A 72,089-nucleotide genomic window follows, 5' to 3' on the forward strand; every position below is an offset into this window, starting at 1 on the left:
TGAAGATAGCGGATGACTTGTGCTGCAGCGGCAATACACCTACCGAGCTAATAAACAGCTGGCAAAGAGTCTTTGATGTACTGTACAAGTGGAATCTTCGCTTATCTGCGGCAAAGACCGTGATCGACCCCCAATCCACCACAGTCTTAGGATGGATCTGGAGCTCAGGCACTCTAAAGGCGAGTCCCCACCGCATTGCCGCGTTAGCATCCTGCCCCGCCCCAGAGACCGTCACACAGTTGAGATCATTTATTAGTGCGTTCAAGATCTTGGCACGTGTCATACCTCACTGCTCCACACTTCTAGCGCCATTTGACGACGCTATCGCTGGTCGTCAGTTCCAAGAGCCCATTCCTTGGACTGATGAGCTTCGCTCATCCTTCAATAAAGCACAAAGCGCCCTATTCAAGAACCGCGCCATCACCCTTCCTCGACCCGATGACCAGCTCTGGATAGTAACGGATGGTTCTGTCCGTAAGCCAGGAATTGGCGCGACCTTGTACGTCACTAAAGGCGAGAAGCTACACTTAAAGGGCTTTTTCAGCGCTAAGCTCCGTGGTGGTCAAGCTACATGGCTGCCTTGCGAGGTCGAGGCCTTATCAATTGCCGCAGCAACGAACCAGTTCAGCCCATTCCTGATACAATCACATCACAAGGCGTGCATACTCACAGACAGTAAGCCTTGCGTACAGGCCTATGAAAAGCTATACCACGAAGAATTCTCCAACAGTCCCCGCGTTGCGACCTTTCTGTCCACAGTGAGTCGCTATCAAGCATCTGTAAGGCACGTTGCTGGTGCCGCTATCCTACCATCTGATTTCGCAAGCCGCAATGCGCCTGTATGCGAAGATCGCTCATGTAAAGTACGCGCATTCGTCAAACGACTCGAAGACTCCGTCGTCCGCAGAGCACCTATACAGGACATCATGTCCGGCCAGGAGAGACTGCCGTTTACGAGCAGACCAGCTTGGCTCGCAATCCAATCCCAATGTTCTGACCTCCGGCGCGATCATGCTCACCTAACCCAGGGTACCATACCTTCCAAGAAACTCAACAACATCAAAGATGTGAAGCGATATTTAAACGTCGCTACGGTTGCAAAGGATGGCCTACTCATCGTTAAGCGGGAAGACCCTTTACGTCCGACTCGCGCGCGTATCATTGTTCCACGGCAAGTTTTAGATGGTCTTATGACTGCGTTACATATCCAACTATGTCATCCATCAAGTCACCAACTGAAGTTAGTCACAAGGCGCTATTTGTTTGCTTTGGACATAGATAAAGCAATTGATCGCTTTACGCACAACAATCACGTCTGCGCCTCACTCCGCCAGACCCCCATAGCACGAAGTACACATGCCTCTTTGAGCGTATCTGTGGAACCTGACTATTTTTATATTCTAGTACAAACCCATAGTGTGGTACACATGCCTCTTTGAGCGTATCTGTGGAACCTGACTATTTTTATATTCTAGTGCAAACCCATAGTGTGGTACACATGTCTCTTTTTCGGTATAAGGATGCAGCCAATGCTAAACCCTGACTCTGTTATGAAAAAATATCTGAAATAACATGCCATATTTATTAGAAAAAAAAACTTAATTTTAAAACCCTGTTATAGGGCAACAACAACAATTATAATACACAGAATTAAGAATAGTGATAATTGAAGACTATTCATACGAAGACAAAATATCCTGTTCAGCACTGATAGACTAGAAATAAACACTCTGTTATGACAAACTGCTCTAAATATATACGTTTTAGAGCAAACAATGTAAATCATTCTTTTCTTTTTGGTGGCATGCCCTATAGTAAATAAAGGGGAGTACCCCCACCCCCTCCCCCCCCACCCCCCACTTCAGGGTAACATTGTAGCTATCGATTAAATGTAATCTGATACCATAATTGATTAAATTCTTTCTGTTGTTGACGTTTAGGTTGCTTGAAAATTAGGCTAGATATAAAAAATAAAAGCCTTCTATTACTAATTGCAGTTATGTAACAGCTGAGACGTCATTTTCCTATAATACACAGCAGGCTGTTACACAAAATACTTGATTTGGAAAAAAAGACATTAACAAACCAATTATCATCATAGAACAGATATTACAATTATTATTACATAACAGATATAAAAAAAATGGGCATTTAAACCAACAGAAATGTATAGTCTTCTAAATCCATTTTTTTTCTAAATTCCTACAATAGTGTAAATTCTAGGGACATATGCCTCAACTGATAAAATGACTGCAATTAGCGATAAAAGGTGAAGTTATTAATGTGTGTCTTCTTCTTCTCCTTCTTCTTTTCAGGCTTTGCTGTTTTTTTTCTAAATAATACAAATATTGTAAAATGGATTAGGAAACAAATTAGCAGCCCCGTAAAATGTGAAGAGCATTCTATGGAGTAGATGATATTTATACATTATATTTCCAAAAATTTAATTTATTTACTGTGGGGGACTTAGCTAAAATGCCAAAAACAGATAAAAACAGATGGGGATTGTCTAAAGCAAAATCAAATTTCACCCTAAGGGATGATAGCACTGAGGGCGTCAGATAGTTTTGGTAAGAATTTTACACCCTAACAGATACTGTGAGATTTCATTGCTTATTAAAATATATCATCTAATGTTAGAAATCAGCTACAAAAATCAAAACACCTCACAAAGTACAATCTAATGTCAGCATCATGTGCAAAAGAGGTGTGGTCCATTTTGATTAAAACTCAACATGTTCTGGTATCAATTTGGATATTTTTCTTACCTTATTCTACACATTCTTGACTGGTTTCTTGATTCTTGATTCTTGACTTGTTCTCATTCTAATTTGAGTGTTTCTACAGCTAAATCCTGTGAATAGAAAAAGAAGTAGGATGCAGCACAATACATAAGGAATAAAAAAGTTAAATTTTATTCTCATTAATCAGTGTACTAAATTGTCTCAGTTATTTCTAATTGTAAGATTGTAAATAGTCCTCTAAAATAACCTGGCTTTTTCATTTATAAAAGACAGTTAAAAACAACTGAACACCTATATGTTAAGTACCACTTAAAAGATCTACCCAAAAGATTGACTGGTTAAAAAAGTTATTCAAATTAAGTCCTTCATTGCCATAACACCCTGAGACACCTGTAAAATATAGGCCCAACTCCAAAACCTCAGAAATGAAAACTAAATATTAACAGACCCGGGTACTCAAAGATTCCTCAAAGGCATAGAAGGCCTTCAAAAGCGCATCCAAGCAATGTAATAGAATTGACTCTTTTGTCAAAATATCAACCTTGATTTCTGACCAATTCATAAACAAATGCTTGAACTTAGAAACATTTCTTACCAAAAAAGACACAAAATTCCGAACTATAAATAGAGACAAGCAAACACAGATCAAGTCACAAATAGATACCTTTATTGCGCTCCGTCAGGTCCCATTTTACAGCAATCACTCACAATAATCAATGCTAGAACCTCCATTAGAAGCGAGTCACCATGTTTAGCCTTTTTTGCATGCCTACACTGCATCATGGGAGCCTTGGAAATTAAAATTAAAATTAAATTAAAATTAAAATTAAGTTTAATTTAATTTAATTAAAATTATTATAATTAAAATTATGCCCAAATAGACTTTATGATGTCCTAAGGCACTCTCCAGATGTGAAAAAGCTGTAATTTTTAAGCAAATTACAAGCAAAACTGTTGTAAGCAACAGGCGGTAGCAGTGCCGTCGCTAGAAAGAAAAGCCACCGCAGTGCATTGTTGGAAACTTCAAGGCAAACCGTCTTTGGTCAGCGGTAGCTTAGCTTAACTGGTAGTGTTGGACTTGAAATAGGGGGGGAGGTTTCTGTTTTCAGTCTGTTTTTCTTACAATGTTGCTCAAAAGTACCCAGGAGTGAAATTGTTAACAGATAAAATAATTACTTTTAAGTAAAAAAAAAGTGACCATGATGGGTGAAGTGCGCAATGACAGCAATTTAGGACAGAGTAGCAAAGACTAAAAGTAGAAAGAGTAGCTCCGCTAAAAAATTAATAGAGTAAGGAGTAACTAAAGGAAGATGGTAAATAGGGTGGTGCGGATTACTAAACAGCTAAACGGTTTCTTCACACCGGTTTAGGCCACGTGGTTCAAGAGTGCCAGCGCGAGCTATCAGTGTGGCCTCTCTTGCTTTGCGGATGGAGTCGCGGTTGTTTGTTATTTTTTCAATAGGTATAAGCTCTATGTCAGAAGCGGAGTGGTTAGGTTTTTGAAAGTGTTCAGCGACAAAAATAGCTTTGAAAGCACATAAACCCATAGTACTTGCCGAAGAGAGCACCGCTTTATTTTATTATTTCCAAGGTTTCGTATTTTGAGCTGGATTCGTGCCGTTTCCGTTCAACAAACTCAAGTTATCTTTTTCTATGCTTCTATCAGTCTATGACTTTCACCAACAAGACAAGTTTCCATTACTTTAGGTGTCCGTGTTTTATTTCCAAAGTCGGAAAACCTCTATAAATGTCTATGTTTTAGATAAATCCAAGCAGGACTCACTTTCCTCATCCGACATGTTATACAATTTGTAGGACTTTTGTGGGACATTTGGGTTGCACTTCGCTGGCTTCTATTTGCTGCTTTCTGATTGGATATTCGTGTGCGCGTCGGATCCTATGAACTCGCGCGATAATCAACAGATCATAAACAGAGGGCGTTATCAATTTTAAACTTCGCACAGAACCGTCAATTTTTATGCGATTGCTCTGGATTTTTTACCATAGACGACCCAATGCATGGAGAGTACACACATTTAAAAATTGTATTTGTATTAACACGTAAGTAAACAACATGTTTTGCACTTATTTGAGACTGGCGCAAAATTGAGCGTTAGCTTTTTGACGACACTGCCAGAATCAGTTCAATATGTGGTGATACAGCCTCTGTGAAAGTTAGAAAAATATCTGTGGAAGAGAACAAAGTTAATTATACACATTTAGAATTTCGACTCGAAAAAGCGTTCGAAAAGCGTTCATATTAGCCTTTTACCCGAGTTTTTGCAAATAAAACCGCCAATTGTGTACGATAACTCATATCAAATTTGGTTTGGCTTTGTTCAATAAAAAGAAAGTTGTAACATTTTGAATAACACTACCATTTTAGAACATCTTTTAGTAAAACTGATAAAAAACAAATTTTCCGCAATATTTCAACAATCAACCGTGGAATTTTAGAGATATTGGTCAATGATAAAATTTGTTCCTTTAGACAACTTCTATGATCGACTAGAAGCGCTTTGTTGGGGCAATGGAATTTTTTGAAGTGAGGTAATATCTCGGGTTGTGTTTTCGTGCTGGCGGTGGTTCAATTTCACGCCACACAGCGGTATGCAAATCAGCGAGTGTTGGAAATGGACACATCAGTCAGGGGGGGGGGGGGTCAAAGACGGGGGTCAAACAAAAATTAAAAATGTTGGACCCGCCTCTGCGCACTATTGCTGAAATACGTCTCCTACTCAACAGCAATTCTATCAAACTATTGAAGTTTAGATATCAGTGCGGTTTAATATAAAATATTTTCATTTGTCTAAAGGCAGTTTTAACTAAATACGCGCCTAAAGAACGGCGTTTAAATTACCAGGCGTGCTCTTGTTTATTTAGACCGTGCCAATCGTGCATTTGGAACGGCACCTGAAAAGAACAGCGTTTAAACTAGGCTGTGTTTGAAGGTTTTGAGTCTCTAACAGTGAGTGACTTCATAGTTATCGTAGAGGCTGCACTGTGTCTCGTTTATTTGTGAAGTTTTGATGATCTTGCCAGACCTCCGCTCTCTCCACCCACATAAAACCGAATTTGTCGCCGTGCGAAAGTCATATTTCAGGTACGTGTACAGCAAAGGGTTCAGAAATGACGTCGAGAACCTCAAAAAATCGCAAATCATCCACACGACCTCGGCAACGTCGACAAACGCTACTCCGATTTTCTCCACATAAAGTCCAAATATGGAAATGTACCACGTGATCCAGCAAAACGCGAAGATGCTAAGCATTGTAGCGAATACCGAGATGGCTCGGAGCTCGGTATAAATCGGTCGGAAACTATTCGACTCCGTCGCCACGTGTTGCTTCCTGATGTCTGTAACTTGTTTGTGTATAACCGTAAACATCTGCCCGTAGATAAACACCATGATTACAAAAGGTACTACAAAGCACGTTACTGCACCGATACTGTGGTAGATCAAACTGATGTGAAGTTGTGTTGCAGTTTGTGGGGACCAGGCGGAGGTGTTGACCCAGGAGAGTTGGACAATCGCGAAAAACAGAGAGGTAAGCCAGATGACAGTGATGGTGCGATAAATACGAGCACGGTTCACAATAGCCATGTACTTCAGAGGGTAAATGATCGATATGTATCGTTCTACTGTCACTGCGAATATGTGAAACATTGTGGAGACGGCTACGAAGCGGTAAGACACAGCAGAGCTGACACACAGACCTCTAATGAACGTCACATTGCAGCCTATAAAGGTTGGGATTCCGCAGAGACCCATCCCTATGTCGCTTACTGCTAAAGAAGCGAGAAGACAGTTTGTCTTGGTCCTTAACCTTGGCTTGAGAGTGAAGAGAAGGAGCACTATTCCGTTGGTGGCCATGATAAGGACGCTAAGCAGAATCAGACAACTGTCGTAAACCAACAGGAAACCACCCATTACAGTCGGGTTACCATGTTCCGTTGAATTCGTTAAATTTCCAGCTTCTAGACTCCCATCCATCGCAACGAAAGATTCTCGATCCTAGTTTTCAGTGTTCGTTAAGCAACTTTAGAATTCCCCGAAAAGATCTTGCAGATAATGACAGTCTTTTTCCGTTAATGACAGAATTCGCGCTTTCTGTTGCTTTTATACCAAACCACGCTTATTATGATTAGACTGCCTTCTTAAACGATTTGCTTATGAAAACGTTAGGGAATATCAAGTAATATTGTCAATGATGTCCTCGCTATCCGGCTCAGTCGTCTTTTGCTTCCCCAAGACACAGCCCAAACTTGATTATGGGCAGAGGTTTGAGTTCTAAGTCTCGACAGAGATAAAACTGAACTTTTTCTTTTTGTTTCTTTGACACTAACGACGGATGGGCCGTATCAGTGTTTGACAGTAGAGATGTCAGTCAAAGATATGTTAGCTTGAATAATACAAGGAGCACTATCCTTTGATTGTTAAGACAGACGTTGCAGTAATTAACAACCAAGGCCGTACTCTGTTGAAGGAGCAGCTTCCTCTTTCACCTGATAAATACAAAAGTAACATAGTTTTAACTTTTCCGAGTAACACAGCTGTTTTCTATAATAACAATACTATTAGATTGCGTAGATATTTTCTAATTACGAAAGGTAGTGATTTTTCAAAACAATGATAGTGTAGGGCCATGTGTAACTGGGATTATTAAAGTCAGTAAGCAAAGGTTGGATCTTTTCTTGTCGAGCAGACGTGCTACAACAACCAACCTAATGAATGGGCAATTGATAATTTTTACCCTGTGAAAGACGTTAATTGACAAGCAATCGCTTATTTCTAGTCGTTATCAGACCATTACGAAAAATATATTCTAGGGAAAAAATCGTGAAATTTGAGCAAGCCATTAATTTGCGAAAAGGTATAATCAATGGATCTAGTTGTGAAAGGTGATTTCCTATGTTTGCAGGCGTCTGTTTGGGATGTCTAGAGCGGGGGTTTCTGTCAACAGATAACTGCAGTAGATGAGAAAACAGCAGAAATACAAATACGAACTTTGCTTTGCATCCATATAGCCATTTTCCTGTTTTCTGATCCCTGTTACTATTTTGAATCTTATTGTCATATTTATCAGTGTCCATATTCCTTCTTCGATCTCCTCAAATTCTTTTTAACTGCTAGTAATTTTTGGTACCGTGAATTTTCCCTGCGCAATAAGCACGTTTCTGTCATTTTGATAGAGAATTACTCGCATTCCAAATACGGAATGTTAATTATTATTATTTTTTTGTAGAAACCGAACGACCCACAAACCCAACAAACATTTTCCATCTTTCTTGATAAAGATTGAATGATCTTGCTACATATTAAAAGTAGCCCCAAGAATTAATTATTAATTAGGTTTTATGATTACTAAATATAGTGGTATTTAAGCGATAAAACGCATTTCCGTCTCTGTCTAGGTTTTTACATGCACGCGAAGATGTTGGGAGAAATGATAAAAAACTTGAAAGTCACGAGCCGGAGGGGAAAGCCAAACCAAGGCATTAATTATAAATCAGAATTTTCTGACTGGCGGAACAGCCTAAAGCCTAAAAAACAAAGCATAAAACTCTTTAGGGGTAGTACTTTTTGACAACATTTTTTTAACCCTAAGAGATAGTACAATTGGGTGTGGTCGAAGCAATTTCTAACCCTAAGCTCTAAAATCACTGTGAGACCCTTGAGGCACCTAAGGGATGGCAAAAGCGTAAGAATTTTATAGCAGTTAGTTGAATTTAATGCCCTAAAAGATAGAGCGATCACCCTATCGTCTACTTTTGAGAGCCCCCAGGCATCACTATTCATCTATTTCGTCTGTAACGGATCAAGATGCGCCTTACTTTTTTCTATTTAAATATATCTAGCATACTTCAAACACGGTATAAAAGGTATAAAAGGCGAACCCCAACAGTTCGCGGGGGGTCTCAGTGTCACTCAACCGCCTAGAGTAAGAGCTCCCGGAGAACTTCCATAAAAATTTGAAATCACCGCCATTTCCATTGCTTTTTCTAACTACGGCTGTCTACGAGTTTGGGCTTCCACATCCTTCAAAAACCGATAAAAAGGTAAGAAAAACAATTTACTTAAAATTCTTCTATTTCTGTTTAGCGAAAAAGCTCATAATTCAATATTATTTTAGTGGCAATAAATCGATGAGATTTTGAGGGCAACGTGACACGATTCGTGGCGTGCCTTGGAGCAAGTGGCCATAAAATAATGTAGAACCGGTAAAGATGACAGATTTATTTCTCTTTGTACCATTATTAGAGTACCAGGAACATCTTTCCTTCAATGAATAAGCAAAACAAGAAATTTTGAGCATTAAAACTCGCTCGTCTCATCCAGCAATTTTCGTACTCCAAACCTCCCATTCGCACAACAAAATTGCCTTTGCGCTTAGCTTTGAAAATCAACTTTTGGTTCTCTCTAATATTTGATGGACGTGACAACATTCCTAGCTATGTTTTTTAGATAGATGCGTTTAGAAAATGTGTAATATTTAGATTTAGGCACTGCCTAAGAGCGGAGCCAGCATGCAATCAATTTAAGCCATATTATAATACCTATAAATGTTTGTAGAATAAAAAAGCTCAAACTGTCGCGGTCCCGTACCAGAACAATGAATACAATACACCAAAAACTGGAAATCGACTCTGCCAAATTTTCGTCTTTAATAAGACTTCTTCAGGGCAGACTGAAGAAGATGAAACGTTACAAGCTTATTTACATCAGAATATTGGCGCGAGACGCAAAAACATCACAACTGACAAAAGCGAGCATTTTCTAGAATAGCGCGCGCTATGGATAAAAAGAATTTACACATCTCTACGTGGGTTCCTACTACAAAAAAAGTCATCACTATTAAGACCCCGCGGGTAGATAGACTGAAGCCGATAAGCCCACTGGCCTTCCCTTTTCCTAAGCTGAGCCTCAGAGTTACACTTATCTATAAGTTGTACCATAACATTATTAAGACCTAAATGATTGTCGCAATGAAAATGTTGATAGATAAGGTCATCCTTAACTTTTTCACTAACCGGTAAACTAGGGTGCTTATTTAACCTACTTTTATGATTATTAAAACGCTTCCTAAAACTATTGATAGTAGACCCTACGTATTGCTTGCTACACATAGAGCAAGTAATCAGATAAACAACAAAATCTGAGTTACAGTACAAGTCAAAATTAATGACATATTTCTTATTAGTAACTGTACTGCGAAACTCCCGCCCTGTCTTAAGAAAGTTACACACCCTACACCTTTTACCGCCACACTTACCACAACCTCTAACCTGAGTACTATCCTCTTTAAGAGAGGAGTGCACCAACATATCCTTTAAACTCCTAGGTTTCCTATAAGCCACCATAGGTACCCTACCAATAGCACCCTTACATCTACTAGAAGATTCTAGAACTGGCTGTAAATTACGAAGAATACCAAGTAAATTAGGTAAAGCTGGATGAAAAGTGACTACAAAAGGTACACGATCATTCTTACCTTTACGCCTGTCTTTCAATGTGTCGTCCCTAGGAATACGTCTAGCCCGGTCAACTACCCTCCCCACAAACCTGCTGTCATAACCTCTATCAACTAAATAACCTTGTAACTCTAATTTCTCTTTTCGAAAGAAGAGTCTTCCGAACATATCCTACGAATACGTAGTGCCTGCCCAAAAAGAATGCCTTTCTTACAAGCAGACGGATGACAGGACGTATGAAAAAGATATTGATGCTTATCAGTAGGCTTACTATACAGATCTGTAGATATAAACCCATCCCTAAGAGTAAGTGAAACATCCAAAAAAATTACCTGACTAGTAGACCACTCAAACGTAAATTTTATAGTTCTATGTATAGAGTTCATGTGAGCCATAAACTCTCTCAGAGCGTCCTCACCTTCAGTCCAGATCATGAAAATGTCATCGATATACCTACGCCATAAATAAGACTTAACTGGAGAAGAGTCTATGATTTCCTTTTCCACTTTAGCCATAAAAAGATTAGCATATGATGGTGCCATTCTAGTACCTATAGCCGTACCTAATACCTGTAAATAATGCTTCTTATTAAATACTAATTTATTATTCTCCAGGACAATGCGAGCTAAGTCCACAAGGTCCTCAGTAGGAATATAATTATCTGTTAACTTACCACGTTTGTCCAAAGCGGCTTTAAGAGGTAAAGCCCAACCACATCTGCTGTGACTAAGATAACCCCCTGAGGTAAATTTACCATATCCCTCACTATATTAAGAAAATGTTTAGTATCCTTAATATGGGATGGTATAGATGGCACCAAATCCTTAATATGATAATCTACAAACTCAGATATCTTTTCAGTGCAAGTATTACACCCCGATATGCCCTAGGCAGGTCTATTTTATCTCCTTCCTAAAATACTTAAGAAGGGTAACCCAGGTAGGCCAGTCATATAGGGGTGAACCCACGTAGAGATGTGTAAATTCTGTTTATCCATAGCGCGCGCTTTTCTAGAAAATGCGCGTTTTTGTCAGTTGTAATGTTTTTGCGTCTCGCGCCACTATTCTGGTGTAAATAAGCTTGTAACGATTCACCTTCTTCAGTCTGCTCTGAAGAAGTCTTATTAAAGACGAAAATTTGGCAGAGTCGATTTCCAGTTTTTGGTGTATTATATATGTTTGTATATGCACCTATTTCAATAAAGGTTGTCAGTGCAAATGGCAAATGGCGATTAGCAAATGGCAGTTCTACGACCGAAAGTAACCATGCGTATCGAAGAATATTGATAAATCAAACAATTATCCATTAAAGGTTACCAATGCTTGGCTCTGACATTGCTGGACTTTATTTAACACCTTCAATTTTACGAATAATTAGACCCATAGACCATTTACCATTTGCCTTTCGCCATTTGCATTGACAACATTTTTTGAAATAGGTGTATGTAATTGTGAGTGAATCCGTTCATAGAAAAGTGCTTGGTGCACAGGTGTAAAGTGGAATATGTGTGTATGTATATTTTTATTGTTGTTTTGCCCGAAAAAACTTGTTGGGTGTATATGGAGGTATCATCCAATAGGGAACATTGAAGAATTGAAAATGAATTATAGTTTTTCACACTAAAATGGGTGCTTTTTTATTATCTTTAACATTTAAAACTATATCAGCACACAACGCGTTTCTATACAATAGCATATCGTTTTTGCCAGTGAATGTGCTCCATACTTGCCTACACTGTCCAAATTCCCTTTCTTCCTTTCACATTGCACTACTACTAGATTTTCTTGATTTTTATAATTTCCTTTCAGTTGAAGGGTTAATACTCTTTTAATTGACAATTTGCCTTGGGTGGATCGGACAAAACACTGACCCTCGATGAGGAGGTCAATGGACCCACTAGACCCTCATATTGAAGCATCATGGTTTCAAGGGTATGTACACCTGGTATTTTTGTGTTAAAACATAAAATAGGGATTGGTGTGTCATTACAAAAAGATGCAGTTTGTTAAAAAAAAAGGTAGCTATATTTTCATTTCACATCACTTCCATGTACAATGCTAAATTATCTTTGAAATAATTGCATGAGAGGTCAAACAGTACATTGCTGTTGATTTTTGCAAATATCATCTCAGATTCCTAAGTATTGAGCTGTATTTATATCAGCTCATTTGAAAAGTAGATTGCTCACAAAACCCTGTACAGTTAATTAGTTCAAATTGAAATTATATTTTTTTTTACTAGAAAACCCATTTAGTCCATTTGCAACAATAAGGGCCAATATTGGTCAGTGTTTTGTACCAGCCACTTTGTCAAAGGGTGAATGAAATAAACCACTCTAATTTGTTTTAAAGTTCCTGACTACTTCTGTTTATTTTATTAGCCTGGTTCATTTTTTTATAACAAGTTTTCATTTGTAACTATTATCTATCTTTTTGTTACTTAGCTGTTTTAATGAATACATCCTGCCCTAGCATCATGCCTTTAAAGCTGGCAGCTTGCTTGAGTTGAGATTCGCCTGAAAAAAATTGGAGAATTGAAGAATACTGAAGATATATGTTATGCTACACAAAACCTAATTGATAAACCTAAAATTAAAAATAATTCCAAGTAACCTTTAAAATAGAACCTAGAACAGAAAATTAATAGATGAAGTCTGTTTTTTAGGGGCTAATGAGCCAGAGGTTAAATTGCCTTTTGACCTTTTTCTTAGGAAAAGCTATAGAGAAAAACTAAAGGTATCGAACTAAATGCTCCCAACAAAAAGCTGTCTTTACTTTCTATGAACATTGAAGAGATGGGAGTTTTGAGATGTTGTATGAAAACGTTGAGCTGAGGTATTCAAAATATCTTTTTGTGAAAAAGAATCATATGCATAAAGAAAAATGTGTAGGAAAGAAAGATCCTTTTAGAACCTATTACCCCTCATGAACCTTTTTTTTCTAAAATTTAACCAGAATTTATTTTAAATTTTAAATGTTCTTCGAACTCACAAAATATAAACTAAAACCGTTCCTCGCTCGATATCTTTCACAAAAAAGCTGACAGAACTTGAATGTGATGAAGAATCTCCAGATAAGAAATCGTTCTTTATTACAGTTAAAAAGTTATCCCTTAAAAAGCTTAAGATTGGTTCACTTCTTGAATGAATTTAAAGCAAAGAAATAACAACCCTTTCTAAAAAAACCGCGACGTTTGTTTACGAACAATCAATCGCATGATTTTCTATCCTTTTTATGGGATAATGTACGAACAAACTAGCGGAATTAATAGTTAGGAACTAGGTATAATAAAACATCAAAATCCCCTCATGGCTTTAACTGTTTGATTGCTAGAAATATATTCATAGCTCCGACGAAGTTTATAAATTGAAGTCTTACTTACCTTTTTTTCCAAACCCATCCTTTGTCCTTCCACCCATCGTTTGTACGTCTTTTTATTATAAAAGTGTTAAGATGTGTCGAATTTCTTTCTTGGCTTTAGCCACGACGAAAATAATGCAAAAACGTTATCAATTCACGGTGTCGGCCGCGAGTTAGAAGTGCAAAACGCGGGCAAATTAGACGAAGGGTTCCCGTGAGTGTAACTACAAACACACTAAAAACTAAATTAAGTTTGTGATGCAACTTTCGGGGTTTTATTATAGATGTAGCATTCTCGGATAGTACTAAAATATATTCTTGTATAATTATTTCATTGAGGTGGCGTTTTGCAAAGTTATTGCAAATTGTGCTAACTCCACAGGCAGGCGGGCGACACCACAGGGTACCCGCGCAATGACCAAAAAAACGTCGCATAGTTATATACCTATGGAGCTCCGCGCGCGGCATGCGGCCGCGCTGGCTCCGCTATGAAATAAGAAGCGAAATAAAGTTTCCAAAAGAATTCGTGTGATAATTATAACTTAAAGGAGCAGCGTCACGCCTTCTGAAACGGATAACCCGGATCGATCTTTAAGAAGGGGGAAAAGTGCCGTTGATAAATCTTCAAAAAATTCTCTCGGTTTTACTGCCCATCCGAAAGCTAAATCCAAGTTTCTGTTACGAACAATGTTTTTTTCTTATTAGCTAGCGTTTTATTTTCAAGGTTAATCGTTTTCTGATTAAAAAAATCAGTGAGATGAAATTTGGAGTTGTTCGTGAGGTTTAGCAAGCGAGCGGAGGTCCAGCGATCACTATTGGAAGTTAAATCAGGCACGAATTTGAATCGAAGCGAGTACTCAGTATCTTTATTAGAAGGGTAATCGAATATTCAATGCTGACAAGAATAATGTCATTGGTGAGACTTTTAGTGCAATGTTTATTTATTGAATACTGTATGTAAACACAACTTGACGTATACACCTATTTCGAAAAAGGTTGCACTTTCGTCATCGCTGATGTGTGTGTCGTAACCCGCGGTGTATCACGGGATCTAATTTCAGACAGGCGGGAGATTGAAGATATGGCAGCCGTCAACATTTGCCTCAAAGTTTTTTCGGCTAACAAAAAGTCTGAGATTGACAGCTCTAGATTTATGGATGTGAAAAAGTTCACAAATGTTAGTGAGTGGAAACAAATCATACTTTTAAAAATTCTACACAGCGGATTATTGGCGGAAGAAAACTTGGAGATTGGTTTTTACTGGGATCCTGGAAAGACTGGAAAGACCGATGAAACTGTGGCTTAATTTCTTTTGATTCGTTTTTTCCTAGAAAATGAAAATAATATTAAACCACGTTTTTAAACGAAAGAACGACTGACTGATAGTTAGCATTTTTGAGCGATAACGAAAAAAAAATGATTATTTTAGTGTTGACGAGAGAAGCCATTTAAGTGTATGTAAATGCGCGATTCTCGAAGTGTTGTTTGTCGTAAGTAAAAACTAAAAACAAAACCAGATTCGTCCAAAAGCATCAGCATATCTGGGTCAAACATAAGGATGTTTGCCCAGTAATCAGCCCTCAGTTCTTCTCGTCTTTGTAGAGCTATCTGTCTAATCCAAAATTTGATAGAATTAATTAAAATATTTTGCAAGTAAACTCCAAATGACTAAAATTACAGATACCACGTAAACTTTAAGTCGTAATGGATTGAGGATAGAGCAAATTCACGGCCTGTGCTTCTCTAGATGATGTCAGCTAATCTTAGCTAAATTCAAAGTTTTTCTAAGATCGACTCCAGCACAATAGCTCTTCATGTTCCTGAAAATTCAAGTTCCCAACTCGTTTTACCGTACGAATTATGAATTGATGCTACCAAATTTTGCGAATATCGCCACAGTGTTCACCTTGACCATCCCAAATAAAACCACACTTCATTAATAGAAAAACCTATAAAAAATCTCATCAAAATAATCCGCTACCTTAGATATTGGGACTACGAAGAGGTCATTTTTAGCACTGTTTGGTAAACAGTTAATTTCTCCCATGGTGCTCCTCGGGTTACGACACACACATCCGCGATAACCAAAGTGCAACCTTGTTTGAAAAAGGTGTATATATGTCATTCTCTCCGTTCAAGTATTGCTTTTTCTATTTCTCTCTTATCTACTCTTTATCTCAGATATTTTTGCTACTGGTGGTCTCTGCTTATTCCAAGTCCTAGTCCTAGTCACAATCTCAGTAACTCTCTTATCAGTAACTCTCTTATTAGTAGAGGGAAGTGTTATTTATTTGTTCAGCCACGCAAAGCTCCGAAGCGTTAACTCAGGAATTTACAACGAAATAAACATCGAATACAAATCACAACATTGCCTTAGACCCTGTCCTCACTCATCAGTTTCCGTTTGAAAAAGCAACCTTTTTGTTACGGATACGGGTATCGTCCACACGGAAGTGCGAAAACAATGACCGAAAACGGAGCGATTTGAAAACGATCTCCAGAGTGGAAAAATTTGAAAACGATACCCTTTCGTTGCCGGGGGACGGACGAAAACGGAACCTTCCGAAAACGATGGCGTGATTACTCAGGTTCAGTCCACATGGCGCGCGAGTTTGCATGCGTTGTAGAGCTTGTTGTCGTTTTCGTATCGTTTCTGCGTTTTCTTGGGGACGGGTGGTATCAAAACAAAAACGCTTCGTGTGGACGAGGATCTTTTTGAAAACGTAACAAAAAGGTTGCGTTTTGCAAAAGAAAACGGATACGTGGGGACAGGGTCTTAGAGTCTTCAATATGGCTTCCAGGGACCTCTCCAAGCGCATAAAACATATAGAAGCTTATTTAATCAAGAAATAAGAGATTTCTCAGGGGGTTTGAGTCATAACAATAGAACGATTAACTAGCGCAAAAATCTTGCAATCTTTGTTACCCGATACTCTCGTATAATGGACGTCTCTGATTGGCTATTTTGAAAAATAGTACACAGGCTTCCAGTCTTGCAAGTTACCGCGGAGCTCCTCCTTTAAACTCACACTCTTATTATAAATTTTACTGTCGAATCCGTTGTATCGCGACGCCTCATTTCAAAACATCGATTTGTTTTTGTCTTTTGGGATTTTCTGTTCCGCCAGTCAAATTATTCCAAGCCAATCAGATTCTGATTAGTGCAGTTGCCCGGCTTTCTGTCGCGACACTGTCTGGTTTTCATCCAGAGGGAAGCCAGGGAAGTGCACAAAGCGAGATTGGTGATTTTACACTGTTAGTTTCAGAGAGTAGTTTTAACTTCAAAAAGGGAGTAAAAAACCGAGGTACAAAATGACTCCCTTTTTGGAGTAATTTTTAACTCCCTTTTTTCTACTCTCTCAAGGGAGTAGATTTTACCCCTGTAGGGGAGTAACTAAAGGGAGTGATTTACTAGGTTGCTTTCTATTACTCCATTAAAGGAGTACAATTTACCCTCAAAATGGAGTTATTTTTTACTACTTTTTTTCCTACTCTCTCAGGGGAGTAAATTTTACCCACTTTAGGGGGTAGCTAAGTGGAGTAATTTACTAGGTTGCTTGTAGTTACTCCATTAAAAGAGTACAATTCACCCTCAAAATGGGAGTCAATTTTTACTCCCTATTTTATTTCCCCCTACTAATTGGGTAACTAAAGGGATGATTTCAACCCCCTCCCCCCTGTTTTTACAAAATGGCCGTTTAAACTCCACCTACTTCAGGGGTTAATATAGAAATTAGAGTAATTTAGAAACACCAAGGAAAAGACGTTATTATGAATTTGACAAATCATTTAATTAAACAATTCAGTTTAAAAAATAACAAAAATATAAGTTGAAAAAATGTTTGAAAAATAATAGTCATTTGACATAAGGTATCCAGGACAAAATTACTAACAAGTGTTCCAACATAACAAAGCTGAAACAAACATACACAATATTATTTTTCTATAACAACTTTAACAGCTTTTGAACATTACCCTTTTTGGCGTCATTACGGTTTTCCAAAAGAACTGCCACCTCCTCCATCTTTGTATATTCAGATAAGAAGCTAGAAGCCTAATGCCTCTATATGCACCATTTAAATTTGAACCTGGTAGGCTAGCTTGAAAAGATAACTAGATTCTTGATATGCAGGGTTTACTGTGATCAGAATATACGGACAAAAAACAACTACAGTAACATTAGATATTCAAAATAAATATCTGGACAAATTTTAGGTTCAAGACTGATTACTAGGTTTTTACTAAGCTAAGTTATTCAATTTTGTGCTTCAAGTAACAGTTTATAAAGCATAGGCGCTTTAGATGTAAGTACAGTGATTAGTGAATAACTTAAGTTTACGAAGTTTTTATTCGTTTCTTGCGATTTACGCATTGATACATTCCTTATACCTCAAACTTCTTTCTTTTCTGGCTTTGCAACTCGAGCACATTTTACTATCTCTATCATAATGTCCTGCGAAGATAATAAGAGAAACAAATAAGAAGGTAGTATTGCTTTGGAAGATAACAAAGAATCACAAAACATATCAGTCTAGTTCGAGAAATCAGCTCACGAACGATGATTTGATGCTGAAGTTGGTCGCACAAATCACATTTACTATTGTACCTATCACATTATAAAGCCCATTACACACTAACCTTTTACTTCAATCCATTTTCTGCCATCAAATCCTTAAAAAAGGTGAATTACGCGTAGAAAAGACGGGAACAAACGGCTATCCGTTTGGAGGCTGTGATAATGGCTTTCGTTCGACCGTTATGATTTTGCGCCTTGGGCCCAAGCCCCTCTCGGCCACTAAAGCGAGGGACGCCCGGTACATTTTGGTTTTACGGGTCCTGGTGAGCCGTCTTCTATCTGCAAAGCGGGACTTCTTTTTTTTATAATCTCAAGTAGCATTTCTATTAGAAACAATATATATGATTTTATAATGCTCAAATCGGATCTAAGAATTTTATACAATTATCACCCTACCTATCTTTCTTTTCAATGCAGTACTAATTATTCTAAGCGAATTCTGGAAGTACACCACATAAAACTCATGTTCGAGTCCAATGCCTGTCTTTGATTACATTTCCTATTGTTGTAGTATAGCTGACAATATTTGCAAGTATGGTGAGGCCTGTTCTTGTATTGAAAATGTTCTTTTAGGATTTCCTAAGAGTTCCTAAATTGTAGAATGCTTCAAATCTTCTTCCTAAGATTTTCTTATCCAAATTATTCCGATTTTCTGGTCTACTGCTTATACTAGGAAATCCTAGGAATTTTTAGGAAGTTTAATCATATTTTGTTGTTTTGATCGAACTTAGGAAATCTCAGGAAACTCCTAGGCACAGGGTAGAGTTTTTTGTCTCAACAATAAATACGATAAATTATTATTTTTATCTGTTGTCTTATATAATAAAGACTATCGTTTTCCTTCTTAAATTCAGCTAATTCAGAGTAAAAAAACAACTCGCTTTATTTTATATATTTGGTGTGGTTTGTTACTGCTCTAAAAAGATACAGCTGGAGTAAAAACTACTCTTTCAACACGAGATGGCTGGAGTAGTTTTTACTCTTCAAAACCTACCCCCTCAAAGGAGTACTTTTTTACTCCATTTCTTGACCATCTGGAGTAAAAATAACTCTTTTCACTTCAGATAGTTGGAGTAGCTTTTACTCTGCTAAAATTACCCCCCAGAAAAGAGTACTTTTTACTCCATTATTTGACCAACAAGAGTGAAAATCACTCTTTTTCTAAGAAACATTCGATACTAATTCTTAGCAGAGTAAAACTTACTCCGTTAAGGGAGTAAACAAAAAAAATACTCCTCAGTGGAGTAGTTTTTACTCCAATAAAGGGGTTCAAATTACTCCTTTAAAAGTACTCCATCGCAAAGAGTAGTTTTTACACTCTGAGTGGAGTAAAAATAACTCCCTGAAACTAACAGTGTACTGACGGAACAGAAAACCCGGGTCGCGATACAACGGATTCGACAGTAAGTTATATTTACTGCATATTGTCACAGTGTTATTCTTAAAAGGGCAGGGCAATAAATATTTTTTCCCAAACGAAAGAGACCAGCCGTATTAAAAACTGCATTTTGACTCATAATTGTCTAGCTTTAATTTAATGCATCTGTAAATAAAATCATGTTTTTCAAGTACAGCTACAACTTAGTCTGTATTTGATTCTTAATAATATAAGTAAACTCCATGGAAAATATTGTTGTAAACAGTATCCTGCTAGTTTGAATATTTCGTAATAAAAGATTGACTGATTTAAATTTAAAGTACTTGGTACAAAGTTGATTGAGAGTCCCTCTGATGCTCAATGAGGGGCTTCTATAGCCGTTAGCTGGACAAGGTTTTGAAAAGGAAGCAGAAACGCTCTCAGACCCTGGCCTATCCAAAAGGGCATATATGGTCCTTCCCATTAAATACCTGAAATTTCCCTGCAGTAGAGCAAGCCACCCCGTGCTTTTAGATCCACTGTAGATCACCCATATTGTGCTTCGTATCCTAATACAGATATATATCGATGTTGATAAAGTACTTTTATTTTACATTGTTTACATGATTTTAATCAAAGACTTGAGCTTATGAGCTAATATTCCATATTATTCATTTGTGCTGTCTACCCCTAATGTATAAATTAATTGTATTATTTGACATCGGGCTCTATATCCATTCTTGAAAAGAAATAACTTGTTATGAAGCCAAGAAAAAAACACCTAAAAAAATAGAGCTGACATCCTATGACAGGGATTTGGGGGTGGCATATATGTTGATATTATTCAAAAGTCTTTAAAATCTTGGGAATTATTTTGAAAGAATTGAATCACTACTTTTTGGTGTATGCACCCCTGTGTTTACCACCTGTATGGCTTGAAAAGTAAAACCAATAATTACTAGCTTTTGATTGGAATACAAAGTCAATACGGTAAAAGAACTAAGCTTTATTCCAAGGATGTTCTAGAAAACATGAATCATGCAATATGCATCAAACACACTTTTAGTAAGAACTTGCAATGAAACAGCAGAAAAGGTTATTTACATGATTGCTTTATTTACTGCCATCTGTAAAAATGTTATAATCAAGCTTCCTTATGATAATAAGCACAATTTGTTTTTGTTGCTCACATGAACAGCTAACAATAGCATCTGTTTATATTTAACAATTATACCATTCCGAGAGCCGAAGGCTCGAGGTAGATATTTTTAAAGCCACTATCTACCGAAATGGAAATGGTATAAATGTTTTAGTATATAAAACGAGCTTTAGAGCAATTTTTTTTCGAAAATATTTGCAAATCGGCTGTTACACCCGGCATTTTCTTGATTTTGGGACCCAGGAAATATCCACCTCCTAGGAGATGTATATTGCATTTTATCCCGAGTTTCTCAATCAATCAAATCACTCGTTCTTGCGAGGTTCCCGAGTTTTATATACTAATTGATAGTGTATACTTGAGAACCTTAATTAAGGGAGAATGCTAATTCATGGATGCCAGGTGGCATTGAGAGGGGTCAGGATGATGTTTGGGGCGGGGGCAACCATACGCTAATAACATTTTTAAGCCAACAAAAGCAACAGCACTAACAAACTCTCTCATCATTATTCTCTTCCTTCCATCTTCAACGTATTTTTCCCTACACTTTTCACCTAAGAAGGTTAACAGGTATCTCTCATAGAGCACTGTAAGCAAACAAAAATAATGTATGGAGGGAAGATGTCAGAAATGTAAAAAAAATTAATTTCTCTAGCAACGCAATATGTTGGGTTCTTGCCATGAGCTTTTCAAGCTTTTTGACAATTCGCAGGTAGAATTTCTTTAAAATTGTGTTGTTATTGATGCAATTGCACTCGAAAATAGAAAGCGCAAACTGCAGGGTTTTTGTAAAACTTTTTGCACGATAGAATACGCAATGGTGTCGACAAGAGGTCTGTGGGTGTTTTATGGCGCTGCAGATAGTTATGCTTTTGATTTTCTGTAATTCAAAACTTAAATAAGTAACGCGCTTTTCACAAACGGGAAAATAAAAGTATTCTCGAAATTTCGTAGAAGAATTTGTAACATGAAATATATATTCCTTAAAATCTGTCAGACTGTCAACAAGATCATCCCCCTTTCTAAATCCTAGATCCGCCACTGCTAAAAAAATAAAGTTTAAGCGTAATTTGTTTCGGTTCGTACGGTATTCAAAGCCCATGGTATACGTGTCCGCACGGCATTCTAAGCCATAGTATTTACACACAATATTGTGGCGCCATGTCCGTTCGACTTGTCGTATTCTCATGTCACTTGAAGACAACGCATGGTCAAAAGGGCGTAAAGTAATTACGGACAATTATCACTTTTCAATTTGACTGCAATAAAACTACGAATGGAAAGTAATCGTGGTATCGTGCTTCTTAAGTTACGGGTAAATAGGGATTGGAGTTGAATAATAAAAAGCCGTTTGGATGATACGTCAAAACGAGCGTTAGACGAGCTTTAGAAAGGCAAAGGGTTAGAATAAAAACATTGTAAGTAGGCTCTCTGTGTTTTTACTAACATTACAACTTTGCATTAACATGATTTCTTTATTTTTCGAAAGTCTGCCCTCTCATGTTTGACTAAATGCACTTAAGGTTTCAACTTTCAAAGGATTTCCGTTATTCGCCGCTGATGGAAAACATTTACGCCTTCATTTGCACGCATTGCGTTTCGCGGAGGCGTGTTGTCAAAAACAGCGTGGAATCTGTTCATACAAATTGATCAAAAGTACTTTGACCTTCGATACGATTTAAGAGGAAATTGAAAAAAGCAAAATGATGGTTTTTAAGACTAGCGGATGTATACAATAAAAATAAAAAGGTAGTTGAATGAAATAAGTGAAATAAAAGCAACAATAAAAACTGTTGCTTGTTGAAATTACTATACGTATTAGTTATTTTGAAACTGTAATGAGTCCATTTTTAGTTTACGCAGAAAACCCACCTTTTTACTTTTTATGGCAGAGCACGTCACCTTGGCTAACTGATCACAACGGATTTCATTCGCACGCGAGAAATGCGTTTTTCCCCAAACCGTGTCTGTTTTATACCTTATACTCTTCAAATAAAGCTGCTAGAAACCAAGACTTGCATTCAAGTTCGTGATTTAATTACTTGATGTACCCATTTGGGTGAACTGGTGAAGGATACTTTAGCTCTGAATAGTTCTAAGAGTAGCAAACTCTTGACAATACTTATTACTTAGTCTGGTTGCCTAGAAACCTGCCAAACAGGTGAGAAATGGCCATTGCTTCTGTTGATTGCTCACTAAAGGGTCTTTATTAATATTGTTTCCATCACAGATTTTGCAAGGCAGACTGTGCATTCCTCAAGGCGATTGATTTATATCTCATGATTTATTTGCTAGTATGGGAAAGGGCTCTAGAAAAGGCCTTCACAATCATGATGTCTCTAGAAAAGGCCTTCACAATCATGATCCCCGCTTTTGTAATTTATTGCTTTACTGGTGAAAAGTGATCCAATGATCGCGGCAAGAAGAATAAAAAATTAATATCAATCCAATATACATCGGATATCAAATGGTCTTTTTTTTAGGATTCGTTTTCTAAAAGGGTATTCAAGCAAAGAAACTTTAGAAGTCCAGAAAGTATTTGACTTACGCGTAAGGAGAACATGCTGTAAATGAAGATTTCAGTTGTCTTTAAACAGGAATGTCTTTGCTTAACGTCTTCTTTGACAAGAAATTGCGGGCAGTGTTCCGAAATTAAAAATTTTCGTTTATGTCCGTTTTTTATTTGTAAACTGGCCGCAAACTAATATATGCTTGACAAACTTGTCATATTGCTTTAAAAATATCTACCTCGAGCTTTCGGCTCTCGGTAAATATTTCGCCACTATCCACCTCAATGGAAATGGTATAATTGTTAAGTATAAAGCTGCGTTGTTCCAATGTCTTTTCAGTGTTTATTTTCAAAACTTAAAGAAAAGGCAATCATTTTTTTTCTAGAATCGGCATTTCAACAATAAGACAAAACAGTATAAAACCTTCATGAAAAGAGCGGTAAAAGTCGTACGACCCTTACTTATTAAGCCCCATCTGCACTAACAATTTTTAGTTGACAATTTTCAATTGACAACTATATTTGTTGGCATCTACACTAGCAATTTTTCATGTGTGACAATTTTTAATTCCCGAGTAAAAGCAAACCTGCTAGCTTTTGAGTAATTTTAATTACCAAATAAAAATTGACAACTTTGCTCCCTCTACACTGACAAAATTGTCACATAAAAATTGTTAACTAAAAATTGGTAGTAGATGGGGCTTTCGGGGAACACATATAAATACTTCGTGGCCTTCAAGCCATGGTGATGGGTTTTTCTCCATTCCTGGGGTACCAAGCCAAATAGGAATAGCTAAAGCCCCACATGAATGACAACTCGATGAAGTAACAAAAACAACAAGGACGAAAACCGAAAGTAAAGAAACATATATCACTACCATTTAAGAATTGGAACTGGGAATAAACGTTGGGAATAATGCTACAACTAAATGCTCACTTTCTATCCACCGACTGCAATGTTTTCCAACTAATTGCAAAAAAAACTTTCAATTATATATCGGTAAAAAAATCTCAGATTCCGACCCTAATAAAAATGAAAATGGTAACAAAGAAACTTCAAGTTTCACAATTCACTGCCATTTTCAGTTTAATCTCGTGCTGTCTCTGGTAGGATTTTTTTAAATCTCGGCAAGTAAATTTTCCATTTTAGCATTTGGAAGCTAAGCACTATTTGATTATGTAAAACTTACGATTCGCGGAAAGGGATAGAAGATTTTACACTCGTAAATTGAACTGCTGCTGTCTTGTAGCAAGCCTGCTTGAAAGATATAAGAGATTGACTACAGAAGTGGGGGGTAAATAAGATTTTATTGCCTCATTTGGTGAAAATTATGTCTGGCTGAGTTCCCGTGCCTTGGGCTAAAATTGGATTCGAAGGCAGGAGCCAGGATAGGCGCTTTTTGTGTGTCTGAACATTTAGCGTCAAATGTAACGTTTAACCAGTTATTGGGAATAGTTGTTTCAAGTGAATTAGAATAATTCACAACGAATGGCAACTGCATTTCCCTTTTATGTCAGAAGAGCGGTAAGAAATCAAACAAAGTCCAAATGAGATGTCAAACTATAATTGCTTACCCCATAGTAGCGCAAGTAGATAATTAAATCTTAGAACTTGTAACAATTTGGTGATCGCTACGTGGCTCTGATTGACTCTTTGTGGAATTTCATGTTTTATTTGTGCTTCAAGGTATAATGAAATAATGTGCGTTTGTTATAAGCAATAACACTCTCCTGCTGATTGTTCGCTATTGGGAAATAACCTGCGGCCAAATACAGGCTACATTAAGCGCCGTGATGCGTACACGTTCAAAATGTCAAATTGAGCAATTTTACAAGAAACTGCAATGCACAGAAGCTGTTTGTATTACCAGACATGTGGCCACTCATCTCACCAAATCAACAACTCACATAAGATGCTGGCCTGAGTGATTTTAAGTCGACAATTGAACCCCTTAATACATCAGGGTTGTTTTTCAGAAAGGGAGGGGAAAAAGGAGATTGAAGACATAGGGGCGGGGTATTGTTTTTAAAGGGAAATGTTTATCACAAAAATCCATATCGTCATTACTTTTCAAAATGTTGGCTTTTAAAAAAAAAGTCAACACAACGCACAGTCTCTCATATCATTAACAGATGATCAACTATAAAGTGAATAGATCAACTATGAAATGAATAGATCAGATATGAAATGAATAGATCAATTATGAAATGAATAGATCAACTTGAAACGAATAGATCAACTTTGAAATGAATAGATCAACTTGAAATGAATAGATAAACTATGAAACGAATAGACCAACTTGAAATGAATAGATCAACTATGAAACGAATAGTCAACTATGAATTGAATAGATCAACTATGAAATGAATAGATCAACTATGAAACGAATAGATCAACTATGAAATTAATAGATCAACTATGAAATGAAAAATCAACTTGAACTATGAAATGAATAGGTCAACTATGAAATAAATAGATCAACTATGAAATGAATAGATCAAATATGAAATGAATACATCAACTATGAAATATGAATAGACCAACTATGAAATGGATAGATATGTGTGACATTATTTCGTGTACACTCGGTAGGATTACATACGCGAGCCAAACTCCTCCGCCGCCCGGCATCGTTCGAGTAATATTACTTTTAGTAATATGATAAAATGCATTATAGCCGTGTCAGTTGAAGCAAAGGCGAGAACTGTTCATTTTGCATTATTCTTTTTTTATGATAAAATGCATTATAGCCGTGTCAGTTGAAGCAAAGGCGAGAACTGTTCATTTTGCATTATTCTTTTTTTACTTCATACTACTGGGTCTAAAGAAATCTACAATGCCGATTTACCTGAGTGTCCAAAAGATCGACGTTTCTTTTTGACAAGTTTCGACGTTTGTATTTTCTGGTGTATTGGAAGGAAATTCACTTAATCTTTATGTATTTATCAACGTTTAGAACGGGGAAGAATAGAAAATAGGTATGGACGAAAGTTATTGATACGCAAGGATTGAATTTGGATCTATTCGGGAATTCAATTCAGAAATTTTATTGGAATGACTTCCGTGACCATTATTTTTTTTATCAATTATATCATATAATATTTCATTATAATTGGGTGCTAGAACTGTCACCCTCGGCATCGTTACGCCTCTTCTCGTTACCCCTCTTCTCGTTACGCCTCTTCTCGTTACGCTGACAAGACCTTGATAGCAGTTTGTTTGTTTGTTTCTGTTTGTTTCTATCAGTTCACTTAACAGTGTCGCGTCTCGGTTCTTTCGCGTTCTCGTTTGTTTGTGTCCGCAGGAGAAACCCCTGCCGATAGCTGCTATCGAATCCCTTTGAAAATGCTCGAGATTATTTTTTAGTTACCACGAGAATTCTCGTCATGCGACGCTGTATTGTGAATCGCCCCGCCGCAGTAGCGGCGAACAATCGGCTAGGCGTCTGCTTTCGCAGGCTAAAATTGTAACTTCAGGCAAAAAGACTCAGATCTTATCAGCTGTTAAACAGGCAACAGTTCGCTTGCAAAATGAGAATTCGAAATAATAATAATAATAATAATAGTAATAATAATAATAATAATAATAATAATAATAATAATAATAATAATAATAATAATAATAATAATAATAATAATAATAAAAATTAAGATATTAATATATTAATAGTAATAGCAATAGCAATAGCAATAGCAATAGCAATAGCAATAGCAATAGCAATAGCCATATCAATATTTGGGTGACCTTAAAACCTGCTCGGTCAATCTCTTGGAGGCCTGGGTCTAAGGACTTTATAGGATTAGTAAGAAAAAGATTTGACCAAGCGAGCAAGTTTTGATTGATAATTTTTGCCGCGAGTCTCAAATTGACAGGAATCAGTATTTTTCACCATGTTTTCTAGAGATCGGGGATCGGGGGAACTTTAGCTCTTCTAAATATGGGCATCTATGCCCATATAAGGCAATCCATACGAAGGACACTATCCGTGGGGAATATTTTTGATATGAATAGCAATAGCAATAGCAACAGTAATAGCAACAGTAATAGTAACAGTAACAGTAATAGTAATAGTAATAGTAATAGTAATAGTAATAGTAATAGTAATAGTAATAGTAATAGTAATAGTAATAGTAATAGTAATAGTAATAGTAATAGTAATAGTAATAGTAATAGTAATAGTAATAGTAATAGTAATAGTAATAGTAATAGTAATAGTAATAGTAATAGTAATAGTAATAGTAATAGTAATAGTAATAGTAATAGTAATAGTAATAGTAATAGTAATAGTAATAGTAATAGTAATAGTAATAGTAATAGTAATAGTAATAGTAATAGTAATAATAATAGTAATAATAATAATAATAATAATAATAATAATAATAATAATAATAACAATAATAATAATAATAATAATAATAATAAAGCGGATACCCTGTGGACATAATTGTTCTGCCGAAAAAAAAAATATAAGAAGCGCGTGTTGTGACCAGAGAGGGAACGCCACCTTAAAAAAAATAAAGACACACACACAACGCGTGTGCCCTGTGCAAAAACTTTTATTTTGAGAGCTTCATTAACCTTACCCAAAATAGGAAAATTGTTTTCTTCACTTAGTTTGATTGGATGCGATAATTTCAACCTTGATATATATATTTCTTGATATTTGAAACTCCCCGCAACGCCTATGTTAAAAAAAATATACTCGGGATCCCTGTGTTACAAACCCGCTATTTCACCGATGGCGATATCACAAGTTCCCATAAACTAATTCCAGATCATGTAAATAGAGATTACTTCATGGTTGGTGAGCGCGTACGATTTTTATTCACGAGTTAGGTGGTTTGACACCCTGCCCATGAGCGCTTGCGCTTGGTCGTATCCGAGCAATCTGATCGTGACATGTATTTGAACACTAACCAAGATAAATACTTTCTCAACACTCAATTTAATCAATTAATACGCCAAGAGAGTTTAAATTCACTTAACAGTTTTTCACTGTTACATATTAATGCAAGGAGTTTTAACAAAAATATTGACAGTATTGAACATCTAGTAGTTCCCTGCTAGAAGAGGCCTCTTTTCTCTGTATTTCGCTGGGCTGGAGTTCGCGAGGAAAATATACCTCTGCCATGGGTCGCAAGTTCGTTTGATCAAACCGCCGTCCACGATCGTGGACGAGATCCAGAGCGCATGCTCCGTTCATTAATTACTGGCCACTATTTGAGCCCACAATGACTAGCGCATGCATGAAACGTATATCCGCTGCGGGATAATAAGCCCGCATTCGAAACGGCGTCCTCCATAGAAATATCACGCGACGAATTATAAAAGAAGCCATTCAATGCTTTATCTTCATTCAGAATTTTTTCTTTTTTGACTAACGAGTCAATCTTCCGTTTACAGGTTTTGCATATTCTTCTGGGAATAGCTGATCTAAGTTTACCAAAAAGTTTTGTAACATTTTCTTCGAATCCAATTGTGCGATATCTACATGTCCCAGATGTCTTGAAATTAATCCCACAAACAAGACAAAACTCGTCTTTGCTGCGTTTGTTGTTCAATCTTTTTAGTGACGTTTTAGGTGATTGAAATTGAACAGTTGTTTTCTTTTTTCGAAGAGGAGAACTAACCGCAGTTTGATTCATGATTTCCGACTAAGCCCATGCAAAGCATATTAGCATATTGACAGCTTTCGCGCGATGGTACGGGTTTTGGCACGTCGGTCGCTTATTAACGCTCTCGCATGCGCAACAGAAACAGTTTCGACCCATGGCAGAGGTATCTTTTCCTCGCGAACTCCAGCCCAGCGAAATACAGAGAAAAGAGGCCTCTGCTAGCAGGGAAATCTAGTAGATAATACATCATTCAATTTCAACATTATTGGAATAACAGAAACCTGGCTTGAAAGAGATGCCCCAAGCGTTTTAAATTTAGCCGGCTACGAGTTTGTGCATAAAAACAGAAATGAAAACATTGACAAAAAAGGAGGAGGTGTTGGTATTTACATTCTTAATGGTACACAATTCAAATTACGAAATGACCTAAACTATAACAATTCCACTATGGAAACCATCTTCGTTGAAATCCAAAACAAAAAATTAAAAAACACACTAGTTGAAGTAATTTACAGACCACCTGATTCAAAGGTTATTGAATTTATCAAGGAAATAGATGCCCTAACAACAAAACTAAATAAGGAAAATAAAAACTGTTACCTTCTTGGTGACTTCAATCTAAACTTGATAAATTTACAACATCACGATCTTACCAAACAATTCTTAGATACAATGTACTCCACTACAATTAGCAAGCCTACGAGAATAACAAGTCATAGCGCGACTCTAATTGACAACATCTTTACAAACGACATCAGTAATGTTAACACTTATAGCGCCTTATTATACGCTGACATATCTGATCACATTCCGATTTTTCATGTGCGAACATTGACCACAAAAAATTAAAGACAAAAGTGCATCGGCTATAAACGAACAATTAATGCTTCAAGTATAGAACATTTTGTAAACAAAATTGGATTAATAAATTGGTCAGATGTCACAACAAATGGTGACACAAATAAGGCATATAATAACTTCCTAAACTGTGTCACAGATATGTATGATACATGTTTCCCTTTAAAAAAGCAGAGATTAAATGGTACTACAAGAAAACCATGGCTAACAAAAGGTCTCCTCAAATCAATTCAACGAAAATATAAGCTATATAAAAAGTCACTTACATCACCAACTTTATCAAATTCAAATAAATTCAAACAATACAGAAACAAACTCAATAATCTATTGAAAACAGTCAAAAGGAATTACTTTGTAAATTGTCTAGAGAAATCAAAGGCAGATCTAAATGAGACCTGAAAAATACTAAATTCCATTTTGAAAAAGAATTAAAAAAAACTACAATATCCCGAAACTCTCAAAGATAGCGAGTAAGCCTTTTCTAATCCTAAGGATATTGCAAATAAGTTTGCGAATATTATTTTACAAACATAGGAGCTAACCTTGCAAAAGAAATTAATAACACACATGTCAATATAAAGCATTTTTAAAAGGAAACTACAGTAACAACATGCGTTTCCGTTTAACCACGCCAGACGAAATACGTCAACTAGCATGTTCTTTAAAAAATAAAAACAGCTATGGTTTGGATGGAATCGATATTAAAGTAGTAAAGGCATCAATGTCAATCCTATCAAGCCCTCTCAGTACACTCATTAACAAATCTCTCATGACTGGTATAATGCCAGATCAGCTTAAAATTGCTAAAGTTATTCCTATTTTTAAATCGGGGGAAAAAGAGCAGTTAAAAAATTACAGACCAATTTCAATCCTACCTTGTTTTTCTAAATTATATGAAAAAGCAGTTTACAATCAACTGATTTCATATATCAATAAATGTAACATCCTCAACATCAATCAGTATGGGTTCAGGCATAATCATTCAACAGCGATGGCTGTATGTGACTTTGTAGAACGGATAACATCTGTTATGGATAAAGGACTAGATACAATTGGGATTTTTTTAGATTTATCAAAAGCCTTTGATACCCTTAATCACAATATTCTTACTCAAAAAACTTGAATTCTATGGCATAAGAGGCATTCCACTAAATTGGTTTAAAAATTACCTAAGCAATCGAAAGCAATTTGTTCAATTTAATGAAACCAAGTCTGAGGTGCTAAATATAACATATGGTGTTCCCCAGAGAACAATTCTCGGGCCATTATTATTCTTAATAGATATAAACTCCACAAATTCATTTAATTTCACTCTGTTTGCAGATGACACAAATATCACATTTAAATGTAAATCAATCGATACAGATAGCCAAGAGATAAATACCGAGCTCAACAATCTCTCAACTTGGTTTAAAACTAACAAATTATCATTAAACACAAAAAAGACAAACTATATGATTTTTAGCAACCGTAAAAATCTTAACAAAAACGCAGTTTGTATAAACATAAACAATGACCAAATAAAAGAAGTTAGTGAAACAAAATTTTTAGGATTAATAATAGATAATAAACTAAGTTGGAAATTTCATATAAATCATGTTTCATCTAAGATTACAAAAAACATAGGAATAATTAATAAATTGAAACACTATCCATCACTATCACCAAATAATAGTTTAAAATCACTATATTATACCCTAGTCCACCCTTACATTCAATATGGTGATGCTATTTGGGCATGTAACTTCCCAAGCTTTCTGAATCGTATCCATCTCCTTCAAAAGAGACGTGTCAGGATTATTACAAACTCTAGTTATTACAGCCATAGTGAACCACTCTTCAAAAATGAGGGAATATTAACTGTAAAAAAATATTAACATCCTAGAAACGGCTCTAATTATGTTTAAATTTGACAACAAGCTATTACCCAGCACATTCACCAATATATTTAAGAAAAACAACCAAATACACAATTACAATACTAGGTGCTCTCGTGACTACAGACAAACACTCAGGAAAACAAAACGTGGGCAATTCTCAATATCCTACATGGGTCCAAAAGTCTGGAGTACTCTCAGTGAGAAAACAAAAAGATGTAGATCTATATTTAGTTTTAAGAAAGCAATTAAGTATCAATTACTTTCAGACAAAAGCAGCATTTGATTATAAATATTTGAGTGTAAAATATATATATATATATTTTTATATTTGATCGGTATTCACAAAATTATAAGAGCAACATATTTGACTATCATAAAACCATCCCAAAGGGGCCTACACTTATAAGTATCTTGCTTTCAGTAGGCTCCTCATCTTCATAATTTATGCATATCATGTAAATAATTAATATATTTGATGATAAAATAAAGTTGATTGATTGATTGATTGATTTTCTAAGTTAGGCCCTGGCCAAACGAGGATGTTGCCGGAAACATTAAGGAAACATGTTTCCTAAATGTTTCCGCGGTTGGCCAAACGGTCACGAAACATCGGGAAACATGTTTCCTCTACAGCGCCACGTGCATGCGCACTGTTTGTCAAACAAGGACCCACGTCAAGTACAGTGCTCCGTAAATATCGAAAAAGCAGACCCGTAGATTAACTTTGATCATTTCGAAGATGAAAATAATGTTATGTATACACAAGGCAATCACGGCGAGCGTTGCCAGACAACGAGCCTAGAAATTGTTGCTTTGCGTGGTCAAACGAAGATACATTCGGGAAACAATGTTTTTACGCGCTTGGAAACATGAAATGTTTCTCCGTCGTTGTGGAAACATTTTTTGTGTCCTAGACAAAAAATTTGTGTCGCGAAACAATGTTTCCATGGTGGCCAAACTGGGAAACATTGAGGAAACATGCGCGCGGACAACATGTTTCCTCGTTTGGCCACCAGTGCTGAAAAACGCAAGACTTGTTCCAGTACCGCGCGGTTAAACCAGCCTTTTTGTTTTGAAATGGCGGCGTTTTACCGGCGAACTGTCACATTTTGGCGAATGCTAAGAAAACTAGATCAAACTTAAGGCTAAAATTTTCTATATGACTCCCTCATCATCATCTTTTGTACAGTATGGTTTTAATGCTGTACAGTAAGTCAAAACAGCGACCGAATTCAGCCTTTCGTACATTTACTTGAACGATTCAACACTGAGATTTTGTTTGTTTTCGCCAGAACACCCGCATGCGCATACGTTATTCAGCACTATCGTTTGGCCAGGGCCTTAGCAGCAAAAAAAAGCGCGAAATTTGCGGGAAAAATCCGTCAAAATGCATCGAAGAAAATGTAAAATCCTCATTATTTGATGAGGATTTGCCAGAAGAATAATTAGACTACAACTAAGCCTTGAGGTCGAGGAATAATTTGCCAACTTTGGCTAGAAAATAAGGTTATTGTAGGTCTATTTTATTTTTAAAACTGTCTGCGCGCGTTTCACGGGCAATTGAAAATGACGCCATTCCCGGCGCGCGCGCACGCAATTTTAAAAGTTTGTTATTTTGTAGTCATTTTTAGCTAGGAAACAAATTTCTCGTGACCGTTAGTGCAATCTTTACCAAGAAAAATTAAATTAAATATTAAAGGCATAGGTATTGAAATTAAATCGTTACATCGCCCGGGATTGAGTAAGGCCCGTGGGAGAAGGCCGTATATTTGAAAGGCAAAGAAAACATCTGTTTTCAAATTTAAATCTTGAATTTTCATTGTCGAGGCATTCGGCGATAATCAAGCTAGTTTCTTCCTCGGAATGCCTCGGAGCTATTCCATCTTGCTCTTACCGCCTTCATGCCTACGATCATCTGCGCGCCATAACGACGCGCGGCGGTTAATAATATGTTTTGACGAAGTGCATTATGGGAAGGGTGTCAACCCCCCCCCCCCCCCCTCTATTCACGAGTTGTGATGAAATCAAACGAACGAACGAGTCTTCGAGGGAGTAAGTTTGATTCATAACAACGAGTGAATAAAAATTGTACAAGCGAGCCAACCATGAAGTAATTTGTTTATTATACATACTAAGATTTAGAAACTAGAAAAAGATAAACATAGACAGAAACGACACTCATTTATTATGCATTTATTATTATGCCAATATGCCAATGATAAAATAAGCGTTTATATGTTTTTAGCGCTTGGAGAGGTCTCTGGAGGCCATGTCAAAGACTCTGAGGCAATGTTGTGGTTCGTATTCGATGTTTATTTCGTTGTAAATTTACGCTTCGGAGCTTTGCGTGGCTGAACAAATAAATAACACTTCCCTCTACTATGTCTAACTTTGCCGGTTATTCTTCCAAGGTGGTGACTGTGACTGTGACTAGTAATAAGCAGAGACCACAAGTAGCAAAAATATCCGAGATAAAGAGGCGATAAGAGAGAGATGGAAAAATAAATAAACCTTGCACTAAAAGTCTTACCAAATGATATTATTCTTGTCAGCATTGAATATTTGATTGCCCTTCTAATAAAAAATACTGAGTACTCGTTTCGATCCAAATTCGTGCCTGATTTGACTTCCAACATGCCTAGACCTCCGCTCGTTTGCTAAACCTCACGAACGACTTCAAATTTCATCTCACTGATCAGAAAATGATTATCCTTGAAATTAAAACGATAGCTAATAAGAAAACACATTGTTCATTGAAACTTGGATTTAGCTTTCGGATGGGCAGTAAAACAGAGATAATTTTGAAGATTTATTTACAGCACTTTCCCATCTTTTCAGAGATCGATCTGGGCTATCCGTTTCGGAAGGCTAGAGAAGGCGTGACGCTCCTCCCTTATGAACATGGCAAAAATTCTCCAAACATATGAACGGCCCAGCATCAACTGAAAATTAGACGTCTTATACTTAAGAGTTTATAACAAAAATACGATACCGAATTCTGGTTTTTGTTTAAAAAGCGATTTTTTTTTTTGCTTCACCGTTTTTCTAGATTATCTGCAAGCTGCAGCCTTTCGGCCATAAAGAAAAGGTAGAACAATGATTCTCAGAGTTAGCTTCTTCTGTAGTGTTTTATTTTAAAAGAACTTTTGAAATAGGGCCTAGAGAGTTGTAAACAAAGCTTGGTAAAGGTTGCACCTATTTAGGGATATAAATCATTGGCTTGCAATGGTTTGAATATGAAAAAAGACATTTTTATTAAGATGTAAATTTTATTCTTTGCAAGAATGGTTCAAATACACAACGGCTTTAGAGCGGATTGTTTTTCTGTGGCCCACGGCGGCTCTTCTTGTGTGAAGGAAGGGGGAACGGAATGAGGATAATGCAATTGATAGGTTCTCTGTAAGATTATATTTTTGGCAGCTGCTGACTATACTATATGATATAAAAGGCTCTAGACAAAATATCAACCAGTGGTAAGATGCAAAGCTCATACAAGTAATGAGACCCAAGAAAAAATTACCAACTGTTTCTGTGATAAACATGAATCCATTTGCATTAAAATCATTCAGTGGTCCAAGTTAAGCTTGCATAAGCTTACACATTGACGGAAACTCCGTGTCCGAACGAGCTGAATAACTTGATCCCCATAGACCGCTTTTTCAGATACTTTTAGAACCGAAAAGTAAGTAGTCTGAAGCAATGAACTCTTTGGATGTGCTGAGGTGTTTTGTCGTTAATGAGGATTTACTCGAAAAGTAAAGCAAGGTGGTCTCTGTTCCACATGACTCACTGTACATAAGCCGTAGATATTTGTTATAATGTCACTCGCTCATTCAAAATTTGACTTACCGCACTGCATGAAATCCTCCTTTCGCAAATGGATCTCAGTAACACAAACCTACGCCGATACATTCAGACACTTTCAGGTAGTGTTAACAGCTCGCCTTTTGTACTGTGCTAATTGGCGATAGAAATTTCCTTTGCATAAAGATTGAAAGTGGATCTCAGCAGGGAATAAAGTGTTACTAGCAGTATTGCTATAGGTTCATAAAATGGCTTCTTGGCCGAGTGACCCCTGGTACGAAACCCCTTTAGAGATAATAGATCTAATATTTTGAGAAAATTGGTAATGGAAAAAGTGCAGAATTGTTATGGGTTTAAGGGGAAACACAATTGGGAGTACAGATGTTCTGTTTGGCTAGCCAGGTCGTTATATTGTAAATGAGTCTAAACGTAATGGAAGGGTGACGCAGTGTAAGAGTGTGGAAAATAGTACTTAGGAAGATTCAATAGGTGTCGGGGAATATTATTTATTTATTTATTTTTATTTTTATTTTTATTTTTATTTTTATTTTTATTTATTTATTTATCTATTTATCTATTTATTTATTTATTTATTTTTTTATTTATTTTTTTATTTGTTTATTTATTTATTTATCTATTTATTTATTTAACTATCTATCTATCTATCCATCTATTTATTTTTTTATTTATTTATTATCTATCTATCTATCTATCTATCTATCTATCTATCTATCTATTTATTCATTCATTCATTCATTCATTCATTCATTCATTTATTTATTTATTCACTCATTCATTTTTATTTTGCAATTAGGTTTACATTTGTTTTATAAAATACAACATATATAACACACATTTGTTAATAATACAATAAATAAACTAAATTGTCATTAATGGCAAGGAAGCTAAAAAAAAAACCAAAAGGCTTATAGTGATTGAGCTTCCCAAAAATAAAACTTATTCATTTAATACTATATGACAAAAACTTTTCTTTATAAAAGAGAAGACAACGGACAAAAAAATGACAAGACAATAACAACAGACGAATTTACAAAATTTACAAAACAACTACATCTATTTTTTGTGTGTCTGATGCACAAAAGACGTCATAGCGTGACATGAACAACAGTTACGCGCCTTGACTGCGTCTCGTTGCGTACTTTTGTGTTACATTTCATTCGGTATCTAAACGTATCTTTCAATCAATGATAAGAAGACATAGTATATACAGGGCCTTACTTGTATCCATCTGTCGGGTCTGGTGCATGGATTCTCAAGTAAGCATCGTTCACATCCTTGTCCATTGTAGCATCGTAATGACCGCCATTATAACCATCAGTATGACCCCAATTATTGTCCACCATCAGCCATTCTTTGCTTTCATTCAATCGTATAGGAACAGCCTTGCATTTTTCCATACGCTCGTCCTCGCACAAGAACGTCCAGAAAAAGCGATTCTGTAAAAGTGGCGGGTGCATGCGTTAGAACAAGCCATGTGCACTCACAAATGAGTGAGCCCATGACTAGGAGAGTATAACTGAGATTTAGGCACTATAAGTGAGTCCATCACTAGGAGAGTATAACTGTAATATAAATATTATAAGTGAGTCCATCACTAGGAGAGTATAACTGTGATATAGGTACTATAAGTGAGTCCATCACTAGGAGAGTATAACTATGATATAGGTACAATAAGTGAGTCCATCACTAGGAGAGTACAACTGTGATATAGGTACTATAAGTGAGTCCATCACTAGGAGAGTACAACTGTGATATAGGTACTATAAGTGAGTCCATCACTAGGAGAGTATAACTGTGATATAGGTACTATAAGTGAGTCCATCACTAGGAGAGAACAACTGTGATATAGGTACTATAAGTGGGTCCATCACTAGGAGAGTATAACTGTGATATAGGTACTATGAGTGAGTCCATCACTAGGAGAGTATAACTGTGATAGAGGTACTATAAGTGAGCCCAACACTAGGAGAGTATAAATGTGATTTAGGCTCTATAAGTGAGTCCATCACTAGGAGAGTACAAAATAACTGTGATATAGGTACTAACTTACATCTCCACTAAGGTAAGTGGAATGCTGATGGTGAAATGGTCCGAATCGGTAGGGAATCCTGCGGCCAGGTAATAGTTAAGAAGTGACAGTGACGTGTGATATGTAATGTAAATAACACAAACTGATGGATGGGGAAATAGGAAATAAAAGAGAAATTTAGGTCCGTAGAGAGGACTTTGGCGCGAAAAAGATGGCCTGAAACATTTAGCCCAGAAATGTGATTGGCTAGAGACATTTCGCATTAAGGTTAGAAATACTTTACTCGCTGAGTAAAGGTTTCAACACAAACTTAGGATGAATTTCTGTTTATAATGACTAAGTATCCTAAAAACGCACGCTAATGAAAACCCAAAACAAAATAATTCTATGTTGTATTCAAAATATATACAAAAAATAATAAAAAAAAACTCCACGTGTATTTAAGTAAAAAAAAAATTCATTAAAAAAGCGCTTCTATCAACTTTCCAACAAGTGATGATAAACAAACAAACAACAAACAAACATCTTTTATTTGCACACAAAATTAAGTGTTACATAGGTTGTTTTTTTTCTTTTTTTTTTTCATTAGAGATATAATATTACTCTTCTTTTCCTTTTTTTCTTCTTACATTCATATAATTTGAACCAAGTATCGCTACCTGCAGCGCGAAAAATAAACAGCGCAGAAACACAACAACACCACAGGAGGCAAACAGGATATGTGCTCTCAATATTATTTTAATCTCGGCTTAATCCAGTTAAGTTAACGATGAATGCGAGGCTATATTTGAGAAAATCTGTCATATATTCTATTTTAAGTGGATTAAGCCAAGATTAAAATAATATTGAAAGCATATATCCTAGTTGTTTCCTGTGGTATTGTTGTGTTTCTGCGCTGTTTATTTTTTGCGCTGCAGGTAGCGAAAGGTAGGCTATTTATAACCATATGTCCTTAAGTGACGTTGTCGTGGAAATTCGTTTCCCCGTGCAATCAATTTCCTTCGAAACCTTTTTGCGTTTGCTAGCACTTCATGCTACGTACAATCAATACAACTCTCAACGATCAACGTTTTACAATCAATTCAATCAATCCAATCCAATACGATCAACAACTAAACTATACAATGTTCTCCCTATTTATACCCCAGTTTTACACCCTTACAAACAATGGACAATACAGCGCTTTCTTTCATCTACCCACAACCGGATATTTACTAAATAGTTTACATTCCTTTCTTACTACGATTCATCGTGCTATTCACGTTCACAAGATTAAATCACTACTTAATTTCCTGATAAGATAGGACAATAACACCTAACGTAATTTCCTTCTCGCGTCACGTAAAACTAATAAACTCTTAATCCCCGACACACTCCCCCCTTGACTCGTCTACGTACGGTGGCCCACTAGGGTCACGGCAAATTAAAAAAAGCCACGGCAAATTAAAAAAAGCCACGGCAGAACAAAGCAAACGCACGGCAAAAGAAAGCGATCTCACGGCAAAATAAATCAAACTCGCGGCAGAACAAAGCATCTCACGGCAAAGAAAGCAATCCCACGGCAGAATACAACGAACTCACGGCAGAACACAACGAACACGGCAGAACACAACTACGACCTGGCCCACAAGGGTCACGGCAAATTAAAAAAAAGCCACGGCATAAAACAAAAAATTACGGCAGAACAAAGCAGACTCACGGCAAAAGAAAGCAACTCCACGGCAGAACTCACGGCAGAACAAACAAAAGTAAATTGCCACGGCGGAAGTGAATTTCACGGCGGAAGTGAAATACACAGTAGACCGCTGACAAAAGATTCTGGGCTCATGGTTGCGCTAAAGTCCCAGTCTTCCTCCATTTGCAAATTCAAAATGGCGGACAGCGAAAGCGAAGATCAGGAAAGAACCATCATAACACAATTATTTCACCTTGGGCATAGTTATGATGACATTGTTGGACTACTGTCGAAGTGTCATTGGATAAATATCAGCGTCAGAACGCTGAAAAGACGTCTTAAAGATTGGGGGATGTCAAGAAGATATCTTGAGTATGATCCAAATACCGTTAGATCTGCTATTACAGAACTTTTGGATGGACCAAATTCGATTGTTGGATATCGGTCAGTTTGGCAATCTTCGAATGAAGGGTATACTGGTACCACGTGTAGTTGTTCAAGAAATGCTGAAAGAAATCGACCCAAATGGAGTTGAATTGAGAAAGGCCCATAAGCTGAAAAGAAGAGTTTATCGTAGCTTAGGGCCAAATAGTACTTGGCATGCTGATGGCTACGATAAACTTAAGCCATACGGTTTTCCTATGCATGCGTGTATCGATGGTTTCAGTCGCAAAGTCATTTGGTTGTATGTAACTCGATCTAATAATTATCCTGACGACATTGCTTCCTATTATCTGGACGCCGTCAAACAACTTGGTGGCTGTCCCAGAGAACTAGACACAGACCTTGGAACTGAGAATGGTGCTATGGCCGGTATACATTCTTTTTTTTTGATGATCCCAACTCTCATAGATATGTTGCATCTCCACGAAATCAAAGAATTGAATGCTGGTGGAGCTTTCTTAGAAAAAATTGGTCAACATGGTGGATGAATCTTTTCAAAGACATGATAGAGAAAGCAGTACTCAACACAGCAGACAAGCTTCATTTAGAGTGTCTTTGGTTTTGTTTTGCTGAACTACTTCAAAACGATCTGAAAAGAGTGGGTGATTCATGGAATACTCACTATATAAGGAAATCCCGCCATGATACTGTAGCAGGAAGACCTGATGCAATTTTCCACCTTCCTGAAAGTTACGGGGGTATTGATAATTTACTTGTACCAGTTTCACAACATGATATGAGTTATGCTTACACTCATCTTGTACAACAGGACGAAGATGATGAATACCAAGAATATTTTCGTTATGTTCTTCACAGTCTCAATAAGAAGAAACCTGAACACTGGAGAGAAGCATTACAGATGTATGAAGAGTTGTTGCACATTGCAGTTAATGGTTGTTAAGTTCCATTATTTTATAAGGAACGATTGAGAAACAACTTTCAAAAACTCATTAATTATTCATGAGGTATTCAACCAATCCCTGTTTGTAATTTGTACCACGTGAAGTAACTTGAAACCAGAGGAAGTACTCGTACCTTGTATTCTACCTTATTTCCAGTTACTTCTACCTTTTTCAAGTTACTTCTACCATGTTTCCAACTACTACTAGCTAATGATAATCAAATTATTAGAAATAATCAGTTTAACATTAATTTAGTGAAAAAAGGTCTTTGATACATGACTCCATCACGACTCGATCCCCTACCGTCCAGTCTATATGCGCCGTCTTATACCATTACGCCACCGAGTTTCTGATGCGATTCCTCGGAAGATAACATACTTATAAAACTTATGAATTAGACTCATTAGGAATGCCATGAATAGCAGACAAAGACAATTTGAATAGCTTTTGTTTCAGAAAGCCGTCCGGGAATTGAAGAACAACAAACGGTGCTTCATGCATTCAAAATTATGAAAACTGAAAACCTTAGTGGAGATGCAATAAATCAATATATTTCTGTTATATGTATTTCCTTCGCTTCTTTTCCCTCCCGAATAATTAATGAGTTTTTGAAGTCGTTCAAAGGCCTCCAATTCGGACTTGACGGGATTTCAAAGTCCTTGCAATTAGTTCCAGTCCGAGGCTAGCGCCTCGGACTGGAACTAATTGCGCGGACTTTGAAACCCCGTCAAGTCCTCATTGTCGGCCTTTAAACATTACGTAAAACAAGATCGAACCCCTCCTTCCCAGTCCCCTCCATAAAGGAAACAATTCAGTAAAAACCCACTTGCAAGATTCAACCAGTTGATTAAAAAGCACTAGGCCAAAAAAAAGAATTAAAAGTCACTGAGGTTCTCATATAAAGGGTGTCAAGATCAAGTTGACTGTAAATGAAACATTAGGTTATGTTAGCAAAAGGAAAACATGCCCATTTCAAAAATGGTTGTCAGAGGAGATTGCATAACCAAAAGGTTACAACCACTTAAAAGCTGTTCGACACACAAATTTGAGCTTCTTGAAATTGCACGAAAATGAACACTAAAAAGAGGTTAAGGTTAACCACATACTATCTTGTCATTATTTCATAGAAATGACTGCTTTTAACCATGCAATCACCATGTGACAATTGCCATTTTATCTTGCAGCTTTTTTGAAAATGGGTATATACTGTCACATGATTTACAATTTAAAGGTTACTGTTCACAAATGTGACATCAAGGCCTTGCAACACTGAATAATTCCCATGATTTAAAAATCTGTTTATAAGTTAATGCCTTAATCAGAATGGCCTCAACACTATTATTGTGCATGTGTCAAAAAGGTTATGATTTCTTATAATACTTCATGAATTACAGATAATGGATAATGAAATAGACAAGTATTACTAAAAACAATATTCTTTTATTCTTCAAAAATCTAATCAGCACTATTTTAGCTGTAATCAGTACTATGTGTTTCATGGATGGAGTATGCCCACTCTAATCAAATATCATTACAACTAAATCATAATTTGCAACTTCTAAATTAAGAACAGGAACAAACAACAATAACAGATAAAGCATTCATCAAGGCTCATATATCTTTCTGTGCACAATCTGTATAAACAAGGCCAAATACAGGGGTGCCGGAACCGGGGTTGGGGGTGCTAGAGCTGCCTCAATAAGTTTTGATTTCTTCTGAATTACTTTAAGATTTAAAAAGAAAAATACAGATAAAAAGCAAAATATAGCTAAACATATATAGAAAAACTACAATTGAATAGCTTAGCCCACACCCTCGCCCCCAATCAAAAAAATGCTCCGGCATCCCTAAAATAGCCTAAGTGTCCTGTATATGCACTTGTTTATTAAAGATAATTATAAAGGAAATACTGATTAGGCAGTGTCGCAAGACAGTACTTAGCTGTTAACTTTCATATTGAAGCATTATGAAATCACAAAATCAATTTGTTCAGTAAATATGTTCAGCGTAACTACCCAAATTTCAATATGGCCAGGATCAATTTTTACATTATGTTTCAGCTGGTGTTTCACCGCTAAACAAATGAGGTTTTGAACCAGGTCCCCCTTACCTCCTCGCATTTTCGACCTTTCTGCTTGAGTGAGCACTGATATACTTGAACCAAATTCAACTTCGATAGAGTGAACGCAACGAACCCGTGAAATACATATTTGACTATTTATTACTTTTCTTTTGTGTCTATTTGACTATTACAGTATTAACTTTTACTTCACAGGTTCAATGCATTCACTCTAAACAATACCATCTACCAATAACTTGAGCATAATAATTTGGCTGGTGAGAACACAACCATAAAATGACATTGTAATTATGTCTTACTAGTCAAAACTAATGGAAATAAAAGCCATGAACATTAAACTGAAAACTAGAAATGAGAATGAGAGTACCAGTGTCCATTTTGAAAAAATATGTTTTAAGATTTTGAAAATGCCTGGCCCTTACAAAAAGCTAATAAAAAGTTTTGCTTAAAAGTATCTAACGATGCCATGTGGGCAACTGGAAGGGTTATCTCCCTCCCACATGCCCCAACAAGGGGAAAGCAAACTGTGTGCTTTGGGTTCCTCTTAAGGCAATCATGGTCAAACCTTACATGAATTGGAGAGATTTTCTTGCTGAGATTTCGGTGCTTTTGGCCAGTTAACCAGCCCATAACTGCACTTGGGCTCAGATCAACTATATTGAACCGTTCACCATCATCAGTATTGTGGTCTTCATTTTCATCATCATCGATATCTTTTCTATCAGCACCATAGGCTTTCCATGCCATCGCCTCTTGGTAGCTACAGACTTGTGATTTATCCTCAAGGCTGAATATGAAGTCTTGGAAGTTGTCCATTACTGACTCTTCTACGGTCCGACGAGAGCTTCCCACAGCTGAATACTGCGGTTTCATGAGAGAAAATAAGTAATTCCCGTCGACTTCCTCTTGGTGGCCCATAACAAACAGACCTTTGCATTTCTTTGGGTGCTTGGTGACTATGTCAGCCAATCCATACAGCTCCATTCCCTTCTTTAGTTCTTTTAACATCAACTCCCGTCTGCTGAGCATACTGACAGTAACAGCAGCAAGAATAGAGTCAGCACATGCATCGGTTATGGGCCCTGTGTAGCCATGGTCAATTATAATATCAGTGCTACTGGCAATATCCTGCCTGATATTTTTCAACAGCTTACATTCTGTTTCAGTCAAATGTTTTTGAAGATCTTTGCTGTTGGAGTAGTCAAGATCTCCAAGTGACACCAGCGTGTCAAACACACAGGGGGCCAGAAAGTTTGGGGCTGGGCCTCCCTGGCCCAAGCTAGCTGCAACAATTTCCCCAATTGTTCTATAAGTGGCAATGTCATTGGTAGAATAAATAGGACTTCCATCTGGGAAGAATTTTTTCGCTATATCGGGAATGATACATGAAAAAAACTCACGTGCCAAAGCACCATCATCGATTCCGTCTTCTCCTACAAACTTCACACGACACACATGAACAGGATTAACTTTCTTAGCTGCTCTTTGCCACAATGTGATAGCCCTGGTTACTGGTGTACCCCTTCTAATGATCATGAACATGGATATTTTCCCATCAGAGATGACCTTTTCTTGCAATAGTTCAATAACACCAGCTTCGCTTTCTGGGATAGGCGATTTTGTTTTGTTGTTGCTTGGTGGAGGGCTGTCATCATTGCCATAAAGACGTTCAATTTCATCATAGTAAAACCAGTCAGAACCACTGTTGGTACTTATGCCTGAAGGTCCTGGATGATTGTTGGTTGGATGATTTGTTGTTAGTTTCTTGGCTGGTGGCTCTGTTGCTATGCAGGCATCACTTTCGTTGCTCCTCTTTACTGGACAAGAAGCTTCAGGTTCAGAACTGTCACTATCCCTTTCCTCTTTCCTAAATTCTTCTATGTCATTGACCGTACATAGATATAACGTTATGCGCTTGTAGTCCTTTAATGCTGCTTGCTTATACTTTTCCAAGGTGAAAAACTCTTTGGACGTTCCAGGAAGGAACAAAGCCTCTTGGCCGTCTTCGTAAAGTAGGACATATTCAGTTCCTTGAAATTAATTAATTTCATATATTTTAGTATTATTGTTTATATTTTAGTAATTTCATATACAGCAATATGCAGAAATTCTGATCTTGACTATCAAAGTATGTAACTATACAACTGTATGTAGGGTGCATCATGGGAAATGGACGTGCAGTTTGACCAAAAGTAATAATAATAATAATAATAATAATAATTTATTACTTACATGTCACAAATTCACATGAGAATATAATCAAATGGGCCGTGTGTTGTCATGTATGAGCATATCCTGTGAGTTATATACTTTGCTAGATCAGAATTTCTGCATATTGCTGTATATACATTATTTAAACTTTTTTCTGTATATTTTAGTGTAATATTAATAGTCGAGTTAGTTTTTCTTAAATGTAAGAGCATTGAGACATCGTGCAATGCTCCAAAAACATTATTATTATTATTTATTATTACCTTCGGAATACAGGTTTCTCTGAAAGTCGGCCCATTTCGATTTCGCTTGTTCGAGCAATTCCTTAAGGATGCATGCTTGTTCACTTTTATTGCCAACTTCTTTCCTCTTTTATCCTTGAGCTCTTCCTCACTAAATACTTTCAACCCAATGTTAATGATTACATCATTAGCCTCCTCAGGTTTATTCTTGTCTTTTAACTGTTTCTTTGTCGGCTTGCCATCTTTTCCCTTCTTAAAACCAACAAATGATTTTATTGTAGATACATGTGAAGCAGGTCTACCAAATGGTTTGTTTTCAACTGCTTTGGAGAGTTCTAGAGAAATCAATAAAAACAAAAGAAATCTTATGATTAAAATGAAACTAAATGATCTTTGCCTTTTCAAAAAATTATCTAAAATATCTCATAATAATAATTATTATTTGAAAATTATTAAAAAAAATTATCATGAGCAGTATAATTTAAAATGTTTTACATGTAGTTACTTAACTTCTTGTGGAAATAAAAGAAATAGACAATATGCAGTTTGTTTTGGAATAATATGGAAGATAGCTTGCTTGAGTTGGACTGAATTAAGCTTATAAATTATGAATTAAGCTTATAAGCTATTTACAACTATTTACTATACACTCAGTCACAAAATAGTGCAAATACAGTGTCTATGTCCATTAAACAAAATCTTCATGCCCCTCCCCTCCCCCCCCCCCGACCACTTTTCCAATGGTCGATCCCTAAGTGAACTTTAAGGTTTTGCTTCAAGCTTATATCATCATTTGTTCTAACTTAAATGAGTCAGACTTTTCCAATTAGTTTTAATTCTCTTTAACGATCCTTTTTAAAGCGAGCTCTTAGAATTATTGGTCCAAAGCATAGCTTAACTCTGTCCAAAGTGACCTGACGGCTGTGCAAGAAATTCCACACTTACCCACACTGCTCTTACCTTTTCCGCAGAAAACACAAAACGTAGATCCATCATCGCCTAGCTTGCGACCACAATAAGAGCAAAACATACTTCTAGAGGTATTCTGCGACAAGGATTGTAAAAGCAACTAAATTTGCACACGAAGCAAGCGATCCGAGCGAGAACGAACGAATGCACGTGGTCCGTACATTGGTAACTGTCCAAAAAAATCGCGGGCTCGAGATCAGAATTAAAACAGCTTGGTCTTCCTGTGTTTAAAATGAAAGCTCACTTCCGCCGTGGCTTGGATTCTGTCGTTGTGTTCTGCCGTGAGTTCGTTGTATTCTGCCGTGGGATTGCTTTCTTTGCCGTGAGATGCTTTGTTCTGCCGCGAGTTTGATTTATTTTGCCGTGAGATCGCTTTCTTTTGCCGTGCGTTTGCTTTGTTCTGCCGTGGCTTTTTTTAATTTGCCGTGGCTTTTTTTAATTTGCCGTGACCCTAGTGGGCCACCGTATCTACGAGTCAATCATCGAACGAGTTCGCCACTGCGCGTCTAACGCTGCAGCGCGTTTAGGCCTTTCGTTAGAAACCTCTATTCCCTCCACAGTTTTGCTTACCCCCGCACCCTCGGCACATTTCACTTCTAAGGGGTACAAGCGTTGAACTGGTCGCTTCATCCTAATAGGCTTCCCCCGGGACAACACTCTGATTACAGCACCTCTAACCTGCCCGTCCGGGCCTTGAATCAACTCCTCTACAACGGCCATCTTCCACTCACTTCGCTTCAATGTCTCATCAAACAACAACACGACCTCTGCAACCTTACGTCCACTATTCACAACCTTATGCTGCTCGCGCAAATCTACCAAGTATTCCTTGAACCACCTGTTCCAGAAATGTCTCCGTTTCTTCGCTAGGTACCTGAACCTTTTCATATCCCATTCACTTCCTCGTCCTCGTCATCTCGTAACTCGTCAGGCAAATTTAACAATCTCCGTCCGAACAACAAATGCGACGGTGTCAGCATCTCTGCACCGACCTCATCATATTCATACGTCAATGGCCGCGAATTCAAAGTCCCTTCCAACTCTACCAAGGTCGTCTGCATCTCGTCACAATTCAACCTTGCATTGCCCAACACCTTCTTCAAACAACGCTTCACTGTTCCAATTATTCTCTCAAAGAACCCTCCCCACCAGGGAGCTCTCTCTCGATTGAACCTCCACTGAATTCGATTCTCCTCACAATACGTTCTAATATCCGGTTGATCGTACAATTCATTCAAAAACTTTGCTGCGGATTTGAATGTCTTTGCGTTATCTGAAACTATCAATGCGGGCGTCCCGCGTCTTGCACAAAATCTACGTAAACAATTCAAAAACGATCTAGTCGATAAATCTTCCGTCAGCTCTAAATGTAACGCTCGCGTAACCGAACACGTAAACAAGGCAATATACATCTTCTTCATGCCCTCGTGGCTTTTGATGTACACTGGTCCCGCAAAATCTACGCCCGTCTTAGAAAACGGCGGTGCTTTCGAAACTCGAAACTCAGGTAACGCAGCTATCGGAGGTTTGTCGTACGGCCTCCCTTGAACCCGTTTGCACACTACACACTCACTAACACTCTTCTTTACGCCTTCCCTTAGGCACCCAAAATCGCGCTCTGAGTTCTGCCAAGGTAGCTCGAACACCGCTATGACAAACGCTCGCATGACAACTATCCATGACAAGCCTAGTGAACTCATGACCCCTGGGCAAAAGAATCGGATTCTTTGTATCGTTCTCTAGTTGGGAGTTCCCGAGCATCCCTGCGCACCTAAGAACCCCATCACACTCCTGGACTCCAAGATCTTTTACCAAATCCTTGTAGTGTTTTGCCGATCTCAATTCACTCTGAGCAGCCTTCACCCACAGTAACTCGGCACTCGTCAACTCGTCAATTGTCAGCGCTCCAGTCACAATAGTCTCACCCTTCAGTCCTAACCTAAGGTTGTTCACAAATCGTCCTACCCACGCTGTCACTCGTAAAAGTCGGGTCAAACTACTGTAGCGCTCTATGTCTACCACACTCGCAACACTCTGTTTCGTCACGTTAGTAAGCGCGGCTGTCCCTCGCTTGCACTCTTCAGAACACTTCTCCGGTGTCTCTACAATCTTTTCAGTCACCGGCCACTCACTCTCTGGTCTAGCCAACCACTGTGGGCCCTTGCTCCACAGCTGATTATTCACCAGTTCTGATGCCAACGCACCGCGCGAACCGATATCAGCAGGGTTCTCTATCCCTGGACAATGGCCCCAGTCCGCCTTGGTCGTCAGCCTAAGAATCTCATTCACTCTCTGTTTCACAAACTGCTTCCATCCGCCCAGATTATTTATCCAGCACAGCGCAGTTTTACTGTCAAGCCAACAACGTCTCCCACTCAGCTCAACCTCACCACTAATCGCATTCACCACCGGCGCCATTAACTGCGCCAACACTCTCCCGGACATCAACTCTAGGCGCGGTATTGTCTGTTCCTTCAACGGAGCAACTCGTGTTTTGGATGTAAGCAGTTCAACATGATAGGCCCCATACAACTCGGTAACGCAATAAATCACCGCGCAGTAAGCCTTCTTACTTGCGTCACCAAACCCATGAAGCGAATACGTCACTTCCGCTTCACTCCCGCCATACACACAACGCGCTATTCTAACTTCCTTCACGCGTTTCAAATCATCCAACCAACTTAACCAACGCTTCTTCCTTTCTCCAGTCAACTCTTCGTCCCAATCTAACTTCTCGACACACAATTCCTGAAAAAGCACTTTCATACTTACCATGATGGGACTAACAATATTAAATGGATCATACTTACTCGCCATCACCTTCAAGGTGTTCCGCTTTGTCGCATTCACACCTGCGGCCTTATCCGCAAGCCTCTCTAAGTCGAACCTAAACTCGTCATTCTTACAATTCCACTCGTGCCCTAGTACCTTGTCTACGACCGACATTTCATCCTTAACTCCAAGCATCGCCTTTGCGTACGTCGCTTCGTCACTATCAGTGTCTACACTGTCACGAACTGTCACGTGGGTCTCTCTGTCACACAACGTCACGTCATTCTCACGCTCTCGTATTTCCGCTGTCACTTTCTCGTCATTGCTTAGCCACTTCCGCAGTTTAAACCCCCCTGTCGCCATCCGCGCACGTGCTTTCTCAAATAACACAAGTGCCTTATCTGCCGACTCTGCGCCTGTCACCAACGTAAAAACTATCCTTCATTACTCGCACGAATTCTGGCTCTTCCTTGGCAAAACTTTCTAAATGATAACGCAAAGTGGCATTCAACAGAAAAGGCGAACAATTTACTCCAAAAACAACTCTTCAAAATCGGTAAATTATTGGCGCGGCATCTTTTGCCTCAACGTCATTTACCCAAAGAAATCTCAAACAATCTCTGTCGGCTTCATCTACTTCGATATTGAGAAACGCCTTTTCAATGTCGCCGACAAGCGCGATCTTTCCTTGGCGAAAACGGATTAGAATTTCATATAATAGCGGAGTCAAAGCAGGTCCTACGTGCAAACAGTCGTTTAAACAAACGCCTCTCTTTCGCTCTTTCGATGACGCGTCATACACAATTCTCACTTTAGTAGTTTTTGCTTCCTTGCGAACTACAGCATGATGCGGCAAATAATGGACCTTATTCGCGCTCTCGAGCTCGTAAACTCTCTCTATTATTCCTGACTCGACTTGTTGCTTTATGATCGCATCATATTCGGCACGAATATCTGGCTCCTTTTGAAGCCTGGCCAATTGACCTCTTAATCGCGTGAAACTATTACCGTAATTACTCGGTAAACACTCTATGCCTTCCTTCCAAGGCAATTTTACTCGATACCGCTCACCCGTAAAAACAATTCCGTCTTTCAATGATTCGTGAACTTCATTCTCTTCGTGAACTTCATTCTCTTCTACCCAAAGTCTCGTAGTCCCACAATTTTACAACCTCACTTTCAACATTCGAACTCGACAAATCACGACCGATCAAATTAACATTGCTGACACCTCCTTCATCTCCTTGCAGGGGACCCGACAAAACCCAGCCCAGTGTTGTCTGAAAGCAACCGGCTCGTCCCTTGCCCCTCGAATGGTTCTGCCGTTCTGAAATTGCCACAAACTATCACTCCCCACGAGAATTTCGATTTCAAGGACTTCGTCCTTTCTATTCACATCCGAAAACCACAAATTTTGGAGATGTGCGTATTCAAGCTTTCTTTGTTTGACATGCACGTTTCTAATTTGCGTGATACTGGGAACTTCATACGCTTCTATCTTGACACTTTCGCCACCTCTTATGGGATGGATTTTGTTCCGGAAGTTGAGCTCCTGAAGTAATTACATAGTCACTTACGTAGTTGTAGTTAATTATTCATTGATTGTAATTGATTGTTATTTGATACTCATGGTATATAAGAACGGACATGCGTTAGATCGGGGAGGTTTTTGTGAAAGAGATTGTTAAGAGAGATTGCTACGAGATTGTTACCGAATATCGAAGAGATTGTGATGAATAAAGAAGAGAAAACGGAGATCGTTCCCAGAGTGTCGTTTGGATAGATACATTTCGAACACGTGGTCCTTCGAGCCGGATTTGTGATCGAGAGCGGTTCAAGAGTTGAGATCGAGAAGTTTCAAGCGTGCTGATCGCCATGGCGGAACTCGCAAAAAAGAAGAAAGTCCGGGGAGCTCACAGAGGTGCAGCGACGAGACTAATACAGAAGGCACATGCCCTTTTAGATGGAGAAAAATCAGACGCCGAAGATGATTTAAGACAGATTTGCGGTAGTGCAAAGGAGAAGATCGCCACGCTGCGCGCGTTGGACGACGAGATTTTAGAACTCATTTAGAAAAATTCCTCGATAAAGGAGATGAGATGCGGGGGAAACTCCACAAGATAGTATTCAAGATAGAAGAACTGTTATCTCAGAAAACGATGAATACTAGTGCCCGAGGCTTAGTTACTTCAGGCGCCTCGAGCGAACACGAAAACAACCCCAAGGTGACCTATGTCCCTTTTTTAGGCAAATAAAACATCTTCCAAACTTACGCAATATATTTATTCTATCCTTAGGCAGCTTTACTTTGGAGTATTCGTCCTCTTGGTGTTCCCCGAGGCAGAAGGCGCATCGTTTTCTGGTCCCTGCCGTCGTCAAGGCGCTCGCTGAGTTTGGGCCTTGCTTCCCTCGGTTCTGCTCTTGGGGTGCGGGTCTCTCGTCTGGCTGGCATTTCCTCTGGGATTTTTTCTAACAAAGCCGGCATTAGTATGCTTTCATACTGGGCCGCCTCCACTCCCAGCGCCTGCAGCCCTCGGTGCTTGGTCTCCACCGCGTCCTAAAATCGGCGAAGACCAGCCGCGTCTTTCTCGCTCGTGACTCGCCGCACCTTCATCATCTCATTTATGTGTGCCCTCTTTATCTTTTCTGTTTGGCCGTAACGCCTCTTCAGGAGATCGATAGCCGGCTGGTAATTTGCCGCCGTCAGGGCGAATCCTGCCACCGCTCCCCGCGCCGGTCCCACGAGCAGACTTCTCAAATAATTGAACTTATCGACGGTGGCCAGGGGAGGATTGGAATGGATACTACTCTCGAATCCATCCCAAAACTCCTGCCACTCACCGACACTCCCAGCAAAGTTCTTTAGCCTCCGCTTAGGCAATCGGGCTCTTGTCTCTTGGTCTTGCGCACTGCTCGCGGCGGCTTCACTCTCAATCTCACTTGCTACGCTGTTTCGGCGGCTCGTCTCTTCGGCTGCCTCGAGCGCCAATATCTTTTCTCTTATGGTCGTTTCTATCTTTCCTGCGTTCACCGTCTCTTCTTCTACATCTTCTTCGGTGAATACGTCATCTCTGGACATCAACTCAAGCACTTAATCGTCGAGGGTCTTGAGGATCTGTAGCCGGTCTCTCAGTACTTCGACCGCACTCTTTTCCTCGCACCCCTCAGCCATAAACCTCGTCACGAAGGCTCTGTGTCCCGCTCTGGTTTTCCTCTTTGATGCTATAGTCGCCATTCTCCTATCCGGCTCGATCGGACCAAATGTCGTGGAAATTCGTTTCCCCGTGCAACCATTTTCCTTCGATACCTTTTTGCGTTTGCGTTTACTAGCACTTCATGCTACGTACAATTAATACAAGTCTCAACGATCAACGTTTTACAATAAATTCAATCAACCCAATCCAATACGATCAACAACTAAACTATACAATGTTCTCCCTATTTATACCCCAGTTTTACACCCTTACAAACAATGGACAATACAGCGCTTTCTTTCATCTACCCACAACCGGATATTTACTGAATAGTTTACATTTCTTTCTTACTACGATTCATCGTGCTATTCACGTTCACAAGATTAAATCACTACTTAATTTCCTGATAAGATAGGACAATAACACCTAACGTAATTTCCTTCTCGCGTCACGTAAAACTAATAAACTTTTAATCCCCGACAGACGTTATAATGACGTCATATTGTGTTGCTATGGCAACACAATATATCATTTTGTTCCTCTCCCAATGGTTCAAAGGTTACGGTTGAGCCCCACCCCCCCCCCCCCCCCCCCCCGGTCAGAGGAAGCCACAAAAAGCCCGGTCTGAATAGGGTTGAATACTGGGATATTGAAGTCAATAGACAAGACCATATGATGCATTAGCTTAACGTGGAGTAATAAAAAAAACTTTGTTTGGAATCGAAAGAGTGTGCATCGTCGTTGCCAACTCGCTGGCTTTGGTGATTTTTCTTGGAAAGAAGTTGCGTCTCAAGAAGTCCAAGTATCTTCTCGTCAACATGACAGTGGCTGATCTTCTGGTAGGGCTTTGGGAACTGGTGTAAATGGAAGTAGATCCCGACATACAGCAGAATATATCATGGGAAATGCTGCTGTTAGCTTCGGTGTTTAACCTATTTGTAATCCATTCTATGATGTCTTTAAGCGTTAAAGCGTTAGAACGAGCTTTTAGCATCTCCGTTTCGTCACATACAGACCGAAACGAAATGCTACTTTATATCCATCGCCGCGATTTGGTCTATATCAATAACCCTTTCTGCGCCATGTAATGTTTCCATTTATGACTCATTTTAAGAGACTTGTCGTTGTTCTTTTTATTTTTTTTTCACTTGAGATCGGATTGATCATCATCTCTTACCTAGCAATCTGGATCAAAAGAGTATTCTTCAATCCAATGAGCAATGAAAGCAACAATCGAAAAGAGAACAAAAAGTTATCGACAACGCTGTATTTTACAATCGCGACGTATCTCTTAACGTGGTTGCACAACAATATTTGGAACTTATTTTTTTTTTTTTTTTTTGCAAAGCCTGATAATGTTTGCGAAACAAGTGTCAGTACACATTCTATTGTATTGTTCAAAATTTCTCTCAAACAGTAATTCATTTTTAAACGTTGTTGTAGTTTATTCTGTAAGGATGCCAGAGTTAGAAAAGCGCTGATGGAGTTATGTGGTCGGAATGAACCACTCACCGGGCGACAAGTACAAGCAGAAGGAGAAGCGGCTGTCATACCACAGACAACACTCTGCTATGTCAATAAAGAAGAAGTGACCAAGGGGTGAAATGACACCATAGCGAGACATTTAGGCTGAATAAAGTTCAACGAATCTGAGTTAGCGTAGTTTGTCACCACGAGTTGCAGACCAATCGAGCGCCAAAAATAACAAGTCATTCAGGAGCTACAGCCCACTAAAGCTGAATAAACATAATCAAATTTCGATTTTATGATTGGAGGCCCCTAAAGAAATAATTGATTATATATACATATATATTTTTTCCTCTCCCAAATTTCTCACTCAGAGATCACTAATGATGGTTGTGATATGTCTGCAAAATAACAAGCTTATTTATATCATACTCGCCGTGGCGTTTTCACTTGTTTCTGTGTCCCGCTTGAATTACTTTACTATATAAATATTAATTACTATGTTTTATCGTAATAAAACCATATCCTGGCGCTTATCATTTGATCAATGTACACAAGCAATATTAAAAAAAAACAATTAGTTCTGACATTTCCTTTAATTAAAGAAACACATCCCCCAAAGTCTATTTGTGCACTTTCTAGGGCTCGGGTTATAGTAGTCATGTTGTCATACTCTGTAAGCTGACGAATGGCATTTAGTCGGGGCATACTGTTGAATAATTCCCGTGGATATATGGTTAGGGAATTGTGTGGTAGTGTTCGTTAGTCCCTAAGGAATCAAATACTACTTAATGTCGACAATTCTGAAAAGCTTTTTCTGGGTTGGGGGGGGGGGGGGGGCTGCATAAGGGGGCTCAAAATGGTTCCCTTGATCCAGGCTAAAAAAACGACGCTAAAAACAGAAAATTAAGGATACCTTAATTTGCTTTTTCAACAAATCTTTAATTGGTCGCCTTTTGGGTGAAGGGTCGCCATTTTTTTTGTCTTTGAATTAGGGAGGGTCCCCATGCACCCGATAAATAATTACTTCTCCCTTACTTCGCATCTATCGCGGCATCGTGGGCCGTGTCGAGGAAGAGACTAGAGAGTCTCACTTTTATGTCACTAGTCACTTGGATGCTGAACGGAATTATTAATGTCTTGTTTAATATCCGTGATGGATATGTGTAAATAGAGATCGGAATACACTTTCGTACGTTTTATTGCGAAGTAACTTGTTTATCTTTAAGGTCATAGTTTTTTCCCTGAGAATGCCTGAATTCAAAAGAGCGCCAAAAGATCTTAATTGCTATTTTGAAATAAGCGAAATGAAATGAGAAATACAAAGCCCCCGCAGAATACACCCAGATAGCACATCTTTGTGATTTCTTAGAGACCACTTTCGCACGCTAATGAAGAACCAAAGGCGGAGCAGTAACAAAATAAAGTTTATATTAGTTTCTAGGATTTGATTGGCGGCTGACACGCATAGTTTTTGGTTTTCGACAGTACTGTAAAACTGTGCAGGTGTCACTACACACAGCATCAGTAGAATCCGTATTCCACACAACTTCACAAATCATGAATAACACGACCCATTGTCTAACAGGCAGTGAAACACTGAATACAGTGTTTCAAGCAATATATGGACTAGAGTGTTCGGTAATCGTCGTTGCCAACTCGCTGGCTTTGGTGATTTTTCTTGGAAAGAAGTTGCGACTCAAGAAGTCCAAGTATCTTCTCGTCAACCTGACAGTGGCTGACCTTCTGACAGGTCTTGTGGGACTTGGATACACGAAAGTGCGGCAAGAAACTTTTAATTCTCTGGTACAACCTGGTCAAATTCAAAATGTGGAAATACACCCACTTCTTTCAGTACATCTTTTGTTTGCATCCCAATCTATGTTGTCCTTGAGTACTATTGCGATGGAAAGAGCGTTTGCAATCCTAAGTCCGTTTCGACACAGACAGACCGAAAAGAAGCACTACTTTACAGTTATCCTGTCCGCGTGGCTTATCTCAATGATCTTGTCTGGGTTAACGATGTTATTTTATTTGACATCGAATCAAAAACCCACACTTATTTTGAATGTGGTTGCTATTTTACTAGAGATCGGATTGATAATCATCTCGTACTTCGCAATCTGGATCAAAAGGGTCTTCTGCAAAACAATGAACTCAAGCGAGAATCAATTCGAGAATAAAAAACTGTCGATTACTCTATTTATTCTCATCGCGACTTCGCTAGTTACATGGATGCCGTCAACGATTTTTAAAACAACTCTTCACCGTGATGTGTGCATTAAAAATAAGTCAATACATGTAATATCACTCTCTTTAGACATTCTTTTACTAAGTAACTCATTTCTAAACGTCGTAGTTTACTCTCTGAGGATGCCTGAATTCAGAAAAGCATTAAGAGAGTTATTTTGTCGGAATAAGCCCAACGAGTTTAGGAGCTCCAAGCATCAAAAAGAACATGGTCAAGAACCAAAACCAGCGGTCATAGCCTTTAAAACATGCGCGTATGTCAATGAAGAAGTCGAAGCCCAGAATTAAAAAGTACAATCAATATTTGTTAGAGGTCGTAATCAATAAGAACTCATTATTCAGAAAAGTAGTAAATCTAATAAACTACACAACAAAATAAATAAAAGGTGATTGATGAGAGTAAGACAAAAAAGTAATTTAAAATCTAATCAATACACTTAACAGAGAGAGAAACCAATAAAATCAGTTAATCAGACAGACCTTACAGGTCTTCATATGAAAATAGCATCTCCCAAATAAATGCCAACAACTATTGATAAACGTGCTTAGCTTTGTTATCACAGTTTTACTAGAGTTAAACAAACTGTATTAATGAATCTAACGCACTTTTTATAAACAAGAAAGATTCCACGTACTTCGTAAAAAGACAGCTAACACACATTGAAATAGAAAAAATACTAAATGCACCCTTGTGATAGGAAATGTGACGCACTTTGTAGAGAAAACGGCTGACAATCTTTGTTTTTTTTCTTTGAATTAGGGGAGGGTCCAAAGCCCGCCAATCGACGGACAGGATTTTGGGCGTAAAGACGACAGCGACTCACACTTATTTATGCAAATCTAGAACGAGCAACTCATGAATAATTTAAAATTACCATTCTATTCACACTTTTAAGTAAGCCTAGCCGTGTTTATGTCATGTATTATGCAACCTTGTTAGACCCGCAAGTCGTCCCGTCTCGCACCATGCCCAGACCGACGTTGTCAGCAGATTTTAATTTCGCCACGCTGCAAAAGAATATAGAAACACCGTAACCTTTAGTCTGTTGTCAAGTATATATTGCGGTTGGTTTGGCTACAGCCTCTTTGATCTTTAATTGCTGACGGGACGCTGGCCAGACGTTGGTCCAGCAATGCTGGCTCAGTTTGAACACCGTCTTGGGAGGTGCTGGCTGGTGCTGGCAGGAGCTTGCGAGTGTTGGCGAAATTTTGATTTCTATTTTTAGTAGAAGTAGAAGTGATGCGCCAGAAAATGGAAGCTGATTGGATCTTAAGAAAGGCTGTTCGTTATTTTAATCACACATTCGTTTGAAATCAAGGTACAACTCCATACTTCTCTTACCTGCACTTTACGCCTTTTCCTATTGATTTTCTGAGGTAACAGCTGCCAAAGTCAATAACTGCGGGCTTATAATTCACAGTGTCCAGACATTGAAGCTGGCCACACAACACGTCACTAAAAGGTCAAAAAAGCTAGCCACTCGCGTTTTATCACTGATCTAATCTCAAAAATTAAAAATAACGTAATGCTATATTACGTCCTCACCTTTGAGCACATGGTGTAGATGTCGATGGGTCGCAAGAGCCATATTCCCTGCCCTACCTTTGCGCACATGGTATAGAAGTCGATGGGTCACACATGCCATATCCTCTGTTCTACCTTTGCGCACATGGTGTAGATGTCGATGGGTCACACGTGCCATATTTCCGCCCTTTCTTATTGTACTTTTCGTAACAGGCTTTGTCTGCAGAGCGAGCAGCTAAAGCACAAGAACAGGAATAAAAACTCACAAAAAATGAATGCGTATTACTAAAGGCGCTTACCCAGGATTGGCTGAGGAGGGGGAGGAGGGAGGTTCGCAGTCATAGGATCTTATGGAAAAATCCTGGTATTTGAAGATTCCTTAATAAGATATGACCCAGATTTTGCGCACCCTGCGCACCCTGCGCACCCCCCTGTGTACGCGCCTGGCTTAGATGTGTATCACTTCTTGTATGCCTCTTATTCGACCAATACGCAAATCGTAAGCAGGAATTGTGAATTTGTTCTTGGGCATATGTATTAAACAAAAAAAATAACCTTACCTGATCCCCAGAGATCCGTGCATTGCGTGTTCAAGGTATCGGTACATCTTCCTATGTAGCAATGCGACTGTCAAGAAAATGGTATAGGAATCCAACAGAACAGAACAGAACAAAACAGTTTTTTTTATTTTCTTTTACAAATAATATTTTACATAAACACACTGTCGGCAAATAGCTTAGCTAGTCTAGGCCGACAGTGTGAAGGACGTTAGATTTCATAAATAGTAAAAAGAACTATAGTATACATAATAAGTATTAAATTATAGACATTTTTTGTTTGCATATTAAGAAAAGTAGGAAAAGAGTAAAGAAGAAAAATTGGGAGGATTATTGTTGAATATTGAGTATCGTATATATGTCAGCATAACTGTCCTCAGTCTCAAGCATTTGAAAAAGCATTGATTGGACTTCTTTTTTAAATTCATATTTTGGCGATTTCCTGATGTTGGTGTTCAGGCTATTCCAAACTTGAGCTCCAATTCTTGAGAAAAAGTATTTTTGTTGGTTAAGTCTCGATTGTTTGATATAAAAATTACCGACCGACGAACCACGGGTGTTGTATTGGTTAATTTCATGAAGACGTGTGAAAAGATTAAGAATGTTAGGCGGAGCAGCATTATTATAGACATCAAACATTAGAGAAGCTAAAGATTTGTAGTAAAGCATACTAACTGGCAGGATATTAGATTGAATGAAATATGGTACAGCATGAGAACGAAAGGGAGCGAAATTCATGAGGCGAACTGCCTTTTTTTGTAGAACAAGAATTTTGTCTAAATGTGAACGTGCAGCCTGGCCCCAGGCTACAAGACCATATGTAATCAAAGGTTGAATTAAAGATCTATATATATTTGATAAAGTTGAAAATGGGGTGAAATGTCTTAGGTTGGATATAATCCCGATGTTTCTACTGATCCAATGCATACGCGAGGTTAAAAATTACAGTGGCATCTTTGCTACCCTCGTTACAGAGACATAAAAAGCTCATCTCATGGAGAAATGTAGAATTTAGTTTCGCCTGCTCATCCTGTTCGATGTACGCCTTCCAAGACTCTCCGTCTGTACTGTAATAGAGGTAGTAGCCGCTCACAAAGTCCCAGTCTGGTGCACTGAGAGCAACACTCGATATTGTCATCACCTTTTGTTGACATTCGAAATGCAAATCACAAAATTAAACAGCAAGAACACTAATTACTTGCATTAGTGTCATTGGATTGAAAAAATGTTTCTAGATAAATTTAGTGATCTGTTACTAGAGCTAATGCCTATTTGAGCTAAATAGGCCATTCCAGCTATATGTTTGCGCCCGCATAACCATAGAAACCTACCTCAACTCCCAGAATGCAGCGCGCGCTTTTTTAAGCTTACATAAAAAAAGCGCGCGCTGCATGCCGGTAGTTAAGGTTGGTTCCCATGGTGAGTGTGCATAGAGTGTATGCATATATTATATAGAGTGCTTGGCTATGGCACCTACCCGCCCAGATTTCACCGTAAAGTAACATAGTGTATGCATATATTATATAGAGTGCTTGGCTATGGCATCTACCCGTCCAGATTTCACCGTAAAGGAACATAGAGTATATGCATATATTATATAGAGTGCTTGGCTATGGCACCTTCCCGTCCAGATTTCACCGTAAAGGAACATAGAGTATATGCATATATTATATAGAGTGCTTGGCTATGGCATCTACCCGTCCAGATTTCACCGTAAAGGAACATAGAGTATATGCATATATTATATAGAGTGCTTGGCTATGGCACCTTCCCGTCCAGATTTCACCGTAAAGGAACATAGAGTATATGAATATATTATATAGAGTGCTTGGCTATGGCATCTACCCGTCCAGATTTCACCGTAAAGGAACATAGAGTATATGCATATATTATATAGAGTGCTTGGCTATGGCACCTTCCCGTCCAGATTTCACCGTAAAGTAACATAGAGTATATGCATATATTATATAGAGTGCTTGGCTATGGCATCTACCCGTCCAGATTTCACCGTAAAGGAACATAGAGTATATGCATATATTATATAGAGTGCTTGGCTATGGCACCTACCCGTCCAGATTTCACCGTAAAGTAACATAGAGTGTATGCATATATTATATAGAGTGCTTGGCTATGGAACCTACCCGTCCAGATTTCACCGTAAAGGGACAACAGTGCGGTCCAAATTCCATTCACACCATGCCAGCGTTAACCCGATCAATAAATGCTGAAACTTTTTAATTCTTCATGATTTTGCTGGTATTTGAGAACATTTCAGCTAAACGTGAGCTCGATTGGTCTACGGTCTGCTATACGATGAGGGAATTCTCACCAAGCAGTTAGCGCAGCATCTGTGGTTGAGATCGCTACACTGCAATCCCGGCTTCAGTTTGCAAATTTTCGGTTCGCAGCATAGGTCTTTCTCTTGACAATTCTAGGTTAAACACAATGACCATCGTTTTTTATTATTATTTTACAAAAAAAAATGACAGAAGGCTTCAGTGCCGCCTGACAGACCTGTTCGGTGCCACAGTCGCATTCCTCTCCTTCTTCTGCAATCCCGTTACCGCATTTCGGTTGCGGTACTGGAACTAGTCTTGCGTTTTTCAGCACTGTCCCTCAACTACCGGCATGCAGCGCGCGCTTCGTTTGGTGCAAGCTAAAAATAAGAGCGCTGCATTTTGGTAGTTGAGGTAAGTTTCTATTGTAATGCACACGCAAAATTATAGCAGGAATGGCCTATTGGGGTGGATTACAATGGCAAAGCTGATTGTGCAAGGCAACACTACAAGAAACGTCGCCTGAATGGCGACAAAACTAATCCCTACCGCGTCAATGGCGCAAGATTTAGGTGTACACATGTGGTACAGGCCAGCAAGCCCCCCGGTCCTGTCGTCCCATCCGTCATTACTGAAAAAAACAGAATCATGCATGTTAAAACATCAGTCAAAAACAATACCCAATACCGTATCGTATATAGCATTCCCAGTGATTACTATGGTAAAACGGAATTGGAGGCAACTTAGGCAACAGAGAAAACGAACCACAATTCAAAACTGCGAAGGGTAGGATGGGGTTGTAGTATAAAAATTTGCCATAAGATGACAAACACGATAAACTCCAATCCAGTGAAATATGCAAAACAATGCGGTGACAAAATATCTGGCTCAGCCTTAAGCCAGCCAAATACAAAAGTTTCCCTCCCTAAAGTAAGTCAAATCACCTCTCATTCTTACCAAAGAAGCTGTGCGTTGTCATGGGTCGGAAATTTCTTGCGTAAGATATCTTTTCTGTATTTTTCCAAGTCTTCAAGTAGCGGAAACGAGACATCGCTCTTTCGCTTCACTTTGTTTCTGTCAGTCCAGATCTCCGCGGCGCCTAGCACGATACGAATGTTGATGCGTTTGTAGATCTGTAGATCCAGGAGATAAAGATATTAGTTCGCTAAATAGATTAACGATGCCCATACCTTGCTAAATAAATATGCGAGTACTTTCAGAGCAGCATATCTAATTTGCATGCGGCCTTAAACTGTACGGCATGTTGGAACGTGCAGAATAAAATTAAAACAAAAGGCAACTAATCGGCGTCAAGTTGCCTAAATTATTTCGGCTGGAAATTGTCGAAAACACAGAGTTTGAAGCCGATTTTCCGTAAAGACAATGAATCTAGATTAATAAGTTCATTTTAAAAAATGCGCAACCTATTGTACAATGTCAGTGCGCAGCGCAGTGCCGAGTCTAAAGTCCAGCGTGGAAGGCCTCTGGGCAGCCTCTCATGTCAATTACAGACTGTGGAAGGTTGTTCTGTTGACTGTGGAACAACCTTCCACAGTCTCAGTGCACGGGGAAAATAACTATATTTATATATGTCAGTTCTAGCGTTAGGAATAGTATAGAATTCAGAGTGTTGAGTGCGGGGCAAGGCGAGAGACGGTTTCCTCAGATCTTCGAGTGGCAGGATAGAGGCATTATTTAGGCCACTGTTTAGGAGCACCAATGATGAGGTGCGCCTGCGGTCTTCGAGTGGCTGCCAACCCAGTTCGGAAAGGAGGCGCGTCATTGTGCCGGGTTCGAAGGAGAAGAAGTCTGCCGTAACAAAGCGTGCTGCACGCCTCTGGACTTTCTCAATCTCGACGATGAGCTTTCTGGTATGCTGGTCCCAGATAGCACTTGCATATTCCAACAGCGGCCTAACGAGGCCAACGTAGGCTGCTTCCTTCGCTTTTGTGTCGCAAAAGTGCAGGTTCTGCCAAAGTAGGCCTAGGATCTTGTTTGCCTTGCTCACTGTTTCAGCAACATGTCTGTTCCATCGGAGGTCCCTTGTTATTGTGACTCCGAGGTACTTTATTTCCTCAACAAAGTCCAGGGCCACACCTTCCAGATAGTACAGGTGGTTGATGTTGTTTCTGGTCTTCCTTGAGATGCGGATCATGTTGCACTTGGTTGCTTGGAAGCTCATGGACCACTGGTCAGCCCAGGACGCGAGTCTCGATATGTCTCGCTGTAGCTCTTCGCAATCCTCTCGCGATCTAATAGTGCGGTAACAAATACAGTCGTCTGCAAAGAGTCTGATCTCGGACCGTACAGATTCTTGTATGTCATTTATAAACAGGTTAAACAGGACTAGGCCAAGGACAGTACCTTGGAGCACACCTGATGTAACCCGCGTGCAGCTTGACTTTGCCCCATTGACACAAACACGCTGGTACTGCTCATACAAAAAGGCATCAATCCATTTAAAGGTTTGGCCACCGATTCCATAGCTGTATAGTTTGGACTTGAGCCGTTAGTGGGGGACGCTGTCAAAAGCTTTCGCAAAGTCTAACACAAAGGCGTCGGTTTAGAAGCCACGGTCCAAGGCTGAGGCCCAGTCGTTTATGACAAAACACAGTTGTGTCACACAACTGCGCTTTTTCCTGAAGGCATGCTGGCGATAAGATAAGATCTGGTGAGCTTCTAGGTGTCGATTTATGTGCAAGCACACAATGTGTTCTAGTATCTTGCAAATAACGCTAGTAAGAGAAATTGGACGATAGGTGGAGGCAAGAGATCGCTCGCCTTTCTTGTTTATAGGGCATATGTTTGCAATGCGCCACTCCGGGGCAGGTTGCCGGCGGCCAGGGACTTCTGGAAGATCTGTTTTAATATTGGCGAGATCACCGGTGCACACTCCTTTAGCACGCGTGGATGGAAACCATCAGGGCCAGCTGGTTTTGATGACTTGAGACCTGCAAGTAACTTGCGAATTCCCTCCTCTGTGACGGCAATGCTTGGAATCTGGGGGAATCTGCGCTTGAGTAATGGTATCGAGTCAGAAATTTCCCCGAAAGTGCTGGTTTAGCATTTCCGACTTTCCAATGTCGGACTCCACAAGCCGGCCATTCGTTGCTTTTACTGGTGGCATCTTTTTGGGGGGATCTGATGAACTGCCAGAAGGGCTTCGGATTGGACTTTATATCGCCGATCATGTTGTTTATATAGCCGCTTCGCGCTTGGAGCAGGGCACTTCTGATGTTTCGCTATTTATCCCGCACCCTGGAACACCCGGTCTTCTTGAACTTGGCATGGAGTCGGTTTTTCTTCCGGACAAGCCGACGCAACGTTGGGTTTAACCAGGGGAGACTGGTTCTACCAGATACAAACTTGGATGGAATGGCCTTGTCGATTGAGTCTTGAAGAGTGTCTCTAAATAGGGTCCACCTCGGCGGATTTTGTCTCTGAACCGGTAGGCGAGAAGCTTTCTTGGAGCTTGGACATGTCAGCGCGAATGCGGTCAAAATCTCCTTTAGAGTATAGGTAGATCTTCCGTCGTGGTTTCCGCAGGGGAGGAGTGGAACATGTGATAGAGTAACCGATCGCGACGTGATCACTGAACTTGGCTGGTGAACAGATATTTGATGCAAGGCCAGGTCGGTTGGTAAACAAGAGGTCCAGTGTTTTGTCATCACGGGTGGGGAAGGTGACAAGCTGATCCATATAGAACTCGCGCATTATTATGCACCAGGCCCTAAGATTCGCAAAGTTCCCCGCCATTCCTGTTGGTGACGTTAGTCCAGTCCACATTCCTGAAGCTGAATTCGCCCAATACGTGGATGGCTGGTGAGTTGTCTGGTGGATGGAACTCACAGATCCTACAGAGCTGGTTGCGAAGGGCCGATAGTTCTGTATGATGCACTTTGGCCCAGACTCCTTCGGCGTTCTTGGTATCAACATAACATCGAATAGGACTAAGCGTTGATTTTATGGCCAGGAGAACTCTTCCGCCGCCGAGTACTCTGTCGTTTCTAAATATAAAATAGCCCAGTTCAGGGGGGAAGAGTTCGGTGTCCAGGATTTGCGAGTCAATCTTTGTTTCCTGCAGGGCAACAACGTCAGGTTTTTCGGTCTCTAGGTGAGACTGGAGCTCAAGCCGTTTTCCTCTAATGCTGTTTATGTTTGCGCAGAGGACAGAGATGGTGTTTTTCTTGCCGTGTTTCTCGCCACAAGTGGAGCGCCCGTGACCAGGGATAGACCGTGTAAAGATTGTTAAGCGGCCCATAACATGGTTTGACAATAGACGATACAAAGAAATACCCTGATTTCCAAATGAAAGACTCTCTTAAACCAAACATGAAGATATAGTTACTCTAGCAGACCTGCTTGGGTAGAAATTGGTCTTGCCCTAGAGCTTGGGGCGGCTTCAAAGATGACCAGCGCCTAGAGCAAGAGCAGAAAGGCCGGTACAACCTCCATAGCTGACGGAAAGTAATATTAGACGGTAGAGTGCCAGTTCTCGGCTTAAAATCCACTTATACACGGGGAGACACCTTAGAGTGACGACTTAGTAAATGCGAGTGGCCGGTGTAGTCCACAAATTGGGTTTCAGATGGAGCTCGGGCAGATACGTCCGCTCCGCTCAGGCATGCGCTCTCGAATTCAATTCATAGCTCCGTCCCAGAGATAAACTGAGACAGCGCATGCAGTTATAGTGTGAAGCGATAACTTCCGGTGCACAAGCGAGTTTTTAATAATATTTACACAAATCGACTCATCACCCTGGCTTTTTAGCGGTTAATACTGTCCATTATTCCGAGATAGCGAACCAATCAGAGCTCCCGTATATACTCACATAATTAATATTTATAAATTTATTTAATCTGTTTATCTATTCATTTATTTAATTATTAATTAAATTTTATATTGCTTTTTAAAGTGTTATAGCGCCCCCAATAAAAGGAATACTGAGATTCCTGTCTTACTTACAGCGTCGATAGCGTTGGACAGAGTTATCAGTTTCTGGGTCATCTTTTTAACATCGCTGCCATAATTCTTGTACTTAAAATAACAAAAACAACTAACTATTAGAAAAAATGTTTGATCAAAGCATGGCCAATCAAGCGACTCATCAGTATAGGAAAGCATCATCCACTACAACGAGGATCTCGACAGCGTGTCTCCATCAGTGGTGAAGTCTATACAAGCTTTATCATCCACTACAAAGAGGACCTATCGACGACATAAAGCGTGCCTCATCAGTGGTCAAATACGTACCAATTTATTGTCCACTAGAAAGAGAAGCTCAACATAGCGTGTATCATCAGTGGTCAAATACGTACCAATTTATTGTCCACTAGAAAGAGAAGCTCAACATAGCGTGTATCATCAGTGGTCAAATACGTACCAATTTATTGTCCACTAGAAAGAGAAGCTCAACATAGCGTGTATCATCAGTGGTCAAATACGTACCAATTTATTGTCCACTAGAAAGAGAAGCTCAACATAGCGTGTATCATCAGTGGTCAAATACGTACCAATTTATTGTCCACTAGAAAGAGAAGCTCAACATAGCGTGTCTCATCAGTGGTCAAATACGTACCTAACACCGGTGTAAGGATCAGGTTACTGTTATCTAGGAGCAATTGGTTACGCAGTTGGCAGTGCGTCGCTCTGTAGTGCCTGTTCCCGTCGACACTAGATTCCGGGCTCGATTTCCTGTTTCTATGTGAATTCTGCTTAGTTCCGTGTTGAGTCATATGGAAGTTACCAAAGACCCATTTCTCCAGAACTGGGAAAAAGGACCTACCGCAATCACGTGGGGTCTGTTGGTCCAATGGTTTCACGGCGTACACCTTGTGTGCACCAGTACCTTGATAAGGATAATAATCTTGCTTTGGTACGCGCACGACTGGTGGTTATGCTCATATTTTATGAGATGAGCAAGATGTCCAGATTTGTTAAAGAATGTCAAAAGTAACAAGAAAACTTTATAACAACCATCCACGTTTGAAGACTGGTATTCTATTAAAAAGTTTTGATTGAACTTATTTTAGTTACTCGATTGAATTAGCCGATGGGAATGGATGCTATGCCTGACTCTATATTGAGAAAGAGCGTGAGACAGCGGCGTGATTGGCCTTCTAAAAACGCGTTTCTTTAGAAAGGCTGGGATGATTATCTGCATCGACTTACCTTGTCGTCATGTGGTTGAATGTAGAAACGGGACTTTCCGTCGTCGATAAAGCCTTTGCAAGAGTAAGCAGCCAATAATAATGCTTCAAAAAGAGATGAATTTCTCTAGGGGTACACTTAGGGATAATTGTAAAGTTGAAGAAACAGTCCTACATTCTCGTGTTCGCGCGACCGCAAATTTATTTGTGGACATTTTATCTTAAAATAGGCCCAGGTATTTCACAATGATAACAACAAAGAATCAAATAACTTGATGTTAACAGGAAGACGAAATAGGTGCTAAGTCTAAGCAGAGGTACACAATTGATAGTTAACAATTAATTAAAGACTTACCTGAGTAAGTGCTGATGACAGCAAGAGAGTCGGAATTTCCTCGGATACGACCATGATAATGACACTTCTCCGGGGAAACCTGTGGCAAAAACCAAGATGTTGAGGGCGTAGGAATTAGGTAGGGTCTGACAAAGGAATACTAGAAAGGCCATCTACCAGTGCGCATTTTAAGTGAGCATCGACAAGGACATCACGTGATCACGTCACCTGTTTGAGGACTTCAGTGCCATCCTTCTTGAAATAGCGTAGGGTGAACGATGGGGAAACCAGATCACTAAAATAACAAACTAATATCAACCAAAAGTGAATAAAGGAGGTAAAATTGTCCCCACTTTCCTACGATAGGTAGTTTTCTTTTTTTTTTTCACAGGTTCACAGAAACGTAGTGTTTATTACCTGTAAGCAGAATACGATTATAAAATATTAACAGAATATAAAAAGGTACAAAGAACAGACCGATTTTTCTTGAGGTCGATGTGGTGGGTTTTCCCGAACGCGTTCACGACATATGACGCTTGCTCTTCATGGCCGATTTAGAAAATAATGCAGGTTAAAATATAATAACAAATACGGTTGAATTATTGACAAAAAAGGCTTGCAAAAAGCCTCAGCCGCTATATTCTGTCATCCTGCAAAGTACACGTGAGAGCATTTATTTCCATTGTCCCTTTTTGGGATGCTGTGGTAAATAAAGATTTTGATTTTAATAAGATTTTAATTTTAGGAGGTTACTTTGAGATTCGTTCTCATAGTTTGTCCTCCAACAGTCAAATATTTGTTGAAACTGACTGGTGAGGTGTGGTTGACAAGAGCACAAAAATAGAAGGTTCTCCTCACTGTTCACCTCCTGGGACAGGGAGCCCGACCCGGGAGACCTTTGTTATTCTTTTCATTCCATATTGGAAAAATAGTTATTTGTAGTTGTCTCGAAAAAGCCATTTGACTTAGTTACCCCTAATCAGCCGATGGAAAATGGTGATTTCTCTCATTTGGCGTTTTGCTGAAGAGAGAATGGCGGCTGACTTAGCATACTTTTTCAACATTGTGTTGATTTATAGCTTGTCTACACCACGACCATCTAGTTTTTCTTCAGGTTGCCTGTTGTCTTTCTACTATAACACGTCTGACCTTTGTCCTTGTGGATAGCCCTGCATCACCCCCGTCCGCACTCAAAGAGTCCGCTCTCCTTGGATAAGTCACTTCATACGCATTCCAGTCTACCTCGTCCTCATAGATAGATGCACCTGAAAACAAGGAGTTCTTTATGTCATTCCCTCTATCCAACTGCAGTGGGCGTGGGCTTCTGTATAACGCGTTTGGGAGCGATTGGTGGTTTGCGAAAGCCCCCTTCACCCACTTTCTCCCCCTTTTTATTTAGAAAAAGCATTGTCTTGATTTTTTACAGGTTCTAAGGGACAGTTTTACACTTATGATGCTTTCTTCGACAAATTTGTGGAATGTGAGTTACCATTGGCGATATAGATGAGTAGTGTCGCTATTAATAAGCCGACGAGAGACTCCATGGCTGAAAAAGAAAAAAGGGCAGCAGAGTTACCCAGAGTTATGAACAATACACCGTTTTCTCCAAGTCAAATCAAGAGTAGTTCCCCTGCATTGTCTTCCCCGTAAAATAAACTGGGGACTGACAGTGATAATACAATAATAATGATATGGGTAGCACATTAAAGCTTATATAAAAATTTAATAACTTGCGGCCCCAATAAACATGTGACTGATCCAAATATAAGGTGTGGGGGGGGGGGGGGGCATGGCTTACAGAAAGACTAGATAAAAAAAGGAAGACTTGACATAAAGGAAAGAAAATACATTAAGACTACACCTACCTGTGTCCCTGTGGGTCTGAGAGATACAAATTCGTCTGGCGTATAACAGTTTCTTGCAAGTCATCAATAAGTAATGTGCACCACGCTGGAATCTAACGGTTTAGGATCTCAAGGACCCAGATCTTGACATTTTCGGGTATACTACTGTTTATTTGGGGTGAACGGCTCTAGGACGACTACCAATTATAAGCTTGGTTTTTACATTTTAGGAAAGGTACTTGAATAGATAATATATACCAAGCGAGTTTAAAGTGTAGCGACCACGCCTCCGTACTTACGTGAAATAGTAAAAACGCACAAAGGGGGAAGAAATGAGCGATTGAACGTGTGAGGGCAGAATATGTAAATAATATATATATGTAATATTATATATGTATATGTGTATATATATGTAATATTTAAATAATTTATGTGAACGACATTCCTAGCTCAAGAATAAAAATAAACAGTAAATTCCCACAAGGGGAATTCGTTCCCATAGATCGGCCCTTTTTCTCTGAGGTAGCTCGTCCTAGCTCGTGGCGGTATACTTAATTTTCCATAATTCCTAGCGCACGGATCTTTGGTCCAAATCAAATACTGAACCATCTTCATATTTTACTTAGTGGTAATACATACAACATCCAGTATCAACTCAGTTTAACCACAGAAACAGGTAAGGTGGCCAAAGAAACACGTGGCGTATAGGTACAGAGCTAGCCCCAGCACAAGACTCAACTACACGGACGGTGCTGAATAACGTATGCGCATGCGCGTGTTATGGCAAAAACAAACACAATCGTAGTGTTGAATCGATCGAGTGAAGGTAGGAAAGGCTGACTTTAGTCGCTGTTTTGACTAACTGTACAGCATTTAAAACCATGTACAAAAGATGACAGATTTGTTTGTAAATGAGGGAGTCATAAAGAAAATTATAGCCTAAGTTTGGTGTAGCATTCGCCAAAATGTGACAGTTTGCCGGTAAAACGCCGCCATTTAAAAACAAAAAGTATAGTTTAACCGCGCAGTACTGGAACTAGTCTTAAGTTTTCAGCACTGGCAACTACACGTGAGTCCGAGAAAGAAGCCCTGTGACTGAAACACATTTATCGTCAAGTAGCCCTGTGACTGTTACACTTATCGTCATAAGGCGCCACATGGCAATTTAATTAACCTCTGCTGACGCATATCAGGTAAAGGCCTTGGGGGCGTGTGCTCTTCTGCACGTAATACACGGAATACTAGACACCGTGCAGAATTAATGTTGGAAATAAGTCAAAGATCTTTGATAAAAAAGGGGTAACATGGACCCTTCAACCTGCTATCCATCAGGTTCATAACGCACCCTTTTAAAACGTGAATAACTGCCTGTTTCTTCACTGTACATCTTGGCAGTGCAAAAGATTGAAAGGCAAGGTTATAGACATTGTTCCTGATAATTTCGTACATAGGAAGACCTGGTGTATAGTTATAGTTATCAGTAGTATAGTTATGAGCTAATTGTTCTGTTTAGACAGCAGCTTAATACTAATGGGCCTTATTAGTGGCCTTGTTTCCTAAGCATGACAAGGTCATTTATAATCTTATCCCGAAATCGGCGCTTTCAAATGACGGCAGATTTCCCCACTTTCGAATGCATTTCGCTTCCACGGTAACCAAAGGCGCGTTCTGTAAACAATGCACTGCCGATTGGCGCGAGCGCTGAAATCAGACCACCAAAGCAGCACAAATATTGTATCTGATGTTAATAAAAATCCAGGATTCAAAAGGAAATTTCATTGTCTTTCTCATGAGAACCTCTTTTTTTTCCCGTAAGTCCTCTGTTTTTCAGAAACTGACAAAACTCTCGAGCGTATGATTGTCAATCGATCAGAATTTTCTGGCGAGTGGGATATCTACTCGAGCGTCCTCTGTAAAAACACGAGAAAATAACCTATCAAATCAGACGAACAAACAAAACTTTCATGAACATTTTCTTTGTTATGCTTCTCTGTGTATATGTCTTGAAAATCAGCTCGTCTAACCTAAAGCTTTTCAAGTTATTAAAGTTTTTGTGAGGTTCTCTATTTCGCATCTAGTCGAAAAATGAGATGGTTCGAGCGTGTAACGGGGATCGAGCGAATGAGTATCGATTTGATATCTAAATGAGATTTTAGGCCGATAGTATTTCGACAGAGGATCGAGTAACTATTGATCTGTCTTTCCGGAAATTTCTCAGCCAAAGGACAAAATGGCGACTGTTAATCTCTGCTTTGAAGGGAGAAATTTTCACGCGCGTCCAGCGTTTCTCGAAGATGTGATGTCAGGACGAATCCGCAAGGATTGAATGAGTACAATTTTCTTTTTTGATTTTCATTGATTTAAAAATCCTGAAAGAACAAAATGTTTAATATAGATTCAAGTAAACGTTCTATAAAATCCATCGACTTTAGTTTGGTTTTTGTGAAGTTATTAGCTTTCAAAGTCAGAGCAAGCGTAATTCTCAGTCCACTTTGCCGTGGTTCCCAATTGTTCAACCGTAGGCCCACTCTATCTCATATATTCATAAATTCTTATTTTGTTATTTGAGAGTGTTTTTTTTGTACTTCACCCGCTAAAACCTGAACAGAGGGAAATTTGTTTACTTAAGCTATGTTCTTGTTAACTCTTCCATCCTAAATCAGCACAACTAATTCAAAACAAACGATATTCCTGGATTGAGTTTGCTCTTAGGGCTGGAGCCTTCACAGAATGTAGTTGTAGAATATCATCTGAAGGCTGGATGACACTTGCTTGTAGGTTTTTCCTTAGGTTTTAATTTAACTTTTGGAATGTGACAGGTCCAACCTCTATTTTATTTGTATTAGTGCCTTCACATATGGAAAAAGGGTGCCCTTTACATTGCTCCTATTTCTTGAGTGACCTACTGTATGGGGAACTTGGCAGGTAGGCATGCTTGACCTCCCCCTCTTTAGCTAAAAAGATTCCTTTTCATAAAAAAATATATGAGTACTTGGTAGCAGCTACTGCACAGCTGCTCTAGAAGCTAGACTAGGAATTTGTCAAATCAGTTGAGTAGACTAATGTGTAGACAAAAACAAAAAGGACAGGCATCACTTACGTTATCAGGAACATCCTAAAAAATTGTCATCAGTTTCTTGAAGCACTTTAACACCTCCTCAGTCTCAAAGATTCTGTTTCTATTTCCACTAGACTATGGTCTCTACCACAGCGGTCCTTAGTCTTAGCCTAGTCTGACAGTAAGGACAGCTGCACAAAATACTTTGACATTGCATCAATGGTTATGTAAATGATGTGTTTGTTCATAACAAACCAAAAATGATTTTAGGACATGTAAGGAAAACTATGTTCACCTGTGGCTATGCCATCCTCTATCACTTTTTGGTAATTTGTGGTTCCTTCTTATGATTTTGAGAGTCGGGTAAACAAAAACCCCCAGGATTCAAAAGAGGATTAGTTTACACTAAGTTTGTTTTTACCTTGCTTTCTATTGCTCTTAGTGATAGAAGTTTCGTTTCTAACTCTTCTTTTATTGATAAATAACTCAATAATAAAGTTTTGCTGCTGTAAAATTAAAGCAAGCTCTCCTGTACTCACTGTATAGGGCACCAATAACTATCAATCAAGTCTCACAACTCTTAATTAATAAATACTCGGAAAATCTAGGGGCATATAATTTTTTAATTGATATAGTTGAATATATTTTGGTTGATATAGTTCTTTGGGTATCATGAACTAGAGTTATCACCTTTTATGGGATTCACAAGATAAGGCATAGAAGAGAAAGACGGCTAACAAGGACTTGGAATAGCA

The 72,089-nt window shown here is 38.8% G+C and overlaps 3 protein-coding genes, 2 long non-coding RNA genes and 1 other non-coding gene across 8 annotated transcripts in view; 1 reads left to right on the forward strand and 5 right to left on the reverse strand.

Moving 5' to 3' along the window:
• Window positions 1-5,511: 5,511 nt before the first annotated feature.
• On the reverse strand, window positions 5,512-35,925 carry LOC5518316 (histamine H2 receptor). Of its 2 annotated transcripts, none has more exons than XM_032362968.2 (2): window positions 35,381-35,925; window positions 5,512-7,250 (listed from the first exon to the last, which is right to left on the reverse strand). In XM_032362968.2, the coding sequence occupies exon 2, from the start codon at window positions 6,736-6,738 to the stop codon at window positions 5,707-5,709; it is 1,032 nt and encodes a 343-aa protein (XP_032218859.1). In that variant the 5' UTR covers window positions 6,739-7,250; window positions 35,381-35,925; the 3' UTR covers window positions 5,512-5,706. The 2 variants fall into 2 exon arrangements, with proteins under 2 accessions (XP_032218859.1, XP_001638282.1); XM_001638232.3 differs by lacking the exon at window positions 35,381-35,925 and adding an exon at window positions 24,368-25,407.
• Window positions 35,926-41,826: 5,901 nt separating this feature from the next.
• On the reverse strand, window positions 41,827-46,370 carry LOC116601970. 2 transcript variants are annotated; one of them, XM_048724524.1, is made up of 3 exons: window positions 45,900-46,370; window positions 44,961-45,274; window positions 41,827-44,516 (listed from the first exon to the last, which is right to left on the reverse strand). In XM_048724524.1, exon 3 carries the CDS (start codon window positions 44,026-44,028, stop codon window positions 42,880-42,882), a length of 1,149 nt encoding a protein of 382 aa, XP_048580481.1. In that variant the 5' UTR covers window positions 44,029-44,516; window positions 44,961-45,274; window positions 45,900-46,370; the 3' UTR covers window positions 41,827-42,879. Both variants share the same exon structure in this region, with proteins under 2 accessions (XP_048580481.1, XP_048580484.1).
• An 8,289-nt stretch (window positions 46,371-54,659) lies between these two features.
• On the forward strand, window positions 54,660-55,990 carry LOC5518267 (tachykinin-like peptides receptor 86C). Its single transcript, XM_001638174.3, has one exon. The coding sequence runs from the start codon at window positions 54,902-54,904 to the stop codon at window positions 55,877-55,879; it is 978 nt and encodes a 325-aa protein (XP_001638224.1). The 5' UTR covers window positions 54,660-54,901; the 3' UTR covers window positions 55,880-55,990.
• A 1,818-nt stretch (window positions 55,991-57,808) lies between these two features.
• Window positions 57,809-61,317, reverse strand: LOC5518268. Its single transcript, XR_007307162.1, has 3 exons — window positions 60,907-61,317; window positions 60,499-60,580; window positions 57,809-58,814 (listed from the first exon to the last, which is right to left on the reverse strand). It is a non-coding gene; the product is annotated as an uncharacterized LOC5518268 (transcript).
• Window positions 61,318-65,975: 4,658 nt separating this feature from the next.
• On the reverse strand, window positions 65,976-67,254 carry LOC116601950. The gene is made up of 4 exons (XR_004290221.2): window positions 66,910-67,254; window positions 66,661-66,727; window positions 66,454-66,532; window positions 65,976-66,173 (listed from the first exon to the last, which is right to left on the reverse strand). It is a non-coding gene; the product is annotated as an uncharacterized LOC116601950 (long non-coding RNA).
• Window positions 67,255-70,836: 3,582 nt separating this feature from the next.
• The window catches only part of LOC116621095, a 2,806-nt gene continuing 1,553 nt past the window's right edge, over window positions 70,837-72,089 (reverse strand). Inside the window, exons 2-3 of the long non-coding RNA XR_007312390.1 lie at window positions 71,377-72,089; window positions 70,837-71,242 (exon numbers count right to left, since the gene is read on the reverse strand). The exon at window positions 71,377-72,089 is cut by the window's right edge and continues 1,334 nt beyond it. This is a non-coding gene — a long non-coding RNA (uncharacterized LOC116621095). The remainder of the gene's footprint in view (window positions 71,243-71,376) is intronic.

The sequence above is a fragment of the Nematostella vectensis genome, chromosome 1, assembly GCF_932526225.1.
Source record: "Nematostella vectensis chromosome 1, jaNemVect1.1, whole genome shotgun sequence".
NCBI classification, from domain to species: domain Eukaryota; kingdom Metazoa; phylum Cnidaria; class Anthozoa; order Actiniaria; family Edwardsiidae; genus Nematostella; species Nematostella vectensis.

What these genes read in the sequence shown, in the direction of transcription:
- LOC5518267 (XM_001638174.3), top strand. Translation starts at nt 54,902, where the DNA reads ATGAATAACACGACCCATTGTCTAACAGGCAGTGAAACACTGAATACA.
- LOC5518316 (XM_032362968.2), bottom strand. Translation starts at nt 6,738, where the DNA reads ATGGATGGGAGTCTAGAAGCTGGAAATTTAACGAATTCAACGGAACAT.
- LOC116601970 (XM_048724524.1), bottom strand. Translation starts at nt 44,028, where the DNA reads ATGTTCATGATCATTAGAAGGGGTACACCAGTAACCAGGGCTATCACA.